Source organism: Micrasema longulum, unplaced genomic scaffold (assembly GCF_059751315.1).
Source record: "Micrasema longulum isolate JH-2025_06_02 unplaced genomic scaffold, ASM5975131v1 h1tg001767l, whole genome shotgun sequence".
Lineage (NCBI taxonomy): Eukaryota > Metazoa > Arthropoda > Insecta > Trichoptera > Brachycentridae > Micrasema > Micrasema longulum.
In genome coordinates this window covers 42396-114484 of record NW_028278942.1, presented here as the reverse complement: position 1 = coordinate 114484, position 72089 = coordinate 42396, and the positions used below count along the sequence as shown (strand labels likewise).

General features: G+C 32.5%; 3 protein-coding genes across 3 annotated transcripts; 1 reads left to right on the top strand and 2 right to left on the bottom strand.

Moving 5' to 3' along the window:
• Positions 1-27854: 27854 nt before the first annotated feature.
• LOC148274060 (sodium-dependent neutral amino acid transporter B(0)AT3) lies at positions 27855-44378 on the top strand. Its single transcript, XM_088237687.1, has 6 exons — positions 27855-28054; positions 28893-29456; positions 32600-33274; positions 36642-37003; positions 38159-38422; positions 39547-44378. The coding sequence occupies exons 1-6, from the start codon at positions 27926-27928 to the stop codon at positions 39731-39733; spliced, it is 2181 nt and encodes a 726-aa protein (XP_088093813.1). The 5' UTR covers positions 27855-27925; the 3' UTR covers positions 39734-44378.
• A 1791-nt stretch (positions 44379-46169) lies between these two features.
• Positions 46170-47588, bottom strand: LOC148274059 (uncharacterized). The gene has a single exon (XM_088237689.1). It carries the CDS (start codon positions 47586-47588, stop codon positions 46170-46172), a length of 1419 nt encoding a protein of 472 aa, XP_088093815.1.
• A 5488-nt stretch (positions 47589-53076) lies between these two features.
• Positions 53077-55777, bottom strand: RpS28b (Ribosomal protein S28b). The gene is made up of 2 exons (XM_088237690.1): positions 55495-55777; positions 53077-53157 (listed from the first exon to the last, which is right to left on the bottom strand). The coding sequence occupies exon 1, from the start codon at positions 55697-55699 to the stop codon at positions 55502-55504; it is 198 nt and encodes a 65-aa protein (XP_088093816.1). The 5' UTR covers positions 55700-55777; the 3' UTR covers positions 53077-53157; positions 55495-55501.
• Between the last annotated feature and the right edge of the window lie 16312 nt (positions 55778-72089).

Genomic DNA, 72089 nt, shown 5'->3' with positions numbered 1-72089 from the left:
AGAAGTAATCTGCTCCTTACAAACGAATAGCGCCAATTCTACACCCAGATGTTGTTTTTCCTTATACTTTCCGCCTCCGAAAGATAAAAAGATTTATAATAATGCTGTTTTAAAAAGCTGCTTACATTTTTACTGGTGTTACTTTATTGCGTGCTTTATTTTTAGGCCACTAGACTTGAACAGTACTTTATTCGTTGTTTCCGGTTGAAAAAATTACGAAACTCAGAGAAGGGTAAATGTAAATCTTAATATTTATATTGAAGTCATTTTGAGATCAAATTTACGAACAATTTAAAATTACCATTCCGTTTACGTTATTATAATATTATGCTCAAACAAACACTAACTTTGCAATTTTATTTTACCAATAATACATCAAATAATAACGTCACGTTTTCGTTTTCTAACGAGGAAATTGAGTGTTTTTATTTTATTTGTTAATAGACTAATTAACTAAGCCAAAAATTATTTTCGTTAATTTTTATAAATCGTATTATCAGCCCTATGACTTTTTAAACTTTTGTATTTCTGAAATAACTCCGCGTGTGACGTCAGAGGTTCTTCTCTTTCAGTTCTTCCGATTGGTTCGTTTACGGTAACTAAACCGGAAATCCTTCATCGCGCTCATATCATTGGTTGGTTCATATGAACCCGTGACGTCGTTTTAAGTAGTGCGTTTTTATTATTTTTTCCGTACATTTTCAAGATACTTTGCGGTACAATTAATACTCTAATTTTTAACGCGCGCAAAAAAACATTTTTTGTATCCTATTTCCAGTAGGACTGAAGTTCCTCGTTGCTGGCAATTTTCTGTATGGAGTCTATTTTTGTCCGCTAGGTTGCAATCCGTAATCTCGCAAATGGGATTTTCATTTCAACAGTTCGACTTTCGTTAGAGCACCTGATTCCTTCCGATATAATTTTAATTTAATTAAACGGATTTTAACATGTACTTGCAACTGGTATTTATTTTCCATGCAGGTAAAAAAACACCCTTTGAAACCTTTCGCATGTTCAAACTAACATAGAAATAACTTCTAAACCATAAGAAGAAGAAAAAAAACAAACGAATCTTTTCAAATTATTATCTCATCAATTTTTTTTTATAACTGGCATATTTAATTCGGTTTTCAGGGAGTTTAATACACACTTTTGATCAACAATCTTTTACGGTTTTGTAACGAATGGCATTGATTTTTATTGCAGAACATTGTTTGACATTATTTTAGACTTAATGATGATAATAAAGGTCCTTGGACCAAGGGTAAATTCTAAATAAATTATTCTTCGGGTCTTCGCAGACAGTCGTAAAAGTGATAAACAGTCTCCACTGTCAATAAACGTTGATTCCTTCTCCCATTTTCTTTTTCACGGAAAATATTCAGAATAATATTTATTAGGATCACGAATTTTGCTGCCTCGCCTCCATTAGAGACTTGTATGTGCTTGACTTCGTATTATTCGAATATATTCTAGATTTATGTTATTTTCTCGTGCAAGGTTTCCTAAAGTTTTATTCGTAGGTTCAAAACTTTTAACCAAACTCTTAATTTTTTTTTGGTTGGGAAATAATTGATAGTCAAATTATAAATAAAACATTAATTATTTATTTAGTAATTTGAGCAATTTACATTCAAATATTGGTGAATAAAACTCTCGATGATTTCGAGTTTTTGAATAGCAAATCTTTTTGATATCATGCACTTCTGTTATATCTGTTGCGGTATCGAGCCTGTTTCTGTACTTCTTTGTTGCAGCATAATTAGAAAATTCTACTTCACAAAAGCAATCATCATCATCATTTTCTTTTCATTTTTCCAACCATATAACCAGAAGTCAAAATCTGCTATTTATCAAATCTCCAAAGGGAAACCTTTGTTTTTATGCCCCAATGTCCAGTATGTGTAGATAAGTTAATTCGTCACACGACTTGGAATTCTTTGGAATAGATCTTCTGGCTTTCCGTAGATCTCTTCGCAACTATAACAGTGTGGGATGAAGTTGGACTGGCATGGTTTAGCTTGAAGTCTTATGTCTTTCGTTTCTATGAATATATTGTATACCATTATTGTATTGCCCTTGTTTGTCTTCGTTACATAATTTTATGTTCTTTTTGTTCAGGTTCTTGTATTTATGTTTCTTTATGTAACTATTGTAATTGACTTAGGCTCTATATAAAATAAATTTTTAAAAAATATAAAAAAAAAAAAATTAAAAAAATCGTTCCCTTTCCGCACATCATAGTGCATAGGGCACTGCATTGGTACACCAATTGTAGCCTATCTAGATCATTTTTGTTACATGAAGATAAGATGATCAGTCTTACTTTTCAGGTATTAGTCCAGGGACTATGAAATATCAAAGTGTAAAAACACACCTTTGAATAAATATTTTACATCAACCATGTCGGGATTCGAACCCGAGATCTCTTGCATGGCAGGCAAACGCGCTGACTACTACGAGGCCGACAAATAAGTTACAGGAAATCTATTTCGCATAAGTAATTAGTAGAAAACGGAAGTAAAATACTTGCGCTTAAGCCTACCTTATCTGTCACGGAAAATGGATTCAGAACCCAGGAATCGTCTTTACTAGTTTTGGGAAAAAACTGCGAAAGAGTTGTTTTCACGAAAATTTACTCAAATGTTTCACAGAACACCTGCTCAGGCTCCGTGGAACACTGGTGTTCCGCGGAAGATAGCGGAAACCTTGTTCTAGTGAAACTTTAATCTTTTGACATTCGTATTACGTTATAAATCTGAAGTAATAAGTGTTACTGGCTGATGGCTGATGCAGCAAACTTCCGTTGTCGTCACCAAAATACTTCCGAAACGACCCAAATTTTTACCGGACACGGAGCCATGAGAAGTTACCTATAGGTTTAAATGAAGGAATGATAAATATTGTCCATGCGATGATATTTCTTCACAGAGTATCGAACATATATATATATAAATATATATCAGTGCCCATTTTCTGTTTACAACGCCATAATCTTAAAGCAGAATGCAGGAAAGATGGGATATCTTTAACAGATATTCAGACTGTCGTTAAAAGTAGTTATCACGCGCCATTGTTCTTAGACTTTGCAACAATGGTGATTGAACTCATAAAGGTTGTAAACCAAAATCAGTGATCGAACATCCCATTTCCAAGATAAACAAAAACGATTTTTCTCCGATCACCTTAGCTTTATACATGACACGTAAGGCTGCTAAATACAGGGGTCCAAATATGTATATAAAAAAATAAATAAGTGTTACTTGACTGTCTTTTCCGAACCAAAACAATACGATACTACTCTTTTGACTTTATAAATACATATATGGTTGATTTGTATGGTAAACGTGTATAATATTTGTCTGTTTATTTACCTTATTTTTGAAAACCGTTAAATATTTAAAACTGAATCGAATTTCTCCATTTTCAAAATTGACGAAGTGAAAAAAATCCTCTTTTCTTTGTATTTGACCTCTATGTACAGATCTTATATTATTAGTATATGCTTTTTTTAAGTTTCGTAATTTTGAAATTACTCCGCGTGTGGCGTCACAAGTTCTCTTCGGTGAGTTCTGCTGATTGGTGAATTGGCTTCTCTTAAGCCGGAAACCTCTAACAGCACTCTATATTTGCTTGATTTGGAAGAACTAGTGACGTCATTCAAAGAAGTTTATTTTTATTAAAATAATTTTAATGAATTTTTTTTACACATTTTCAAGATACTTTGCCGTACAATTTAATGCTCTAATTACTACCACCCGTAAAATTTTCTTTTTCATATCCCATTTCCCCCTAGCACTGACCTTTATATTCCTTGGATTTCCTAGCTACTGCTGTGCCTCCGAAATGTTTCCGGATTATTTCTTACCTTTCTTATTCGATCAATATAAGAACTGTTATTGATGTAGATTTTCTTGTTTTAAGTAATGATTAAATAATATTGTAAAACTGTATGTCCTCTTAAATTAATTGAATAAAAACTAAAAAATCAAAAAATCTTTCGAAGAAACAATAATGGCGTCGTCTGTTTTACACAGACAGCGCGTCCACTATTTAAAACAATCTACAATACCTAGAATACGCGAGCAATATAACTTACTATAGATATACCAGGGTTGATACTTTTCATGACAATGAATGTAAATTAAAGAAAAAAATCATAGATATATTTATAGAAGTACACGGGTGTAAAAGTAACAAATTGGACATTCTAATGGTCAAAAATAAGTAAACTTAAGAATTTATCTCCAAATTTAAAATGAACGCATTACATTATTTATTTTTAAGCATTTAATTTTATTTAGTAATATCATAAGTACTGAATTTACATTTTCTATACTGGCAATGGCAACTCATAGAAGACTGTAAATATTTCGTTCCTACCCAAATCTTTCCTATTTCAAATTTTTGTTCTTCTACCGTCCTGTGAGCAAGTCACATGTGTAAAGTTGTCTCTCTGATAAATTTTTATCATATACTGCGTCAGCATATTTCATACAAAGTGAAGATAGTGTTATATAAATACCTTAAATTATACATTCATCATCATCTACACGATATCGGTATCCGTGTTACAGCAATAGTGAAGTGCTCCATATAAGAAACAATCGGAAGAACTTTAAAGTGAGTAACAATTTCCATACAGTCCACTAAATTCTAATTCCCGCTGTTATCAGTATACAATGCCTGAAAGGCATTAAGCTGACCAAACACATAAAAAGATACATTTTACAACAAAAAAAAAACGTATTCACGTTTCTGAGGCCAAAAGCCTTGTGTTGAGTTGGGATACAACAACATAGAAAGTAAAAGCATACATATTATTTAAGAATACTACAAATAAAAATGATTACAATAACAAAAAATTAAATAAACATCTGGACAACACGCACAATAGTATCATTTATAAATGTATGCAATATTTCGCAGCAGTCTTTTTCAAGAGGAAGCTTGGAAGCTTTCCAGAAGTAATGAAATTAGCAAGAATAACACCAATTTACAAAGGAGGAGAAAAAAACTTAGCTTCTAACTACAGACCCATTGCAAACTTAACCATTCTAAGTAAAATATTTGAAAAAGTGCTACACAATCGATTATACCAACACCTTGAAAACCTTAATTTTATTGCAAAAGACCAACATGGATTTCAAAAAAGAAAGGGTACCTCCACAGCAATGACATCAGTTTGCAACTTTATACAAACCAAAATTGATAAAGGAAATACAGTGACTGCACTCATACTTGACTTCAAGAAGGCATTTGATACAGTCCACATAGATACCCTTCTAGATAAACTACAACATACAGGAGTTAAGGGACAAGCTCTCAAAATATTTAAAAACTATCTACAAGGAAGAAAACAGTTTACGAAAATTGAAGAACACAAAAGTGAAATAACAACAATGCAATTTGGAGTACCTCAGGGATCAATATTAGGACCATTGTTTTATATAATATATATTAACGACATAATACACAGTGACATAATGGGAAAAAAACAATCTATGCGGACGACTTAGGAATTTTATATGAAAACAAAAATGACATTGAAACCACTAAAACCATCAACAATGACGTGCAAAAACTATTAGAATGGACAAACAAAAACTTCTTAACACTAAATGCCAAGAAATGCAATATAATACATTTCGAAACACAAAAGAAGAACCATAACATGAACATAAAAATAAACAACGAAACTCTTAAAGAACTAGAACATGTGACTTACCTAGGACTCACAATGGACATACAATTAAAATGGACAAAACACATAGACGGACTCACTAAAGTAATGGCATCACTACAAAGCCTCTTCTACAAAATTAAAGATTTTATATCAAGAAAGGAAAAAATTATGATGTACGAAGCCTATGTCAAAAGTAAATTGAGTTACATGATCGCCTTCTGGGGAACTGGTAACAAGACAGACATAACAAGAATACAAAGACAACAAAATAGAATTCTTAAACTAACATACAACCTACCCTACCTGACCTCTACGACTGAACTGTACAAGAAAACACACCAGTTTGACATAAACTACTTGACTAAAATTGAAACCTTAAAAATTGTGCACAAAATAACACTGGGAAACATACAAGACGACGACATAATATTAGTCAAAAATGCTGACATACATAAATATAACACCAGACAACAAAAACACTATCATATTGAAAAAGCAAAGACAAACACAGGACAGTCAAAAATACTACATAATGGACTTAAACACTACAACGACCTACCTTACTACTTGAAAACTTTTGATGGAGACAAATTTAAAACCAATCTGAAAAAGCACATGATGACTGAACTAACTAGACTAGACGAGACATAAAATGACTAGACAATATTAAATTTCTAATGTAACCCTAACGGGTTTTTTAAAATTGTAAATAAATAAAAAAAAACAAAAAAAAAAATAGTCTTTTCCCTTAGACAAAGCCCAATTTTGTACACTTCTCCTGAAAATAGCTTCCGTTTTGGAAATCTTAGTTTAGTATGGTCATCCAGGACGTTGATCACTCTTGATTATAGCACGCACCCCAATGAATTATGCTTATTATTATGTACCTACATCCATTTCATTTAAGATTTTCTAAATTTGTATTATTTAACATAATTTGAATTATTATATCTTCACAGTAATTTTCTTTTGGTGTGTGCTTGGGTGTATTGCACTAATAATAAAAAAAACAATATATTTTGTACATACTGTTTGGTTCCGCAATAAAATGAATAAATAAATTACCCACTGTGACATAAATAGTCCAAATTTATTCATATCACAAACGAATTTAACTATGTGAATTTTTCCCCTTTTATAAAAGCTCGGACCAGCGCTTTGTCTGAAAGTTTTTTGATCTAATGACGCGTTACCTAAAGTAATATAACGGTTTTTACGGTTCCTCATTACTCCCTGACCTTTCTCGCATTCATCACGCCTTTGGCCCATTTCACACATATCAACCCAATCCACGATAAAATTACAAGAGTGGATTGATATTTAAAGTACGCATTATAATTATCAGCTTAATTAATTTAATGGCGGGCAAACGCACTAACCAGTATACCATGATACTGACTAATCTGCACTCGATATTATTTTACATGACTTTTACCTGAGGGTAGCCAATTTTTTTTTTTTAAATGTCTCCATTTTACCGTGTCGGTGGTTTGGACGACACATGAGGAATGGGCTTTTATGTGTCAACTCTAAGTTATGTGTCAACTCTAAGTTATGTGTCAACTCTAAGTTATGTGTCAACTCTAAGTACTGTGTATGTAACCTAGTGATGCGAATATGTAACGGATAGTGATAATCGAATAATTCGTTTGTTTTATTTTATAAATTTTATTGCTCTTTCTCTTATTGGTTAGATATATCGTTTTACACTGTCGCTGGGCTGGCTCCTGAAGTCTAAGCTTAATTGAACGTAGTTATGTAGAAAGCAGCTAGGCATAGAAAAGCGAAACTGAGATAATAGCACTTTTGTGAAAAGAGTGGAAAATCAAAACTACACAACAGTAGGAATGTTCTTTACTTTAAAAAATGATTAATACTGCATGCATTCGGCTTTCTTTATATCACAAAAATTAACTGATTATGTATTTGACCAGTTTCAATATTTTTTAAAGTCTGACTGACTTACAGCCTAAGATGAACATTTTGCAAAAAACCGCCAGCACTAGGAAAACTCTAATGTATGTTGTGTCATTATGTAGGTATTGAATATGTTATTTATATTTATATTAGGTTATTTAATTGTTATCACTGAATTAATTTGTTATAATAACTTTTAAAATATTTTAATTACGTGCCAAAGAAATTTAGTTGATTTTTTAAAGTGAATGCTATCTCATTTAAACTTTGATTGTTTGAGGTGACATTCTGTATTCAAACATATATTTTTATTACAGAGTTTTTTCAATTAATAAATTTACAATATTAAAATACTTCTGTATTTACCCATTTTTATTTATTTAAGATAACTAGATTTCTACATTACCTTCCCATTAGCATCTATACATTAAAAAAATTCTAGTGTTGTAGGTGTTTTCTGCAAAATGAGAAATGTCGTTTTTGTAATTCACATTATTTTCAGAAGGTAATTATGACAGTTGTTTTGTATGAAAGTGGTCTGGCTGTTTTTAACGAAACATAAAATTGATCTACTCTACCCGATAACACTAATATCTCTTTTTTTATTGTGTGCTGGGTACTTTCTGCATAACTAAGTTCAATTACCTTATCTTTTTATAACAGGTGATCAATATACGCTGCAATTGTGTGTTAGTGAAGTGTCCTATATACCCGTTTTTAAAAAAAAAAATATTTAGGGAAATAAGCAGGTACACTTAAATTGATCACGAAACAAAATTGTAAAAACTTAAATAATTCTAAAGATTCCGAAAAACGAATGAACTACAAAAAAACGCCCAAAAATGTAATGAATCTGGTTGTGGTCCCGTGGCTAGTGTCTCGGACTCACGGCTCAAAGGTCCGTGGTTCGAATTCCACTCTACTCCAACTTGATTATCATTTGTATATTCTAATAGCGAGTTATTTACAACTCTTTGAAAATGACCCCCAAAACTTAATATGTGAGTTAATCATAAGAACGCAAATATTTATTTAAAAAAAAATATTGAATTGAATTTAATAAATTTGTCCGCCTCCTGGTCTTACGGTCAGCGCGTTTGTGTATTATGCAAAAGGTCTCGGTTTCAATTTCCTACTTTAAATAAGAATACGCCGCGGTTGGTGTACCAATATAGTGCCCTATGCACCATTGCGTGTGGAAAGAGAACGATGATTCAATAAATATAAATAAAAAACTTTTTAAAAGTTTCATAACTGCTGCCTGAAAGGGAATATTATATGTCTCGAGATCTTTAAAAATGGATTATTTTGGCCTATATTCGAATATCGGATATTCTGTTAATCAGTTATGAATAAATTATTCAAGTATTTCAATTAATCGGTTATGTTCATCACTAATGTCACCCGTTCCTGACCCCAGCCAGCCCTTTATATATATCATCCATTAAATGTCAGTAACCTCCCTAATTTGTTGCTTTTCAGCGAAATTTTTTTTCACCAGTAAAATGGATAGGTTTCAAAAATTTTTTTTTTAAAGATATTTTTTATTGAAAAATCAAAATAAAGTTATATTCTTATAAATTAATTATTTTTCATCCATGAAATGATTTTAAATTCAACTAAGTACAATGACAAATGTTTTTTGTCCAATCGTCCAAGCTGAAGGTTGGAATTTATATCAGGTTGGGGAAAACGTAATTTTGTATTTCGCGCCCTTTTTTTTCAACTTAGTGTATCTCGTTTAATATTGGGTACATCGGATTATACGATACGTCGTTGTAAAGGTGTGAGTGTATACTACAAACGTTTTTTTCACTGTATTGCGCGTGGTCGGTTCAGTCGTAAACTATCGTACGTCGAGTATGGAGGTCTCAAAGGAAGAAATTCGCCATATTTTACATTTTTACTACCTGAAAGGGAAAAACGCGTCGAAAGCGACCAACGAAATTTGCAATATATACGGGGCCGATACTCTTTCGGTTCGTGCTGTACAACAGTGGTTCGAGCGATTTCGTTTTGGTGTAGTAGAGGTGAATGATGCACCACGCTCTAGCAGGCCTGTCGTCGAAAATGTCGATAAAATCATGAAAAAAAAACTCAAATTTGATTGGCCATTTAAAAAAAATGCCAAAACTGATCATGATCTCTGAATTCAAACGATGCGCCAAACATCCTGTATAATTAAATTATTATTAGTAGGAAAAAAATACGTATTTGCTTGTGTGCACCGCCAAGTCAAGCAGACTCAATTCCTAAGATATGATATGCAGTGTAAGCTATATACGAAAACGAAGAAGATAAAGAAGCAGTAAGTTCAAAAACTAAAAAAAATCTTCAGTTTGACTTACAATTAATTGAAGCCTTTTCCAACAGAAAATATTCGATTTCTATTCAGAAATACTTTACAATAGAGAAAGTAAAGTTGATATATATCGATACGGAGCTTGAAAGCCCTTTGAAGCTTATTTCTTCTCACTAGTAGATAAGATCCTCGCACCAACTTTAGAAACAGTATTATTATTATTTATTCTACCCGATAATTCTAAATCAAATAGTTTACGCCGGGAATAGGAATTGTAATATTAATTGATTAATCGAGTCATTTTATTTCAAACGGGTACTTAATTTAATCTCATTTAATAAAATAAATATAAAACAGCTTTGTTTTCAACAACTTAATTTTTATTTTTCTACCGACTGGTTTAATTAATTTTTTTAGGTAAAACTATAACCCGAAACTCTTTCATTAAGGTGGGTTTGGGTTGATTTGGCTAGTTTCTTGGCCATAGAACTGCGGAAGCCGCCTGTAATAATAAACACAATAAAAATTTTAATCAACATTGTTTTGAGTATGTCCAAAAGTTGATAGATAAGCTGGATTGCCTGTGGGAGTTATTTTTTAAATATATTTTTGTGTATTTATTTTTTTTTCTTTGCATTTTACAATGGGTTTATCCATATTATAATAATTTTAAAAAAAACTATGACATTAACACAAAAAAATCCCACAAAGGCATGGCCTGTGTGCGGTGTGTAGGTTTACATTTTATTTTAAATTGAAACAAAGTCTATTGGAAGATACGATAGATATCAAAAAGTTAAAAAATGAGTTCTAATATTAAAGCACATTTTTTTGTTGCTAAAAATGAAAAAAATAAAATAAAAGTATTATTATTATATTTATATTATATTCATTAAAAAAAGAAGCTATTTAAATCTGCTTTTTTTTATCTACAGTTTCGATAAAAATTTAAATAGAAACAAATTCAAATAATTAATCTCTATCATATATATTTAAATCCAAATTTGTTGCAACAGAGAGAAAAAACATTTGGAGAGGTAAATATGGAAGTCTAGGCACTTACTGGGCTTATAAACTGTCATTGGCGGGTTTAATTGGGCACTTTACACACTGTGTAACATTCACCATTCCGCCCATATTTAAACACCCACATTTCTGTTGACTTTTGTGTAGTAAAAGAGCTGAAACCTTTATCATGTGGGTGAGATTCATCCAGCTGAACCAATTAACCTACTAGGCAAAGCCTGAAAACATATGGAAGAGTTAAGGAAGTGTGGATGATTGAACATAGGCGTGAACATTTTATTTCATTTCATTTTTTTGCACAACAACAGGCCAGGAGGCCCAATTACAGTGGTGAATTACATTACAGAACAACCAGGCTTGAGAAAAATCACATTTTTAAATTTTTGTGTTCTCACCGGGAATCGAACCCGGAACCTTCCGTGCGTGAGTCAAGCGTCTTGACCACTACACCACGGAGGCCGCCGTGAACATAGGGTGAATGTTACACAGTGTGTGAAGTAGCCACTTAAACCAGCAAATGACAAGTCATAAGCTCTGCAAGTGCCTTGACCTCCATATTCACGTCTCATTTTTTTCCTTCTCTGTCGCAATAAATTTCGATAAATTATTTTATTGCACTGGATTGTTTGATTATTGATCGATGGAACATTGTTTTTTAAAACCTTCCTTATGTGAAATATTTCCGTATTCTTCTTGAGGTGCCTTGTCAGGTCCCTCCAACGTTGGTGATCACTACAGCGAAAGCATCTCGGTCCTGCACTACTCAGCAGCCAGGACAACTGCTTAATGGATGTATTCGCCATAGTGATTCCAGGGAAAAGATGACCAGAGTGGTTTCCCGTTGCCTTATCTGGTGGATTTTTCTGTCGGGGTTACCTTCCCTTAGCTGGTCGGTTCTGGTTTGGAGGCGCCAGAAACTCGCCTTTCACCCTCTCGTTATCTGCTGTGATCACACCGTTATGAATGTGATCCCATTGCCCGGGGTAAGCGACGTGGACGCTAACGAGTAGGACTAGTCAGTAGTGTTGCCGGTGGAATGCAACTGGGCGTTCGCAGCATTTTATAAAATCACACCTTCCAGCGAGATATGACTCACTGTGATCCTACTGACAATTTAAACCCCTTTCCGTATTATTTACTGATAAATAAATATTTTAAAATAAGATATAATTTAGATAATTTATTTTGCATCCCTAGATAGACTTTCGAACATTCAACATTCGCACACATTGTCAGGAATCGATTATGTGCGAAAGTCGAGGGTCCACTGTATAAGGCTCCTTAATAAATCATAAATTTCCAATTAATTTGAGGTAGAAAAAATGTATCGTTTCAAAATGTATTGCTTAACTTTTTTAAAAATAGCACTACATATTACAGGTACGTCAGCTACATATTTTACTTTCCAGCTTCAACATAATGATCAAATCCATCACTGTCATTAATCTTGATTAAATAATTGTTTAAAATACAATCCAATATATTTTCAGATATTTGAAAAAAAAAAAACATTCATTTTAAATTTTGTGTGAGTTGTTATATTTTCAAATAAAGAGAGATATTAAAAAAGGACTGTGTAATATAAACATGTAAAATCAATACTCATTGTTGAGAAGGTGAGGCTCTTGAAGTGATTTCCACAAATATGACGCTATAATTTTTTTAATAATAATAATCATGATAAAACTGCGTACATTTGATTGTTGCATCTATTATTTTTTGTGTTTTTTTTTATTATTAATTATAATTTTCTTAAGAACATTCGAAAGTAAAAATCAGGTGATGACTTTACCTTGCCTTTCAAATGAGGAAGTCGAGTGTTCCGGGAAATTGCATTTAAAAAATGTATGAAAACAATCAAAAGGATTTTATCAAAATGAACTACTTTGAATGACGTCACTAATTCTTCCGAATAAACCAATGATGGAGTATTGTAATCGATTTCCGTTTTACGGGAAGCCAACTGACCAATCAGCAGAACTCACCGAAGGAAACTTGTGACGTCCCACGCGGAATAAGTTAAAAATTACAAAACTTTAAAATGTCATATCGTTGATTATTATCAGCGCTACAGACACACAAAAATATTTTTAAAAACTTGGCTTGTTTTGATGGTCCATTGATGAATAAAAAAATATTAAAAATAACACTGAACTTCCTCAGTGGCTAGTGCCACGAACACACCAATCAAAGTCATTTAATGGTTTAATGCCAAGTATTTAAGACTCAAAATGTAAAATAAAAATAACTGCACATATAAATATTGTTGCGAAAGATTTTTTTGAAAAATATATGTAGATTAAACATTTATATTTTTTTTTTCCAAATGATGCATAACCTTTACCATTTTTTTCACTTTTGTTAACACCTAATATATGTTTGAACTAAATGCATTACTTTCCATGAAAAAAGTCATTATCTTTATTACAATATTTTTTTAGTTTGTCTAAATGTTTGTAAACAAAAGACTGGATTGTTCAAATATAAGCAAAATGGTGAATGTTACACACTGTGTAAAGTGCCAGCCAATGACAGGTCATCAGCCCTGTAAATGCCTAGACTTCTATATTACCTTTTCCAAAATGTTCCACATCTCTGTTGCAACTTGTTAATTATCTTTGTACTATTCGCATTAGTATGTATTTATGATATTAATTTATCAAAGTTTTTAATACATTTATTACTATATTATTAATGTCCAAGTGACAATATATTGTATCCCTAATGTAATGCTTATGATTTATGAAAAAATTTAATGTTGTGGGAGAAATAATTTTAAAAAGAGGGAGAGGATAAAGGGAGGGGCGTGAGCTTAATGGGTATAGGGTGACCTTACAATGGAACATCGGATAATGGGCCATATTGAAAGGTTGTTTGATTATTTTGTAGAGGTTTTATTATTATACTCTACTTGATAGTAGCTATTGGTTAGTTCATGTAAAACATATGATTGAATGGATTTAATGGATTTAACGGTCTTAACCTCAAGAAATAAATAAATAAAATAATTTATGTTACTTACAATTTTTAGTTTATTACACACAAAAATACAAAGATTACACAAATAATGAGTGAATTTGAATACTGGTAAAGACAGAAAAGGGCGAGTGACGTGTTACGCGCCCTTTTTTAGACAACAACACATCCTTGTCTCTTACTCTCTGGTCCCCACAATTTATTAAAGGGGCGTTGATGGATCATGATTAATAATTTAATAGTAATTTAATCGTCATTGAGTTGAAAACTCTCGAACAAGGTTCTTTTAACAGAGAAACATAATCTTCATTTGGACGCGAGAAATATCGATTACGTATAATGAAAAAAATAAAATCACTGTTACAAAATTAAAATATTTCTCGAGAATGTTGAAAAAGTCGCTTCAAGTTCTGGAATATTCGCTTCTGGATATTTTTAGAATTTGCCTTTCTCAATGGTGCCTACTATAGCTTACAACTTTCGAGGCAGATGAATATATACGAATACAAAGTCCTGTTGACTTTGTATTGATATTGGAAAATCCGGCGCGAGGTCCGCTTAATGGAACTTTCCAGAAATACGTGGGTAGGTACATTAGCAAGCAGGAAAACGCGCCTTTCCGTCGCTCGGGTTTTATATTATTTTCTTCGGCTATTTCCGGAAACGGTATTACACTAAAAATATGTACGTTTGTTTGTAATGAATAAAGAAATTATGCCTAACTCCCTTTTGATTTTAAGATTGTCTGTACCGTTTCTCTTTATTTTATTATAAAAATGATTTGTTGAAACAGTAAGCTCATTGAAATGAAAATAATTTATATAATATAAAACAAATTTTTCTTTGCTATTTTTAAATTATGCCGTGTCTGTGTGGAACAAAGAAGTGAAGTTTTGTCAGTAAAATAACACTACAACCCCGGACGAGTATTTTATGCTCGATACACTACTCTCATATAATACTCCTGAAAAAGAAAATCATGTGTAATGAAGTTATACGCGCTTTTGACCAATATGCTTGAGTTCCCGGGTTCTCTTCCTGGTAGGGGTGGTTCTACAATGCAATATTGTATCCGGACCCGTCACCTGATACGTAAGTAAGACTGATCATAAATGTTACGCCTAAGTTAAAGGACGCCATTTGTGCCAAAAAAAAGCACACACGTCATTATGATATTGCTGTAAAACATTTGTATTACTGCGAAAATCGCTTTACTGAAGTTTTATCAACTACCTTTGGTTTAAAATCTTCTCCTTATATTGCTTTTAAAAATATTACTTATACCTGTTATTCTTTCTTTTTTCTCTGCTGTATTCACATGTTTTTATACTTTTAAACTACTTTTAATTACTTATATTGTATATGTTTAAAAAATCAATATATTGCTGCTCTTACTATGTGTCATTAATTTTGAAGATGTTTTTAAATTGACTTAAATTTATTTTCTTATTTAAAGATTCGTCTCATCGATTATTTGAATCCCTTTAAATATATGTGTATATTTATGTTTTTCCTTTTTAAAAAATGTTATTTTTGTTTTATTTTATTTTTACATCTGAGCATGTTTTTTATTCTTTATTTTAATTCTCAACTTTTAATTACTTTTACAAATTTTCTTCTTTTTTTTACTTAAATTTTAATTTTGAAATAACTTCTATTTATGTTTTTTTCCTTCTCTTTTTTGTATTTTAATTAATACCCTTACATATAATTACTTTATAATATGGAAACTTCGCTGGTCCATTAGATTTAAGTCTAACTGTGTAAAATATAAAACTTTGTAACTGTACTGTATGTTTCCTAAATAAAAGAAAATGAAAATTTAAAAAAATAAAAAAATTATGCCTGTACGCGTTTTTTTTAGTTCAATCACGCCGTAGTAATAAGAGATAAGTTCTTTTTTAGTTCCTCTTTTCATTGTTTGATAAACAGACACTTAATCTCAATCTCGAACTTGAGCATTGGAATTCTTATCGAACAATCTATGAGTTTACTTGGACTAAATTATGAAACCCATTATTTCACTATAAGATTAATGGATAATCTGCAGTTTGGTCGCTACGATAAATTAGATTTTCTACCTACGATTGTCGGCTGGGGCGTTCTTCGTAATTAGTTGGAATTTCTCTAAGCTAACCCGCAAATGTTCCGTCATATTCAAGTGGGGGGATGAATTGACTTTTCGAGAATCTGGATTTAATTGTAAATCGTTATTTGAAGTTCTGAAGATAGGCTGAGGTAAATTAATAATTTGAAATCGTATTAATTTGCCTGCATAACTATACTATAGCGAGAAAATTCTAAAATATTCACGTTTTTTAGTAAATGTTCTCGGGGGAAGGTTTATTAGAATATAAAAATAAGAGACGAGTGGTGCTTAATATCCATAAACTCGAAATAACCGAATTGTGGATTTAATTATAAATTTTAATGCCTTATCCCATAGAATTTAAAATAGCCCAGAAGGAGCATATGACCATATTTGAATACAATGGACTGTGTCCAATGATTCCCCCACTATACCTCACCTTTGCCGCGCGCATCCGTGATGCCGCCGCGTAATGTTGCACGATGGGAAAAAATAAAATTATAACACAAATTTAAGGTAAAAAAAAGCAATCTGTTAATTTCTCTAAAATTTTATTGTGCACACAGAAATATTGATTGACACAACAGAGTAGATAAGTAAAGGGTCATTTAATAAGGGTAATTGAATTAATGAACTTTAAACTTAAAATATAAAACAAATTTTATTTTACATAAAACGGATATTTTTATATCATGTTAAATTAATATTTTATGTTTTAAAGATAATGTCTGTCAAATGTCCACGTTAAAGTTGTTTAATTTTAAATCCAATTTTCATTAGTTCTCTCATTAGATGAGTTAAGTAGGGTAAAAAAAATACTACCCTGATAACACTAACGAAATGTTCATTTTGTTTCTCCGACAATCTGACAAATGGAAAAATAATTCAATTTTTAAGTAATGCATTTGTTACATACACATTCATTTGCTAATTACACATGAAGTGTGATTGCATCCTGTTTCTTTAAGATCCTAGTAGTATTTCTACACTTTAAAAGGACACGACACGGCATAGTTGAATTCAAATCAGGAGTTGCGTACTAAACGACGTCTACAAAGAAACTAATGGGTCAAAACGTAAACCTTCTCATTTATGAGTAGTTTAGTCGCCTTCTGTTTGATGAGCGTATGCAATTTCTGGATTATTCTTAATTCTATGCCTTATCCTTACTGACTTATGTATGTATATAGCAGTGGCGAGCCGTGATTTATTTTATCGGTAATCTACAAAAAATGTTCATTAATTTGTACCTACATATAAGTACAAAATATGTAAGTAATTTAAATATAAAAAACCATTTTGGTTCTCATATAAATGTGAAGTATTTAATTAAAAATTGTTTTATTGATTTAAAGACAAAAGATTAAATGTTAATAAAAGTGATAAATACAAATTCTTCAATTTTGATTTCCGAAATAAATTTAAGCATTTTTAGTCACACAAACTTTGTGGTATTTTTCTTAATTACTTTTGATAAATCATTTATCCTTATAAAAAAACCAGTCTTGATGATGATAAAGCAGAAGTGATGAAACTGGTCACGTATTATTTTCTTAGTGGTTCCAAATTTGTGGATTTAAGTATCACTTATTTTTTAATAAAAATAAGTTGACGTTTAATAAGATGTTTAATTGATGTTGATAAGTTTTTTCTTTTATGTCGAAGAAATATTTTTAAAATCTATTTACTTATTTTTTACGTTGGTAAAATCCTCATTATTGTAGGTGTTAAGTAAGTAACAGCATTTATCGATACTTTTCCTGGCCGATTACCTTTCTTTCCCATCCTTCCCTTGGCCCATCCTTATGGTACCTACCTAACATCAAGATAGAAGATATTCAAAATTAGAAGATTTGGATTTTGAACAAAAACAAAACAACATTTTTTACTTCACATAAAATCGGATAAAAAGTGGTTGGATTCGTCGCGCGTCGTTGAAAACATCGTTACATTTTATCGTTTATTTTGTCATCCAGTGCCCGAAATTGAAGAACATTCAGATCGTATTTAAGGTAGGTAGCCATTCCATGTTCCTATCCTTTCTTCAAATATTTTCCTATCACAAAACTGAATGAAATTCGTTTTTCATTTACAGTCTGCTTTTTCGTTAACAGTAGGCACAGGTCAAATCAAAACTGCATCCATATAAAAAAGTAACCTAATTATTTTTCTAAAGTTATTCATTTGGAAGCCTTAACATTTTATGCAAATAATTTTACAGAACGTCTTGTTTTATCTTAATGGTTTTCTGCAACTAATTTAAGGTTTTTTTTTACCGGAAAATCTATTAACCCTGAACTTTTGGCGAGATATTAATTGTTCTGTCCAAAAATTCGGGGGCAAGAACAAAAACTTTATTGGAATTGGAACTTTAACATTTTTTAAAATTTTAAATTAATAAGGACCTATGAAATATTGTAGAGTAAAAAAAATGTACTTATTAGTAGCATAAAAAAGTGTTTTTAAATTAAAAAAAAAAAATTTACGCGAAAACGGCTCATTGCATTGGCCACGCCCCTGATTTGTCACGATTCAGTCAAATTTTGAACTTTGTTTGTGACCGTTTAAATTTAAACGGAACATCATCACGAATCTTGAGGTCACAATTGTCAAGGTCAAACATGTCGCGTTTTTGTAGCCATATTTTTTAACAATTATATTTTAAAAGTTATACATGAAAACATTTCTCTCCGATATCCATATTGATTTAGAAAATACAATTAATTTTAGTGAAAACCTGTTATATATTTTAATTGGTATTCGTAGTATGTGATATTTCCCTATTGAGGAAAGAAGAAAAAAACATTTTCAAAAAGGCGAATTATCTCGTTTATTTACGTCATCCATTTTCTAAGGACGTTCCAAAATTGAATTTAACATTAAAGCGGAAAGCAATTTATTTCAAACGATTTTTTACTACGGACATTTAGGAAAAAGATACGCTGACTACAGAGAAATAAAGATAACATAATATAAAATAAGATCTTTATTACATGTACATATTTAGTACGCAGGAAAAAAGCTACTTTCATAACACCATGAATTAAAGTAAATTAAAAATTCCAGTGGCGAAACAATAATTTGTGCAACGAGGGCCCGTACGCATGTACAATAAAAGAAAATCAAGGAAAAGAATCGTGTTAAAAAAATTGCAAGAGTGTTAAAAGTGTTTCTACACTATAAATGAATATTTGGAAAATGCAATCGAATAAATTAGAATGTATAAAATAAAATTAATGTAAGCAATATATACCATAATCTTAATGTTTTAACTGTTTGTGTTTTTTAAACTTTTCTATTTATTTGTTTTTTAAAATTTTATTTTTAAATTTTTTATTGTTTTATTTTATTTAGTTTTAGTTAGACTAGGAGAAATTGTAAGTGGCAATAAGTCCGCCATTCAACTGTGTATACCTTTGTTATTATTTTTGTATGCATGGAATTCAATATTATGGTTAATAATGATTTATTATTATTTTAGATCTTTATTACATATGCGTGTACATGTACATTTGTACAAACATAATTTACAAACGTTTAGGAAAAAACGATTTGGTTTAATAGTAATTTTAAATGTGTACCTATCGTCGGCGTTCAGTCAAACGCCATTCCCAAAAACCACCGTTTTGAGAAATCGCAATTTGAATGTTTGCAGACCAAGGAAATAACAGATTTTTGTATTTTAGATGTTTTATGCATACAATATAAACTCTGTATGTCTTTAAATAAAGGTTTTTTATGAGGCAAGGTGACTAAAATTGGGTTTAATGACTTTTGATTGTTTATAATTATCTAGACAGTGCAAGCCAAAAGAGAAAGCTAAAGAAAGAAAATATTTTTAATACAACTGTGGTAAAAATTACATTTTATATAAATCAATGTATTTTAAGTGTTTCATTGTTTTATGTTGTGTTGAGAAGGTAATATGGCTTTCAATCTCGCAGCCGATTTACGATCTCGGTATTTGCAGGATTAAAGATTTAAAATCCTACGTGTTTCAATGCAGATAACTCTTAAAAGACTGTGGTAAATAATTCCTTTGCGCGCGGTGATATAACATCGTGTTACCACAAGCAGAAGACGGAATATTCTGGAGTTCAGATATTTGAAAAAAAAACATAGACATACTGTTTAATAATAACTTTTCCATTATTTATAAAAATGAAAACACGATTTAGCCCTATTATAGCAAAATAAATTCAAAATCATATATACGCCGGTCATCTTACGTGCGAGAACCCCCGCTTACTGCAAATAGCTGTCTGAACACACAGACACCGACCACAGAACAGCGTCTCTGTCTTCCTTGTTATATTCTTCGTGGTCTCTCTTATACAGATTTACTGCTGTATTGGCGTCACATTCGTTCCTCGCATAGCAAGGATAAATATTTTTTGTATTAAAATCCAGCATATTTATACAAATTTTACTTTCCAAATTCGGTGTGACAAATGTCCATTTGAAGATTACAAAAATACGACTTCAACATTGACAAAAATAAGAGACATATATCAAGTCTTGTATCGTATGTGGACTAGTGTGACATCACAGCCACACAAGTTAAGTATTTTTTTATTTAGTGTTTAGACATCGTGAAATTAATTAAGTTGTTTAGAAGTATAGGAACTAGCTAAGCTGAAATAATATGGTGTTAAAGATGTATGACAGTTGACAGCTAAAACAAAAGTCTACGATCAACCAAATAATGTTTTTTTTTTTTTTTTTACTGTTTTATAGAAAAGAAAACGTAATCAAATCTTAATAATCTAAGACAAAACTAATTGTTATTAGTATTCGAGCAATCGCGCTCTTGACAGGACGTCTCGATGCTGCTCCCTAATCTCGTAAATCCCGCGGGATTCCACACCTCCAATCTCGTTCCTGACGGGATCAGAAAATCACGCGGGATCCCGGTATAACAAGATCTCGGGATACCGGGATTGGAGGCCTCAGAAGGAAATCATGGCAGTCTGCATTTTAAAAAAAATAATTTTTTTTTTGTTTTTTTACAGTACATATAAAAGGTAAAACAAAGAACAAAAAAAATAAAGGAAATGAAATAAAGGAGAAGAAGAAGAAGGAATTACATAAAAATGAAATAAATATTAACAGTAAAAATAGTAAACAAAAATCCCAGAAAGGCATAGCCTGTTCGTGGGTAGAAAAGAAATGTTTATGAATTTTTGCTCCTATAATAAATAGACAGTGTTAATATTTTTTTGTAACATAAAGAGAAAAGAAAATATTCTGTAAAAGATTCTAAGAATTTTTATTTATTTATAGTAATTAAAAAAGGAAATAAGAAACATAAAAATATTCCTTATTATTAAAGGGCAACAAAATATATCATTGAAAAAAAGAGTTTATATCTTCAGTTTGAATCAAGGATAGTGCGTGGTTTTTAAAAGAAGGAAAATTGTAACGGTTTGGGATCAATGAAATATTATTAGTAAAAAAGGAATTAAAAATTTTGGGTCTATAAAATATGCATGTCTCTGTGCGAGCCTCGTTTTACAATGTGATATTTCTAACGCACGATTCCTTCTTTGAATTGATCTATTTGAATTACTTGTGAATAAATTTTGGTTCTTGAATGTATATTTTAAACATTGTAAACAATATATTTGTTGTATATCTAAAAGTTAAGCTTCTTGGAACAATTGGAAAGAGGGAAAAGTGCGATTTTTGTGAAGCATTATTTTTTATAAAAAAAATTTGAACAGTTTCTAATAGTTTAATATGGTGGTTATAAGCTCTCCCCCATCCATTTGTACGACTTATTATATATTAGTTACTTTCAATACTTACTTTAGACACTGTGTAACACTCTCCAATTCTGGGTTCGCATTCTTTAGCCAAAAAATAAAATATGCATACGGGCGGATACAGAGTAACAATGCCTTCTTAAGATTTACTCAAATATTTAATTTTGAGGGCCATTCTCAACGAGTTGTAAATAGCTCACTATTAGAAAATGGAATCAAGTTGGGGTAGAGTAGGATTCGAACCACGGACCTTTGGTCTGTTTGGTTATGTTTGAGAACCAGAATCTCTGGCCGAGTGTTCTCGTCTTTCTTTCATGTAGCAGATGATCGAGATAAGCTGCATTTGGTGTTGCAATGCAGTGCCCTAATCACCACCGGGTGCCAACAGGAGGGTATGATGATATGATAGACCAACTGGTCCAAAAATAAGAAGTTGTAATATTTTTTTGTTGGGTCCTCTTCATTTGGAAAGAAATGTCGGAAGTCAATAATGTATTTCCTTTATTATTGTACAACAAATAAGTCAATAATTTATAGCGTCTCCACCGTAAACTGAGCAAATATCGCTAGCAGCTTTGGTAGCTTTATTCCCTCGCGAACAGAAAGAGGTGTCGAAAATGCTCTATTTCGTCTACTTGACATTCCAATTTAAAGGCTTGTAATCAAATAATATTATATGTGTAACGTAAAAGCAAACACAATACAGATAAACGTCGTTTTACGCCTGGGTTCCGTTCCGAGAGACACCGGCGTAAAAAAAATTGGCGTAAAATGAACACAAACATAATGGAAGATATAAGATTAGGTTCCGTGTCAAAATTCTAAGAACAATCTAACATCAGTATTTTGAGTTTGTCCAAATTTTTGTAGACAAGGACTGGATTCAACTCCCTGGGGAGCTGTTTATAATAACATATTACAACAGAGATGAAGAACATTTAAGAAAAGGTAATATAAAAGTCTAGGCATCTACAGGGCTTATGACCTGTCAATGGCTGGTTTAAGTGGCCACTTTACACACTGTGTAACATTCATCATTCTGCCTTTATTTAAAAATCTATATTCCTTCAATTCTTTCACCTGTTGATGTTTGTGAAGTTAAAGAGCTGAAACCTTTATTTATGCGGGTGAGATTCATCTAATTGAATTATTTCACCTACATACTAGGCAACGCCTGAAAATGTTATTTTTTCAATTTCTATACTTCTTCATGGACCAGGTAATTTATCAACCAGGTAAAGTGGCCACTTAAACCAGCCATTGACAGGTCATTAGCCCTGTAGATGCCTAGACTTTTATATTACCTTTTCTTAAATGTTCTTCATCTCTGTTGTAATATGTTAAATTAAAACAATCTTACATGTTTATTTAATACACATATCGTATATATATTAAAAATAAATTTTAAATATATTCAATAAATACAGTTTAAATTCGTTTACGAAATAAATAATAATATTTTGATATAAATAATGTTTTTTTTATAACAAATACTAACTCACTAGTTCGTCGGTACTAAATTGAATTCTCACACTTTTTTGAAAAAAAACATCCAATTTCATTTGCTTTGATTGTTTTTTCCTTTCTTGCAGAATCATAGCATAAACTACAAATATTTGAATATTCTTTTAATTATAATAAAAATAAAAAATTATTATAATCATACCTTTTTATTTTTCTTAAAAACAAAACAAAAACTAACCCGAAAACACTTTCACACACACAATAGGCTGCTCGCGTACACGGTAATAGAATTAAACAACGTGTAAAAGTGTGTCTGTTATTAGAATCGCGGCGCCTTCTGCCGTCTGGTGTCGGCCGAACCGGGGAATCCCACGCCGGCACCAACCGGCGTAATTGTAAATCGGCGTAAATTGAACCGGCGCGGCGCAAAACGACGTTTACCTGTATATTATTACATGGTCTAGAAAATTTTCTTTCGAAAATAACATGTATTTTTTTTCCTTTGGTGCTCATTTGTAAATTTTGAAAATATTTGATTGTATTCCACTTTGACAAACTTCTTGCTATTTTTTACCGAAAGGAAACCTTCGATTGAAATTTATTTAAATTTAAAGCCTTCTTTTTGAGGAAACGATATTTGACGAGCTGACTTACAAAACTCTTGTTGGAAATCTAAAAATATCGGAAAAGTTTTTCCGATATTTCCGGTCTTAAATGATATCAAACAAACAGACAATCATATTTCAATCATTCAAACAAACATATTTCAATATTCTTTTGCTACGCTTATTTTATTATTTATTTATCCATAAATATAAAACCTCAAACATAATTGTGTTCTTACTGGAGTACTGGAATATCGTGGGAAGACAACGTAAAACCTAAAATTATTCATGAACATTTAGAAATTGTATCTACGATACATACGATACTACGATACATAGGTACGGTATATTTAAAAAAATAAATTGTAATGTAGTAGAGAAATCAAGTTTTTATTTTATTATTATTATTATGGATAACTCATGTGGCACAATTTTCGTAATATATACGAGGGCGGATTGATAATGAAGCTACCTAGCGCTAGATGGCAGCACAAACACAGAAAAGATTATTTTTTTCCAATTACGATCTGTCAAACGGCAGCTGTTAAAATGTCACCCAAATTTAGTTTATTTGTTGTAGTCGTTTGAAGTAAACAACTTTTGTGGTTCTTGAAAAATTGAAAAAAACGAATTTCGGGCAGTGATTAAACACTATATTTGAAAGGGAAAACGGCGAAAGAGACAAAAGAAAAGCTCGATTAACATTACGGTGAGTCTGCTCCGTCAGATTACATGGTATGATATTGGATTGCTGAATTTAAACGCGGGCGAACAAGCACTGCAACAATACCATCAACAGGAAGATTTACTTTACTTTCCTCGACAAAAAATATTTATTGAAATTTACATAAAAATTAACAATATCTAGATCGCGCCAAACTAATAATAAATAAAAGTTTATCGGCACATTTCTGATACAAATAAAAAAAACAGGAAATTATTATATAAAAACCAAATAAACACAAAAATAAAACTATAAGTACCTACTAAAAATGTAAAAAGTAATACTGCGAATTTGTAAGAAAGGAGAAATAAAGTTCACACATTTTTACACTTCAAAGTTTTGATTTTCGGCGAGTACGTGCTTTAATTGTCCGTTTTTTGCTCGAAACTTGAGTTCTTTACCTCGGCTTGTTAAACAGTCTTGGTAAAATAAATTCTGTTCTACTGCTTCCATTGAAGTTTTGCAATTTAGACTCTACCAGTTTCATTGCTGAAATCGCCCTTGTTCGATAACAGAGTGATTCTAAGTAAACTTATGTAATTTTACTAAATCTGTGTATGTTTTGAGACCACCATTCTCATTGTGAGGACACCAATGAAACCAACGTGCAAAACCCATTATACACCTTCACCATAGTTGTTGTACAAAAATATAAAACCAACACGACGCGCATAGGCAACCCGTACATCCACTTACTCGTATTAGTACTTCATAATCACTTAAAGGAATAATTTTGAATCGTTATAATTATTGCAGTCAACGGTTCGATGCGCCATTGTACGTCTATAAGGCTTCTTTCTAACATTTGTCTTTTATAAAACGCATTCATATGATGCTACATCAGCTCACTAGTTAAAACAGTTCAATAAATTCAAAAGGCAAAATGTTCGCTCGAGGTATTCCCAGAATTTTCAACCAAATACTGTAGGTACGCCAATTGTCTACAATATTTTTGTAGATTTTACAATGTTTACAGCATAGAATTAAGAATAGTCCAAAAACCGCACACGAGCTTAAAACAGAAGGCGACTAAACTACTCATAAATGAGAAGTTTTACGTTTTGACCCATTAGTTTCTTTGTAGACGTAGCTCAGTACGCAACTCCTGATTTGAATTCAACTTTGCCGTGCTGTGTCCTTTTAAAGTGTAGAAATACTGCTAGGATCTTAAAGAAACAGGATGGGATCACATTTCATGTGTAATTAGCAAACGAATGTGTAAGTAGCAAATATAATTCAAAATTGAATTATTTTTCCATCTGTCAGATTGTCGAAGAAATCAAAACGGACATTTCGTTAGTGTTGCCAGGGTAGTGAATTTTTTTACCTTACTTTGCTCATCTAATGAGAGAACTAATGATAATTGGACCTCGGATTAAACAACTCTGTGGTGGACATTTGAACGACATCATCTTTAAAATATATAATATTATTTAACATGATATTCGTTTTGTGGAAAATAAAATTTGTTATATATTTTAAGTTTAAAGTTCATTAATTCAATAACTCCTATTTAATGACCCTTTACGTATCTACCCTGTTGTGTCAATCAATATTTCCGGGTGCACAATAAAATTTTAGAGAAATTAACAGATTGCTTTTTTTAACCTTACATTTGTGTTGTGATTGTATTTTTTCCTATCGTGCAACATTACGCGGCAACATCACGAATGCGCGCGGCAAAAGTGGGGCATAGTGGGGGGATTTTTGGACACAGTCCGATGTATTCAAATATGATTCTACACTTCTTCTGGACTATGCTTAATTCTATGGTTTACAGACATGTTATATTTACTGGTCAGATTCAAAATAATTATTCGGAAAGTTATGTAAAATTCTGAATCATGTGCTTAACCTTTTAGTTAGTGGTTGTCCATTTGTAAGTTCGTATTGTTTTAAAGCACTTTTGTTACCCCAAATAATTAACAATACAATCGGTTAAAAGGAAAATAGGATTACATTTTATGGAATCAGTTGGGGAAATTCATGGTACGTTATAATCCTTTTATCTTTCAATGTATTGCGACTTTCAATGAGTTTTGTCTCTTTTGGAGATTTTCAAAAGCATCAACAAATTAATTTATTTCCTATTGAAAAGTAAACCATTTCATTTTCAAAATAATGCAAGCACTTTAATCTTTGAAATGCTTTATAAAATTTAAAATACTTTTAAGATTCATCAAAAAAAAAAAAGATTTTATTTATATTTATTGTAATGAGGAGTTCAGTATTTTTTTTTAATTGATCAAACTAAGCCAAAAATTTACAAAAATACATTTTTAATTATCGTATTATCAGTGCTATGATTTTTTAGGGTAATGTAATTTTGAATTTACTCCGCGTGTAACGTCAGAAGTTCTCTTCGGTGAGTTCTAGTGATTGGTGAGTTGGCTTCCCGTTAACCGAAAATTTACCGTAACATCGCAACACTCTCATTGGTTGATTCAAAAGAACTAGTGACGTCGTTTAAAGTCATTCATTTTTATCAAAATCATAAAAATAAAAATATCATGCATATTCAAGAAACTGCAGAATCATTAATTTGATGCTCTAATTTTTACCGCGCGTAAGAAAACATTTTTATACCTAATTTCTTGTAACACTGAACTTCCTCATTGCGTATCATACTATAAATTCACAAGCCAAGCCACAAGCCCTGGAAATGGCTAAACTTTTATATTCTGATATCAAAAATGTTCTCCATCTCTGTTGTAATATGTTAGGAGATGAAAAAATTTACTCCTTGTCTACAAATATTTGAACAAATTTAAGGTTATTGTTGATTCAACCGACTGGTCTAAGAAGCATAAAAATAAAAAAATATTTCCAAGCGTTCAGATTTCCAAGTAGGTGAAATAATTCAGTCGCATGAATTTCAATAAAATGATGAATTTCAGCAGAAATAATTCAGTCAGATGAATTTAAATAAAGCTTTAAGCTTTAAAATATTTCAAGTTTTGGCCATTTGTAAGGAGTTTTAAATAACTCACTATTATAAAATTGAAATCATAGAGTTGGTTTCAAACCTCGGACATCTGATCTGTTTGTCTGCAACACTCTATCCACGAGACAATAATTCAGACTTTATAAACATCAAATGATTTTGTTGGTTCCACATTCATTGTAATACAAAATAATCTAAAAATGATTTTCGACAAGTAGTCTTTTACTTCTATTGACTTCCTTAGAGTTGAGAATCTCTATTCTAAAATAATATTATGCACATTGATGATATTAGTTTCTTTTCACAGATAAAATGGCGCGACAGGATGACCGAATCAACCCCAGCCAATCCGGAAAAGTATAGTCTCCACCAATCAGAACAAGTACCAGACATTTTGGTTCAATTGACAGACAATAATTAAGGCAAGATGGCCAATACCGCTCATCTAATGAGGAGGCAGAGCAGTAGGGATCTTCATGCCCAGAAGTCGGTGGATAGGCTGGAGATGAAGGAACTTCGAGGAAGGCTGGTTCGCATGGAGAGTGGAGTTAATAAGGTATACTATTTAAGTTTTAATGAATATTTTAACCGCTGGCGAACTCGTTTTGTCCAACTATCATCAGACATTCAAGCGATATGGCTTGCCCATGTCCACTTCAACCAATCAATCCTTTCCACCATATAACATACTTTGAAATGGCTGCGGTTTCAATTGTTCTCTTTCTGTCTTTTTATGTTATTTCATACTTCTCTGGGCAACATGCAATTTTTGAGAAGACTGCTCGGTAACAGTTGTTGGCTTAGCGCAGTAGTCATAACAGGTAGAGACTCTTATTCCTTTTTAAAAAGTCCTTTAAAATGTTATATGATAAGGATTACACTTGACTACTGTGAAAAATTTCAATGCTTATTCTATATATCTCTTCATTCACATTCCCAAAGATCATCTTTTAAAATTCATTTGCTACTGTCCATGTGGCTCGACTGTGGAATCATTTCCCATCTACTAACTATCAAATATGTTTCAACAGAATTTCTGTTTAAATCACAACTGAATAAACATTTCTTATCTATTCCCTAAATACCCCTCTCTTCCTTTTCTTTTATATCTTATTTCCTTTTAAAGACCAGTATCAAATAATTAATTTAAGCACACATTCCTACATATTTGCTAGTTTATCCTTTTCATTTTAATAAATAACACAACTCATTTTATTGGTTGATTGGAAGAAAATAGAATTTGCACTAAGCCGCTAATGTACAAATAAAAATTTGGCAAAGAAGTCAAATAAATCAAAATAATACTACAAGTCAAAATGATGATCCCGCGAAGATCAAAAACTGACAATGAAAAATAAAAAGGCTTGATAATAATTTTTACTTTCTTTCTCTAGAATCCGGTAAAATATGGTGCTACAAACGCTGCATTTGAAGACACTGAGCCTACACCAGTACGCCTGACACCAATTCCAGATGCAGTCTCAAAAATGGGGTCTGGTGATGGAAAGGGGGTCTTCAAACCGGAAGGAGCAGAAGAGGACCGAGAGTCATGGGACAGCAAACTAACATTCTTACTTGCAACTGTCGGGTACGCTGTTGGGCTTGGAAACGTGTGGAGATTTCCTTACTTAGCTCAGAAAAATGGCGGAGGAGCTTTCCTTATACCATACTTTGTAATGCTCGCGATTGAAGGTATCCCGATCTTCTATTTGGAACTGGCTATTGGTCAGCGGTTGAGGAAAGGTGCAATTGGTGTTTGGCATCAGGTGTCTCCTTACTTGGGTGGTATTGGAATCAGCAGTGCTGTTGTGTCCTTTAATGTGGCTCTATATTATAATACGATCATCGCTTGGTGCTTGTTCTACTTTGTGCAGAGCTTTCAATCGGAGCTTCCGTGGTCCGAGTGCCCTAATAAATACTTTCAAAATGGATCCTATACAGCAGAACCAGAATGCACAGTAAGTCTTTTATCAATTCATAAACAATTGCTTCGTATTTTCAATTTATTATTCTCAATAACATACATATTTAACTGAGTTCCATAACCTTCGAAAATATAATAGACTGTTTAGTTATTTTTATGTACTGATCAATTATTTTTATTAATCCTGTAAAAATTTAAAACAAAACGGAGTATGTATTTTTAAATTCACCAAAACCATTTTTTGTAGCAAGTCTGGAATAAAAATGACCAAGTAAAATTATTTGTACATAATTCAAACATAAGAATAATCAATAAATAATAAGTAAGAGAGATAAGGCGGATGTATTTTTGCTAGCTAAATCTGATTGCATTTTTTAAATGCAGTTCTCTGTTTAATAATTTTATCTCTATTTTGATAGTATTTTTTAATATACTTATTGTGTTGACTAATAAAACAGTTTCCCAATTTAAAAAAATATTTTTCCATAGTTGATATATGCTGATCATTTAAAAAATTCTTTTTGGTTGAATTTTCATTGACCATTTGAGTTATTACTTTGAAATGAACATAATTCTCTTAAATTACTCTCCTATATTCTCAAATATTAATTTCCATAAAAATCATCTTGTATTTCAACCTACTTAAGATTGTAAACTTGAATTTTAAGGAAGACATTATTCGCTGCTTAAAATTAATAATCTAAGCTAATAACTCCACAAATTATGTTTCAAAGTTCTGGTGGAGACATTGACAAATGACAGGGTTATAGCTTCTAATTAAAATTAATCACACACAAGAGCGTAATTTATTTTATTAGCAGTAAAATACTATTTGGGGGAGAATAGAAATAACAGTAACAAGTGTTAATAAGAAATTTTTTATTTTATTGTAGAATTGAATAGCTGATTTTTCATAATAAAATAATAATGATTACGTAGGTAATATATTTTTTAAATTAGTAAGTTCCCCATGTAGTGGTAAAATAGTGATAATCTTAAAATAAAGCTTATCTTAATCTTTTTGCTAAATTTCAAGTTATGCCGGAGTAATGCTTTAAGTATGGACTTCATGAGTGAGTTATCGTTAAAGTTAAACATTTCATTAGTATGTCAAATAAGTTTGTTGGTTTTAACAAGATTGTTATGTTTACTTATCCTTGTAACTTACTAAGGAGCTAATGAGTAGAATTGAGGGTATTAAAAGCAAACTTAGAAATCTCCATTGAAGGAGTTACCGAGATTTTTGCGAAAAACTTTGAAAAAAGAGTTGGGAGATTTCTAATTATACTTCACCAACTCAATGGAGAATGGTTAGTTTGCGGTGTCAAATAGTATAATTGAAATCTGTTTTTGCAAAATTTAGAGACGGTTTTGAATTACGCTATTATTTAGGTATATAGGTTTTTATGTACAGTTTATTTTGGCATGAATATTAACTATAATAAATAAATAAGTATGTTCCTAATTTGTAATAATAATTTCAGAGGGAAAATAATTAATTTGGTCAGTTAAGAAGTTCAGTGGTTTTTATTTATTTGTTAATAGATTATCAAACTCAGCCACATTAAAAATTTTTATGTATCATATTATCATCACTATGATTTTTAAAGTTTTTAAATTTCTCTACCACTGACGTAACTAGTTGTCATCGGTAAGTTGTCCTGATTGGTGAGTTGGCTTCTCAGAAACCATCTAGCCAAAACTGTAGTTGATTAGCAAGAACTTGTGACGTAGTTCATTTCTATTAGAATCATTTTTATTAATTTTTGAGAAACTTCATCGTACAATGAAATGATCTAATTATTACTGGGTGAGAAATATAAAAAATATTTATTAACCTGTAGCACTGAACTTCTTCACTAGATATTAATTCTTTTACTAAACATACATACATACTACTAAGTTATATACAAGAAGTCATGTATTCAACAAATAAATATGCAATACATCAATGGTACAGTTCTGTGTGAAATAAAACTAGAATCTTGGATGAGTGCTTTTAACTCGATGGCTGATACCCATATGCAGAGACAAACCTTAAGGTGAGGAAAGTACATTCTATTGTTTTCACCTTCGGGTTATTCTCTGCTTATGAAATTAGAATGTACTTTCCTCACCTTAAGTTTTGTCTCTGCATACGGGTATGAGAGTTCAGGTAAAAATCCTGAATAAGGAAATCGAGTGGAGATAAGTCCGCCTCATGGTGTAGCGGTTGGGGCGATCGTTTACCATGCTTGAAGTCCTGGGTTCGATTCTTGGAAAGCTTGACCTAAAATATTGATTCATCAAAGAAAAACTTTAATCTGATGACCTTACCTTTATGTGATAGATGAAGGATATAAGCTGCATTTAGTATTCCAATACAGTGCCATATACACCATCGAGTGCGGAGAGGGGTTTGATATTTATAAATGTTAGTTAAATTTTGCAGCAAAGATTTTTTCGAATGAAATATGAGCATAAGGGCTACTAGTAGGATCATCATCATTCCCTTTCTGAACCGTATCTTGATCATTTATGTTACATAAAGGTGAGATGATCAATGATCAGTCTTAGGCTTCAGGTGCCAGTCCAGGGAATTTTAAATACTTTCGTGTAAAAACACATTTTTAAATAAATATTTCATGTCAACCGTGTCAGGAATCAAACCCAAGACTTCTTGCATGGTAGGCAAACGCGCTGACCACTCCTTCACGAGGCTGCCGTTTAGGATAGGATATATCAAAAACAGATTTTAATGTTAATCTATGGGACAATTCGTAAAAATAAGTCCAGTTTTGTGTAATATAAATTCATTGATTTTATGGACGTTGTATTAGAAGATGTTATATGTAAATGCCGAAATTCACATCTCATACTTCCGAGGAGAAATTCTGGGAAAAGTCATTTATATAACTCGATTTTGGCCATAGTGGCTCATTAGTCACTCAGCTTTATTACTATTGATATATTTTTCCCCTTAAGAAAATAATCTGAATACTAAGTATATTAATTAAAAAATAGTTCATATTATTTTACCATGTATGTACATTTTATAACAATTTTTTTGAAAGAGATACAAACTTTTATTTATCTCGGGATAAATAAATAGACTAACATTCTTGTACCGTTAGTTAAGTGGGTCTAAATTTTTTTTGGGATAATATGTGAAAAATGAATTGTCATTTCTATTTTCAGACAAGCAGTCCAACTCAATATTTCTGGTACCGAACTACTCTCATGGTATCAGAAGATATCAACACTCCTGAAGCATTCAACTGGAAAATAGCTTTAGCTCTTATCATTGCTTGGATCCTCGTTTACATGTGCATGATCAAAGGAATTGCATCGTCCGGGAAAGTTGTTTATGTGACAGCTACGTTCCCTTACATCGTATTAGTGATTTTCTTTTTCCGAGGAATAACACTGAAAGGGATGTCAGATGGATTATTACACTTCATAACACCGAGTTGGGGAAAGATTTTAGACCCAGTCGTATGGCTTGAAGCAGGAACACAAATATTTTTCTCTCTCGGACTGGCCTTTGGAGGACTCATTGCCTTTTCGTCTTATAACCCCGTTAATAATAACTGCTACAGAGATGCCATAATGGTGTCCATGACTAATTGTTTGACTTCGATGTTCGCTGGGGTAGTTGTGTTTTCGATTATTGGATTCAAGGCAACGATGGTACACGAGAAGTGTTTGGAAACGAGGAATGCTACTTTGGTAGCGATACTCGGTATTGGATACGATCCGAATAGATTGCCCGCTGAAGGGTCTATTGTGAATATTACGAACACGGCTGGAGGTATTGACGCTATTATAATGCCACACTTGAAGGAATGCGATCTTCAGAAGGAATTGGATAACGTAAGTTTGATGGAAATATTTTTTTCAATATTAAAATAGTGAATCACTTATACCTGTATGCAGAGACAAAACTTAAGGTGAGGAAAGTACATTCTAATTTTAAATGCAGAGAATAACCCGAAGGTGAAGACAATAGAATGTACTTTCCTCACCTTAAGGTTTGTCTCTGCATACGGGTATTAGTAAACAAAACCTTTATTATTACAGTGCAGTATATTAAAAAAATAAGGGAGTAAAAATTTTATCATTTATATTTAAAATATCAATGATTGGTTAAGATCTAAATTTGTTGCAACAGAGAGGGAAAACATTATTGAGAAGGAAATATGGATGTATAGGCATTTACAGGACTTATGACCTGCCATTGGCTGGTTTTAGCCGCCACTTTACACACTGTGTAGCATTTACCATTCTGCCTATGTGTAAACATTCACATTTCCTCAACTCTTCCGTCTGTTGACTTTTGTAAAGTAAAAGATCTCAAACCTTTATCAAGTGGGTGAGATTCATCTGGCTGAACAATTCACCTACTAGGTGAAAACAATTTTCCAGTTTTTATACCAGTTAGTTCAATCAACAATGTTTTGAGTGTGTCCAAATGCTTGCAGAGAGGCTAGATTTCTTACCTAGGGAGTTATTTTGATCTAAATTTGTTGCAACAGAGAAGGAAAACATTTTTGAGAAGGAAATATGGATGTCTAGACATTTACAGAGCATATGACCGGCAACTGGCTGATTTAGGGAGAAAATCTAGCCGGTCTGCAAGCATTTGGGCATACTCAAAACTTTATTTATTTACAAACATAAGTTTATTGTACATTATTTAAAACATAAGTCCCAACTCCATGGGATTAGAAGTCCTGTGTTGAGATGGGACGAGCAATTAGTTGACACGGACACATGAGTATATCACCACAGATATAGGATCAGAAACATAAAAAAATATTTAAAAAAAAACATATATATGGTACATCAATATGGTAAACTCAAACATTCGGAAAATCATCAAGGAGTTTCCTACTCAAATCCCTCCCACTAAGGAAAATCCAGTCCTTAACTCCTTTCTTGAAAATAGTTTTTGTTCTTGAGAGCTTAATACGCTCTTCCAAAATATTGAACACTCTCGGTGCGATAAATAAGAGATGTCTCTGAGCAAAAGTCTTACGGGTTTTTGGGATGACATAATTCATGCTCTGGGAAAACCTCGTACCTACATTCTTGATTTAATTTTACTATTTTTTTCAATTTATCATGTCTGTATTTGGGCAAATGAAAAATAAAGTTGTGTCTGTGAAATAAAGGGTATTTTTTCGTCATGATAAAACTATCAATTTTTTAATTAATCTTGAAAAAAAATTGTATCAATAGCTTTTCTCAGGTAAAAAATACTGAAAAAGGAATTCAAGTGAGGATAAATCCACCTCATAGTGGTTATCGTGTGTTTACCTACCATGCTCGAGGTCCGGGTACGACCCCTGTAGGGACCACGTGAGATATGTCCCTGTACCGGCACTGTTATATACATGATTGACTTATGTTGTATACATAATTGATATATCATGATAATAATATACAACATCGGCATTCAGGCTTTCTTGGGGCATGGATGCATGAGGGAATATCTGCATCGCTTTGGGTTGCGAGACGATAGTTGGTGTCCATGTGATGGCATTACTGAGCAGGCTGTAGAACATCTTCTAATATACTGTCCAATGTTTGATAGGCCGAGATGGGAGCTTGAATGCAAAGCAAACACTCGGATTGCTGCGACTAATAACCTAGCTGAGCTTCTGAACTGTAATGATACACGGAGAGAGACTGTTCGATTCATTACAGGGACGATCAAGTCGGCTAAGTTATTTAATGGTGGTATCTAGCTTGACTTTTTTATTTTTATTATTTGTTACTCTAGAGTTATTTTGTTTATTCTGATTCTGCTTTTATTTTTATTATTGTTATCTAGGGTGAAAAATGGTTAAGTCAACTGAATATAACCTAAAGATAAATATATTCGATAAAACCTTGCATATAACAAAAGAAAGGTACAAATAATTTGCAACTAAAAAAAAAAATAAACCTCGGCATTCACTTGTAAATAACATAAGAATTTGTTTAGTTTTCCACCAGTCTGACAATATCGGTCACGATGAAACCGGGTCACTGGTGAAAATTATAAATAATAAAGGAAAGAAAAACAGTCTTTTTATTATTTTAATCAAAATAAAAGATAGGTTATTTGTGTTTGTTTCCACCCTAAAGCACTGAAACTTTTCATTAACCAATATGCATAAATATCTCCGAGTAGTAAATCTCTATAGAAGCCCTTAAGCTCTATTGCATAGAACAAAAGCATTCTAAATTCTCGGTTTGGTTTTAGTTTGGTTTAACAACAAACGTGTAATGGATGGTTTCGGTTGCAATTGGGAAATTTCACGTACTACAAATACGGATTAAAATATATAAAACGAGTTTATAATAATTAATTGTATTTTCAAAATCAATATGGATATTGTGGAGAAATGTTTTCATAAATAACTTTAAAAAAGAAAATATAAAGAAATATGTCACTAAAAAAACCCAACATGTTTGGCATTGATAGTTGTGACGTCAAGATTTGTCCCGATTTTCTAAAAAAACTTAAATGGTCTGGAACAAAGTTGAAAATGAACATGAATTGTGACGTATTAGGAGTGTGGCCAATGCAATGACCGTTTTTGCGGGAATTAAAAATTTAAAAATATTTTTTTTGTTTTAATAAGTGCAGAAAAATTATGTTTTTACTGGACAGTATTTCATATACCCTTATAGCTTTAAAACTGTTAAAAAAAATCATATTTCCCTATTACCATCCCGGTACCTACGGCCATGTTGTATTGCTGTAACCTGAAGCTAACTTCATGGTCAATAATCATAATAATAATTAGGGTTTATTACCAAAAATTACAATTTCTTTATCTACCACATACATACTTAGGTAATAGATTTCTCTGGATTATGTCTAGTCTGCCTAACTAGGTACAACCTGTTTTAAGGCAGACATTTTTATGCAAAAATAAACAATAACATGACTACCTACTAGTTAATTTATTATAAAGTAATACAATATTTAAATATACCATTTATTATTTTAGAATGTTTTTTAGTAAGTTTTACGATTTTTCTCTACCCAAATCCAGTAACCATTTTGTGTACAAATATTTTATTTTACTTAATTACAAATAGAATGGGTTTTCTCCATATGGGCGACTCTATTAGGTTATTACTCTTTGAGAAATATAAATTATTTTCAATATTTGTTCTTTTCATGGTAAATTGTATTAATGAAACATAATATCATATTGTTTTACATTATTTTTTCTGGTTTTAGTCAGCCGCAGGTACCGGTCTCGCATTCATTATCTTTACGGAGGCTATTAACCAATTTCCTGGGGCCCAATTCTGGTCTGTGCTGTTCTTTCTAATGCTCTTCACCTTGGGAATCGACTCGCAGTTCGGAACGCTGGAAGGAGTTGTAACATCTATCGTGGATATGAAACTATTTCCAAACCTGAGGAAGGAGTATTTGACAGGAGGGATTTGTTTAGCTTGTTGTCTCTTATCCATGGGTTTCGCCCACGGTGCTGGAAGTTACGTATTCCTCTTGTTTGATATGTACAGCGGCAATTTTCCCCTTCTGATCATCGCTTTCTTCGAGTGTATTGGGGTTTCATACGTATACGGATTGAAGAGGTAAGTTTATATACATAGTTTTTCACTTTAAGAACCATGAATTTGTTCAACTTACCATAAAATTAGAGTTTAAAAAGAGAAACATAATAGCTACAAAAATAAGAAACACGAGAGTAAAAATATGTAATATTTTTTAAAATACAGGACTTTATAATTGTAATTGTAAACATTGTAAAAAATTTCGGCCTCTTGGTGTATTGGTCAGCGCGTTAGGCTACCATGCAAGAGGTCTCAGGTTCGATTCCTGACATGGTTGATATGAGATATTTATTTAAACAGGTGTTTTCACACTAGAATATTTCATAGTCATTGGACTGGTATCTGAAGCGTAAGCGTAATCTTACCCTTATGTAACAAAATTAATCAAGATACGCTGCGATTGGTGTACCGATGTAATGCCTTATGCACCATTAGGTGCTGAAAGATAATGATGATGATGATGATGAAACAATTATTTGACAAATAAAAATTAGGAATTATTTGGTAAAGTATTAAGTAAATAATTATACAAAGTTCAATTTCAGAGTATATTAGTATACCTACCTAGTTTTTGTAGATTCTAATTATGTAGGTACATGAAACATATTTTACAAAAAAATATATTTCTGGTATTGTCAAAATAAAATAACATATAATTTGATAAAGGGATTTGTGTAAAAGTTTGATTATAAACCCATTTAACTATTACCACGGCTGCATTTAAAAATTGTTTCACAATTTATGATAAACATTTGTAAAATATAGGTACAGCTTGAATAACAGCTATTACTGAATTAAACTGCACTAGACTGTACTGGAATTGATTTATGTTACCACGCTTTTTGGCCCTTTTAAAGGTCGTGTTCCATTGTTCTTGATGTCTCTGTGGCGTGGATGAAATTGATGTACTCCAAAATGTAGCACAGGATTTTTTTATCGAATATTGTAATTGAGAATTAACTTCCTGTGTGTAATGTAAGTGTTGCACAATACAACGCATTATGTTAAAAAGAAAATGCAAAGTTGCTTTTTTTAGTTGTTATTTTACCTGTATTCTAGAGAGATTACAGGTAAAATAGTTTGGCAGGTTTATGTGTCATCCATCTATGAACGTTGTACCCACGCACCATTTTAAAAAATGATTCTGGTAATATACACCTTTGTATATGTTTTTAGATTTGCTGATGACATCGAGTTGATGACAGGTCAGCGGCCTGGACTTTACTGGCTGATCTGTTGGAAATATCTGTCTCCTCTAGCCATGCTGAGTATCTTGGTAGCGTCCTTTGTGGAGATAGCCAGCGAAGGCTCGGGGTACCAGGCCTGGGTTAGTTCCACAGGACAGTCAGAGAGGCGACCCTGGCCCCTATGGGCTGTACTGCTCATCTCCTTACTCATTTTGGCATCAGTGTTGTGGATTCCAGCAGTCGCTATTTGCAGGTGAATGAAAATGAATAATTTTTGTAATTGTATTGAATTGGAAAACAGTAACAAATGAAATTCATCATTACAAATACGGGCACTGTGGTGCAATTAATCAGAAAGACAACTGTGAAACTTTCGTTGAGGGTTCTATTCCAGTTGCAAGAAAAAAAAATCTTAACTGGTTCTGGGTGTTTTTTTCTTTACTTCCTTTCATACCCTCTCTTTTCCACCAGCTGATAAGCCTCTAGAACAGCCACACCCAACCTTCGGCCTGCGAAGTATGAGAAAGAAAGGGTTAAGTTTATTTGCTTTAGAATATATAGCGGGTTATTCCTATTCCTATCCTAAAAAATTGCCTATGGTAATCAGCAACCCACGAAGAAATTAATGAGACAATTATTATTGCCTCATGCATTTGTGTTCTAGGTTTATAATTTTAACTCCGTTCGCTTTAAAGTTGATACGAAATATTAGTTTAAGTTATTGTTTTAGTACTATTGTAATATAATATTTTTCAGTCTGTGATATGCCTACATCTATTAAAAAAATATATTGGCAAAACAGCAAAATGATGATAAAACATCAACTTAAAAAATCTACAGTTCATTTTTACTGTTTCATTTTGATATCTTAAATTTGAAATATTCTATGTGACGGATAAATCGAATAAGTTATTAATATTTTTGTCACTCACCCATACCGCATATACACAGACTAGGAAATTAATGTATCTCTCATATTGACATTTTTAACTCTAGTCTCTGTGAATTCAAATCATCTCTCCATAAATATTTTATGGTCTTCAATAGTAACGATTAATAAATTATTTGCAAAAGCTACTTAGGCCAATGATCTGGTGTTAACTCATTTTATATTCATAATATACCGACTTTTTTATATCTTTTGTATGCTAACATACATACATAAATAATATGTTTTTCTTGTAATTTTTCTTTTTCTTTTTATACCCTTGTATTAATATTGTTTTTTAAATTTTTGTATATCTAACTAACTCATTATATTGTAAAAGGCACTTGTGTCGTATAATAAATAAATGATATAAAAAAGTTAAGTATTGAAAATATGGTAATTGTTCTTGATTGTCAAACAACATACAGTTTCAAATATATTGTTTACAGATACTTTGGAATATGTATAATCGATGACAATGAGAAGGCATGGTTCCCGGGAGAAGAACTTAAGGAATTCCATGGAATAGTTGATCACGAAGTAACAACAGCTGAGACTCTCTTGTTCTGTATAAGGCCGGATGGAAGGGAAGGATTATGTTGCGTCACTGGTAATGATGATGATGATGAGAACTAGGTAGATCCACATTGAGAGTAATTCAGAAATAGCTCAATTGAAAGGCAATTTAGTATATTTTCAAAGCATTATTTTTATTGCTTTAGGCATATTTATTATACACCCAATTTAAACACAAAATAGAACTGACAAAAGTCCATAATTTCTAATTAAATGTGGATATATTTTATGGTTTAAACTTTTTGAAATGTATTTTAAAGCAATTGTTTCTGAAAATTTACAATTAGTATAATTATGTATAAATATTGTTTACATATCTCGATAAAAGAAAGTCTGTTATATTCTGATGGCGTTATCAATTAAAAATAATCAAATATTTATTTTTATGATGAACAAAATGTGTATTTCATTACCAATATTTTTTTTTCTATAACGATCATTTCATATTTTTAATAAATTTAAAAGATATTAAAATATTCAACTTTCCAATAGCCGTTTTTAAAATATTTGTAATTCATTCATACTTCGCACAATATCAATTTATAATTACCGTCCTATTCATATACATAGCTCCCAAAATTAGATATCCGAAGTACATAGATTCATATACTTTGATAATAATAATTATTACACGTTACAATGAATGAAGATAATAATGTTAGATTTCTATGTGTAAAACATCAATATGAATTTACCTATTTGATATTTTAGTGGTTATACTGATGAAAAATAAGAACAGTGCTCTTATATTTTAGAAAATTGTTATGTATGTCCATTGTATATTTATAATGAAATTATAAAACAACAGATTGGGTTAGAAAAATGATTAAAATGAAATGAGTGTTGATGAATGGTGTGTTGTTAAAAATTGTTTTGTGCAGTTGAATGGAAGGATATGTTTGGTTTTGATATGGTTCATTTGATGAGCCTAAATCTAAATATGATTACAATACCCGGCATTAAATAAGGTGCATCGGGCTTAAGGAGACCGCCGGCCTAATCGGCTAAGTTCGGCTTTGTCATTTATACATGTACCAGACTCGTGCGACGGGGACGACACTATAAAGTCGGCAGTCTCTTTCTCAAGCCCGATGTATTTTATTAACTACCGGGTACTGTATGTTTGTGTACCTATTTGAAGCACTAAGGGCCAGATGCATAAAAAAAGCCTAAAATAAATAATTGTTGCAAGTTTGTCAAAATGTACTAAATAAGTTGTTTTATTTAACTTTTTCATGCAAACTCTTTTATTCATTTTGACGAAAATGCAACAATTATTTAACTTAACTTTTTTTATGTAACTGGCCCTAAATCAAATCTGTGAAAGGTATTGTAATGGTTCAACAATATTGTGGAGTAATAATATAGATACCATAAGTGTGTGAATAAATTAGCTTTTATGGATTTCTGTGACTTATTGAGACTCCTAATTTTGGAGAAAAGAATGGTGGACTTCTTATTCAAATGCTATTTGGATCTTCTGAATTTAGTGCAATATTAATTGAGAATAATTGAGCTGTTAATTACTCAATAAAATTATATCAAATTCTCTGATTCATGTACGTAAGACTTAATTATTGAAATTGAAAATATTTTGTAGAAAGTATTTACTGTAATTAATTTTATGATATCTATATCAAAGCAGCGTATTTTATCGACAATAAAACTTATTTACGAATTCGTTAAATGCGATTCTAATACTTAAAGACAATAAATAATCTTTGTCTGTCTACAGTTAATAAAGATATTTAGTATCACTTGTTTCTATTGCACTTTAAACATAAATATACATTCTTTATATTCACTAAATGTTGGCTTCACTATCTACTGTTAAAATAAATTTAAGAAATGGACAATATTATTATGTATGTTTATATTACGACGTATTTAGCACATCATAGTTAGGTATTATATGCGGAGGCAACGAAACGACTAAGTGCAAAAAGTTGAAAAAAGAATGTCCATGCAACTGTTATAATTCTCATTACATTATGAATCTTGAACTATAATTTGATAATCAAAATATATCAAGTACTTGTACTTACATGAGGTTATTTTGCACTTATATACAAGCCATGGAAGTACAAGTAGAATTCACCAATTAATATGGCGACTCGCGTGCTGAATACGCCTCCTGCACATAATATAGACATATTTTTCCGTACATATAGGCAGCTATCTCCTTTCATATGTTTCGGAAGATGGTTATTGATATGTCTATGTGTGAATCTGCAAGTGGATATATACGTTGTGTTTGTATATTTATCAACTGTCATACGACACATTTGAAATGTTATTCTTCTTGATTCACAGTCTGTCATTACGTATTGGGAGTTAACCCGTAAAGTAATGCTGATGACAATTGTACAATAAATAATATGTGTAACAATGTTATTATATTTTGTGAAATAATTATTTATTTACATAATTGTATATCTTCATATTACCATACATGGTCCTATTATAATATGGTCTAAGGTATTTGTTTTAAATATATAATCAAGACTGGGCTTTGAAACACAATTTGCAGAGAAAACTTTGGAAACAATTATTGATTTTTATAAATTTGAAACTCATTCACCATTGTTAATACCCAATTAATGCTTTGAAAAATTATACCTACATTTGTACTTACCCCATCCTCTGAAAACATTTTCTTGTTTATAGCATTGTTCGTATTACATATATGAAAAACAAAGTTTTATTTCATGATACTATATAAAAAAATGTCAAAACCTTGATAAATCTTTGCAAAAGTTATGTTTTATGAGTCCATGAGATAAAAAAAAACTATTAATGAATGAAGGATTAAAGATGATATAATATTTACAAAAGTTGAAATTTTAAAATGTCCTTAATGAAAATGAAGAAGAAAATTATTTATTCATATCAAAATCATTTATACTATAAAAATTATGCATATTGGCATATGAAACATTGAACATATGTTTTTTTTCAATAATTCAACAAGAGATATATTATATTATTTTGCCTCTGATTTTCTTTTACTCAACATAAAATTACCTTACTAAATGTGATTGGAACTTTAGTTTGTTATCTAACATATATTATTATATTACCTATGCATACCTACTTAATATTTAAATAATGTATAGTATGAAAAAAACCTGACAATAAAAATTAATGACAGGATTTTAAAATCTAATGACAATATTATTGTATTTGTATCATATTGCACATGTTATTAATGAAATCACAGTAATATTAAAATATTGATGAACACTATACAAATATTTAGTGTTGAGACAATAGAAAAGTTTTACCTACCATTAAAACTTATATTATGTGCCCAGCCTTATTTGAAACCATATTGAGATAGCGCCGCTAAGTTCCTACTTTGTGTCACTTTTATGTTCTTCCATTGGCACCACTTCATTACATTTGGGTCATCCTAGCAGAAAATCCACAAATTTTTTGTCTGTGGATTTCATGTGTTTATGTTTTTCATAGAAAACTTCATTAGTCTCAACAGGCAGAAATTGCCCTGGTTTCAAATAAGGCTGGGCACATAATATAAGTTTTAATGGTAGGTAAAACTTTTCTATTATGTATCCCATGCCGTTATTTGAAACCATATTGAGACTTGTTTGTTATCGCCTGGTGACCAAATGTAAGACACACTAATGTGAATGTTAGGCTTAAGTTTGTAAAGGTTCAAATAATGGTGCCATGGAAGATGATGTACAGCTATTGAAGTTAACCACTTGTCGGCAATAATATTTAGCGAAAGTGTTGGCACTTTGCCAATTTCCCCTTGTCAGGATATCATCCAGTGTATGGTTTTGCAGCCAGTTGAGAGATGCTACTGCTGATCGAATACTTCCGGGAGGAGATGAAACCCCAGAATCTTTCAGTACGGATTTAACCCAACCGGCTATTATAGCTCTAGTTGCGGGTTTTGGCTTCCCGCATGTAGAGATGAAAAGAGGACCTTTTGTAACAAGGGATATTCTTCTATCCGCTGACATCTCTATTACCTTTCTTATCCAAAATACCGGGTCTATGTTCTGGCAATCAGCTTTTTTCAATCTCCAACCGGATTGCTGATGTGTAGCCGAGTCAGTCTTAGAGCCAAATATGGGCCACAATGATACGCCCTCGTTATCAAAAATCACTCTATCTCGGGTGCAGTGAAGTAGTGTCAAGTCATGTACCCGACGCCCAGAAGCCAATAGGAGGAGAGTACAAGCTCTGCGACTCGCTTCGAACAGAGTAATTTTCCGAGGAGTATTTGATTTCAACCAAGCGATGACTTTTCGGGGATCCCATATAGGAGGTCTAATAACTTTTGGTTTTGCTAATTGAACTGACTTTAGAATTCGCTTGACCAACGGGTGGGAACTAAGGCGGCCTTCTAAATGTGGATTACAGAATGTAGAAACCACTGACTTGTGGAGAAGGATTGTACTAGCTGCTAGTTTGAGTTTCAAGTGTAAGTCACAAAGGAATCTAGCAAGCTGACTGCCATTGGGTTTATAAGGATTTATCCTTTGTTTAGTTGCCCACGCGTGCCATCGTTTCCAAGCTGCTTCGTAAGATTTTAAAGTGGACTTGCGCCAAGCGTTTCGGAGTAGTTCCTTTTGACGGTGTGACCAATTTGTGAGGCTGTTCTGCCACCCCCACATTTCCAAACTTCCAGGATTAATGTGTCTGTGTTGGGAGGTGGCTTGCCCGTCCCTGTGTCGATCAGAACCTTGCCGAGGTTCTGCACCTGAAAAGGCGGATCCAGAGCTCGACTCTTGAGATCTCCTCTCCAAAACACTTTCTGCCATCTGGGAGCCACTATCAAGTAGGTTCCCTGAGCTTCGTTCAGATGCCTTAGAACTCGCGGAATGAGACACGGTGGCGGGAAGACCCAGGCCAGTTTGTAATTCCATTGGCGACTGAAAGCGTTGTGGAAAACCGCATTTCCGTCGCTCTGATTCCAGGATGCGTACGCTTGTACGACGTGTGATGTCGCTGAGGCGAACAGGTCTATTGATGGAACTCCCCACTTTCTGAATATGGCGGAAGTGGCTTCCGGGAGAAGATGCCATTCTGAAAGTGTTTGCTGGCGCGATAGACGATCGGCGATGCCGTTGAGTCGTCCCGGGAGATAATGAGCAGACAGACTGATGTGGTGCTGGTCCGCTATCTCCATTATTTGGCGGGTCAAATTCAGAAGCGTCTTTGACTTGGTACCGCCCTCGTTGCGCAGATAGGAGACCACTGTTTTGTTGTCGGACTGGATCAGGAGACCCGAGTCTGACAGCTCTAGCGCGTGTGGAGACATGGCAGCCAGCACGGCGAGCATTTCCTTCGCATTGCAATGTAGGTTCCTCTGGTGAGGAGACCACAGCCCGCAAAGTAACTTGTCGTCTAGCATGGCTCCCCATCCTGTGTCTGATGCATCCGTCGTCAGTAAGTGTTGGAAACCTGGAATGTGGATAGGGCTGCCTCTCTGCGCGTTTACCATCCACCACTTTATTTCTTCTATCGCTGCTTGAGGGATGACAACTCTGCGAAACGGACGTTGGTAGATCAGCCTGTGGCTGCACTGTTGAAGGGTCCTGCAGTTCAATCTTCCTCGTGGAACCACAAAATGGGCGAAGTTTAAGAATCCTAGGAGGCTTTGGGATTCTTTCAACGACCACGTCCTTCTTGCAATCAGTGATTCCCCGAATCTTCGTAGCCTGAGACATTTGTCTTCGGGTAGCACCTTCTGGTTTATAATGGTATTCCAAGTTATCCCTAAAAAATCTACCTGACGACATGGAGTAAGCACTGACTTCTGCAGTTGAAGCTTCCACCCTAAAGTCTGTAGGTGCAAGACAAATTCTTCCGCCTGCCTCCCCAGCGTCTCCAGGCATTGATTCACTAAAAAGAAGTCGTCCAGGTAAACGACTACTCGAAACCCTTTTTCTCGGAAGCACTGCGCTATCCAGTTGGTCACTGTCGCAAATATCTTTGGTGCCGAGCTTAGGCCGAATGGTAAGCACGTCATCTGGTACAACTGTCCCTGATAAACTAAACGCAGGAACCTGCGGTGAGAAGGGTTTACCGGAATGTGAAAATATGCCTGCGATAGATCTATTTTTACCATCCAGTCTTTTGGTTGTAAGAAATCTGGGATCTGCCGAACGTTTATAAGGCTGAACACTCCTGGTTCCACAAATCCGTTCAGACCTTTCAGGTTTAGGACAGGTCTTGTAGTCCCGTCGGATTTGGGTACCAGGAACATTCTGGAGACAAATGATGGGGAAGGATTCACCTTTTCCAGGATCTGGTGGTCCAGCATCTCTGAGATGTGACATGTCATCATTTCTGATTGCTTTGTGATGATGTCTCGGTTTAGGTTGACGGGAAAAACTAAAGGGGGTTTGCGGACGAAGGGGATCCTGTACCCACGTAAGACCTCCAGAATTACCCGTGGAGGGTCTAACTCCTCCCACTGACTTAGGTGGTTTTGAAGCTGACCCCCCGAAACATCACACAGTCATCTGAAGCATCGTCTATCCGACTGATGCCGACGTGCTCCCTCCCTCTTGAGTCCCGCTTTGAGGGTTGTCTGTCGTCTCGTGTCGCGAAACCTCCGTGTCTCCACATTCGATTGTTTAACAGGGCGTCGGTTACTATCCCGAGGGACAAAGGGCTTTGATGGCAGAGTCCTTACCCCGGATGGACCAGGCATAGGTTCGTGGACTCGTGGTTTGGGGAAGCACTTGTCCATGCCTCCCATTTTCTGGATGACCGAGGACAGCGCGACTGGCTCAAACAGAAACTCCTCATTCGGAGGAATTCTCCGGAATGCCGTCTGAATATTTCTGTCTCCCAAGGATTTGAGGACAGCTTCTCGTCTCTGCTGGATGACGCTTGCCCTTTTTCCACATACCATCTGGGTTAGGTCCTTAGTACATTTTTGGTAGTTAGATTTAGGGCCAAACAGAGAATGGATGCATTCCTGGAGCTTGCTGGGATTCGCAACCGCCAGCTCCTGCATAGCCGCTGCGAAATGTTCTCCCTGCATCACCATGGCATGCAAAAGGGCAGCGCAAAATGAATCTTGAGATGTCAGGGAGTCACTTTTTGCCAGGTACCTCATCTCGTCATTCAATTCCATGGCGGAATAAAGCGGCTTTGCGTTGTACATTTTTTGTACGTCAGCAAAGCGCACGTTACTCCAGTCCTGGGTGTTAAGGTGTTGGAGCCGAACTCCCTTCGCGATTCTCATTTCGTCCGCCCTCGGAATAGACGGCTCAGCGAGGGTCGTTTCTATTTCCTCGACAATGAGGGTCGGGTGTCCTCGGGCCACCTCGAGTTGTGAGGAAGACCACGATTCTTCCTCTGACATTTCGGCCTCCGAAACATCCCTTTCGCGGCTGACCGGTGCATGGCTGCGAGTACCCTGCCTCGAAAATGACAAATCGCGTTGCCCGGGTCGCGATTTAGGACGCGATGACCGCGTTAGTTGCCGCTTATGGCGAGACTCGCGTCTCGCGGATCGTGGTGTGCGCGCTCGCTCGTAAATCCTCGATCGCGACCTCGAACGAGAACGTGATCGTGGAGAGCCGGAAGATTTGCGTCGGGATCGTGAAACGCGCGCACGGTAAACACTAGATCGTGATAAAGGCGAAACGGATGATCTGCGTCGCGCTGGTGAATTTAGACGCGGCGGGTTCAATGCGCTAGTATTTTCGAGCAGTCGCGTTACCGTATTGCTAAGATCCGCGACCTGCTTCGAAAGTGCGTCGAAACGCGGGTCATCCGCCGCCATTTTCCCGCGGTTTTCGGACGCCGGCTTGTTAAGTCCCATTTCTGGAACCTCTGGCGCGTGTATAATGGCCGCGATCTCAGTCGGCGACAAATCGTTGCACTCCCGTATTCCCGCACGTCTTTTGGACAATACTTTCGGCATTTCCGTTCGCTTTTTTGTTTTTTAATGTTCGCTCAAGAAAACGTAGTGACTTTGATGAAACAAAACACACTAATGAAGTTTTCTATGAAAAACATAAACACATGAAATCCACAGACAAAAAATTTGTGGATTTTCTGCTAGGATGACCCAAATGTAATGAAGTGGTGCCAATGGAAGAACATAAAAGTGACACAAAGTAGGAACTTAGCGGCGCTATCTCAATATGGTTTCAAATAACGGCATGGGATACATAATAATATGTTTACGAAAAAAGTGAACAGTTAACAATTATGAATACGATATGTATTTTAATCTCAAACTATGTTTTTGTGTGCTATTATACCTTCTATATAATATTTTATGTGTATTGTTCGTGGTTAGAATTCCTGACAATATCCTTACATTTACGTTTGACTTTTGAATAAAAATTACGCAATAATCAATAAGTCAAAAGACAGTGAGCTAATGACCTATGTATGTAATATAACATATACATATTATATTTTATTCTTCTCTTTGGAAAACATGAATACTTATTACCTATATGAATATACAATAATTACTATACATAGATTGTGATAAAAATCATAACTATTGTAAAGTATGAATGTAAAAATATATTTTAAAACTCAGCAATTTTCTTTGAGACCTTGTAGTGAAAAAATATTCTATATCTAGTCTAGTCTGTTGCTATTTTTAACAGAAAGATTTTTTTATATTTTTATTAGGAAATAAATAATAAACTTATTTGCAAAATGACAGTAAATATGGACTCCTTTGAGTGCTGTATTTTTCTTCCAGAACATAGCAAAAAAAAGTTGCCTAAAAACCTTGTTACAAGTTTTATTTATCGTTAATTACACGAGTATGGGTTCAAGAGACTACCTTTCTCTTCCATCGAAAGGGATAACGGTATTAATACAAAAAGCTTTATTATAAAACTGATATCACCGATGGAGAGATTACTTTTTATCTAACACACTTACATTCCTTTTGTGATAAAATAAGAGTAGAAAATCAATTCTACTAGCCAGATTAACTCACAATTTTTGTGAGGACCTTTATTAAATAGCTATAAAAATACATTGGTTCTTGAAAGGCTAGAGATTTTCACTCATAGCAGGTAAAAGTTTAAATTGATATAAACAAAAACAAACAAACCATCACGCCGTTTCCCCGTAAGGGTAGGCAGAGAGGATAGAACGCCACAACACTCTATCTTTGCATACAGATCTCGCTTCCTCTACATTCATACATCTTCTCATGCACGCGCGCCGATTATTCCGACTTTTGACATGTCCATCTTTAAGTATTTGTTGGATTTGGTCATGCCATGTCTTTCTCGGTCTTCCTCTATTTCTGCATCCATCAACATTCGCATTGTAAATATTCTTAGCCGTTCTCTCGCTGTCCATTCGTTCTACATGTCCAAACCAGCGCAGAGCTCCTTTCTTGATTTTGTCGATAATGCTTGTCTCAGCCTTACATAATGTACGGATCTCAACATTTGTGCATCTATCGTACATAGTTTTACCACACATTCGCCTGAGAGATCGCATTTCGACAGCATTCAGCTTACTTTCATCCCTGTTTTTCCAAGTCCATACTTCGCTCCCATACATCAGGGATGGGACCAGGACTCCGTTGTGAACTGCCAATTTTGCCTCTTGTGACAACCATTTATTTGCCAAGGTCGATTTAAGTGCACCGTTCACTCTGTTCCCGGCACTCACCCTCCTTTCAATATCTTTCTCAGTCATTCCATCCCTAGTGAACATACTTCCCAGATACACAAATTCCTCTACTTGTTTTAGTATAACTCCATTCACAGTGATTTCACATTTAGTCATACTTTCATTTCTTTCAAAAACCATCACATTCGATTTATCGACATTCATCAGCAAATCGCTTCTCTTGCATACATCGTAGACCTTTGTTACCAAGAATTGCAGTTCCTCTTTGTTATTAGCAAGGAGTACAGCATCGTCAGCATACAAAAGACAATTGACTTTTAAATCACCCATTTTTGCTCCCATTCTTAAGTCTTTCAGTTCTTTCATGCAGTTATCGATATACACGTTGAACAGCCATGGTGACATAACACATCCCTGCTTCACTCCTTTATGAATGTCAAACCACGATGTGTATGATCCATTTACCCTAACACATGCTGTGCTGTCTTTATACAGAGAAGCAATAGCACATGTTAGATTTACGCTTACTCCGTACTCCGATAACACCTTCCATAATTTTTCTCTGTCAACTCTATCAAACGCTTTTTGCAGATCGACAAATGCGCAGAAAAGCTTTTGGTTTTTAGCAAGAAATTTTTCTGTCATGTTTCGTAAAGCAAATATTTGATCCATACATCGTCTTCCATTCATAAAACCGCTCTGAATATCCCACACTCTATCCTTTGTAACTTTTCTTACTCTATCAATCAGTATTCTTCCATACATTTTGCCAACAGCGCTCAAAAGGCTGATTGCTCTATAATTTCCGCATTCTACTCTTGAACCTTTTCCCTTGTATAGAGGCATAACAACAGCCCTTCTCCAGTCTGGAGGAGTGTATTCCTCCTCTAAACATCGGTTGAAAAGTTTGTGCAGCCATACAAAAATTATTTCACCGCCCGCCTTTATAAATTCTGTAGCAACATTATCAAAACCTTGCGCTTTTCCATTCTTCATATATTTGGCAGCAATTCTTATTTCTTCCATTCTTATCTCTGTCGTACCATCATATGCATTTAAACTTACCTGAGGAGATATTGCCCATAATATTATTTAGTAGCTTGTAAATCTTGGCGTTTAATGAAAATAAGTAAAAAGCTAACATTCTGCCAGGTTTGGCAGACGGATTGCAAATAAGAAACATTGGATTACTTATAGTAGGTATATTTTGAGTGAAACAAAATTTCAGCAAGCTATTTTATTTACCAAGTCAGTCAAAACAATCTGCAACATTTAATTTGTAGATATCTAATATTTTCAAGTTACCAATTAGATTAAGATAAGCCAGTTAGTTTTAAAATGACATAACGGTCAGCATTTCGCATTCATCCTTGATCCCTTACACTTAATCTGAAGTTATAGAATTATCTCTACAATAAGCATTTTGTTGGGAACTTAATTTATTGGTGCTTGTTATCATTGTGTGCTGTAAAATATCATCCGTCAATATCCAATATTTTGAGTTTGACAAATGTCCATGTCTGTTGTAATTCAATAATCCAAATGTATGTCGATACATAAGTATATGTACAGTACTGTCTCTGTAATCCGAATCCACTATAAACTGAACCATGAGCACTGGATGTAGGGCACAGGAATGAACTAACTAAAGCCGTCTCCTGGCCATTCAAATTGCATCGATTTGATAAGTAATAATGGACAAATTAGTTACGTTACTTCTTCCAAACTATACTTCACGCAATGTGGAACTCCACCAGATTATCCTTTTGCTTCAATTGTGCAATAAAGCATGTCAGAATCATGCAGAAGGTACTCGTTAGAAAAACATCCAGATTCTTTATATCAAATAGATAAATAACACATAATATTCCCATGCCTTCAAACGTGCGTATATCACCCTTGGAATGAAAAAATCTTATTGATAAATTATGTGCAAAAAGTTTATTTTATTTTTAAAGATGCCAATAATCTGAAAAATCGTCAACCCGAACAGACGCGATTTTAATTGTTCGGATTAGAGACTATACTAATGTGCTGTTACTAAGTTATTTGCTTAACATTTTGATATATTTTGCCATGCGTATAACTTGTAGCCTATATCTTTAAATAATTTTGCAAAACTTAAAATTCAGTACCCCAGGCTCGGTTTTTAATTGTTCGGATTAGAGACTATACTAATGTTATGTGTTACTAAGTTATCTGCTTAACATTTTGATATACTTTGCCATGCGTATGTTAACTTATAGCCTATAATATATTTAAACAATTTTGCCGAACAATTTAAAATTCAGTACCTACATGCAACAGTTTTCGTTGTCAGTACTTGTGTTGCATAAATACATTTCATATTTACAGATATAGCTTATATACGTTGAGAGTTGAGACACAGCATCCTAAAATAAAAAAGCAATGAAGAATCAATGGCCTAGATTAATTTCTGTTTGCTTATTGCACAAAACCATGTTTTATGTATAAATAAAAATGTTATTCAGTACTGTTGTCTGTTTTAAATGTAAATGAAATAAATCATGTTGGTGTAAATATATGTCTACTGTTATTTTCTCCTCATTTTTAGTATAATCTAAGCGAACAGAATTCAAACTCAGCCAGGAAATAAATCTAGAACTTAAAGTGACATGTTGACCACGAAGACCTTACCGTGCTTTATTAGTTTATTACTTAGGAAGTACAATGGATGATGAATTAATATACTTTAAAATGAGATTTACGCAGACCAAAATGTCAGGGGTGAACAAAACAAAACATGCGAAGGGAACTAGCCAGTAGTTAGTTTCTTAAGAATTTATTTGCAATGGATCACTTCACGGGCGTACAGCTCTAGTTTAGTAACAAGTATTTCAATTTAAAGAATAATCCACTCATTTCTTTTCAAAGATTATCTTCTTATTTACACGATAAATCAGTATCCAAATCAGGTTAAATTAAGAAATGAGTGAAAAAGTTTAGAGATGAAATAAACACTAAATTTTAACAAACTGGAGGGCTGCAGATATCACGTAGCAACAAAATACATTGAGTAAAGGATTTTGTTTAGTACATTTACATTCTTTAAAAAAAAAAATCTTTGCATTCTTATGAATTACCCAAAAATTTTCTACGAGCTGTAAATAACTCACTATTAGAAAATGGAAATAAAGAAATGGTAGAGAAGGGTTCAAACCTCGAGTTCATAATCCAGTTTATTTATTAGAGTGACTGGAACTCGAAACAACCTGTAAAAGGAGTCAAATACAAGCAAACTGAGAAGATTATAAAATTTTTGACAAAATCTGTAGACCTTTTCAAGACAAGAATATGGACATCTAGGCATTTACAGGGCTTATTGTCATTGGCTTGTTAAAGTGATCATTTTATACACTGCGCAATATTCACCATTAATTTATGAAGACGCATCAAAAGGAGAAACCAAGGTTTTGTAGTTACCAAAATGCTGCTCTAGTTCTTGTATATTCAATAGATCATTTTGACCAAAATGTTCTTATTACGCGTCCATGTAGCTAAAGTGTTTTTTTTCCGTTATGAAATACTAGTTTCAGCATTTTTTGAGTGCCAATCTCCACATACTGATTTCACTTTAAAAACAAAAAAATGTCTCTTGTAAAATGGTTTATTGAACATACAAGAACTAGGGCAGCGAATTGCTAGTATTGTTTCTAAATAAATAATAAATATTTTTTTTACATCCATTTTGTCTTACAGAAATAATGACAGTTTGTAAAATCAAGGGGTACTAATTATTGATTCACCCTAAGTAAAAAAAAAAAAAACTGGGGTTTTAGGTTTTGAATGAGTGTTTATTGAGAATGTTTACATGTTAAGTTGGTAGTGATTACTCCACAAACTGCATCGATAACCTGAAACAAAGAAAACGAAAATAAAGAATGATAAAAATAAGTAAAGACGGTAAATTGTTTTATTTTTAATAGGATAATGAAATTCTTTAACACAAACAAAGCATCATCACAAACTTTCCTCTTTTTTCCTTTGAGTAATAGTTTTGATTTAAGGTAATTTATAAACAAATACGTTTATTTCTATTTTTATATATCTTTAGCTTTTTAATCTTTATTTTCGATTGAATATGTTTTGTAACTTGAATTATAAAAACAAAACTATTATTTTATTGTTTGCCATTTGGCAATAAGCCCGCCAATGTACAAATAACATTATGTACAAAAAGTAAAATATATTAGAAGATAATTTTAACAGCTTGTAATAGTTGTGTGGCAGTCTTTTTCTTTAGATTTATCAATTAAAAATAATTTTCTGTCAGAAAGGGTGAATAGCAACGGGTTTTCATTTTCACAACTAAATAGCTTGATACTACTATTTTTTTTTTGTTGATAAAAGCAGTTTACTTTGGTTATTCAACAGGAATACATAAATCAAGGTAAAACAAAATAATACAAGAGAAAAAGTTATTATATGCCTCTTACAATAATTTTATGAAGACAAATGTAGTAACAGAAATAGATTTATACAATTTTAATTGAAGTAATAATTGCTTTATTTAGATTAATGCGGAGGTATCATCTTTTGACATACTGAATTGTAGTATGGATCACATAAACCATATGTAACACGCGACTAGTATAAAAAAGTGACTCGTATAACCCGCGCTGGTTACCATAAATAAGAATAATAAAACACACTTTTCTAAAACAAAAATATTTTATATAACGTTTTTCAATCTCATTCATCCACATTACAATCACTCTCCACTGAACTGTCGTCGCTGCTGTAAATTCTTACATTTATTATAATTTCGCTATTTAAAATACTACCTATTCTTACACTTCTGGACAGTGCGAGAAAAATAGAGGTAAAGTTACTATTTTGTGAACATATCTCGTTTCAAGCGACCATTGCGCATGATATAATGTTTTATTTTTTCGATTGGCGCTTATACCTCACTTATACTTGGACCTTATTTATATAACGTCGACGTCAAAATTATCATCAATTAAATTTAGTTAATCGTATTGCGAACTTCTTTAAATAATTCTACAATATAATTCGATATTGTCGATCGATAGTGAGGTTTTTCAAGGATACGTCACTATTGCGACAACTCCAACAATAAAGTACGGCATCTGTTTCTTACACTTAGCTATCAATATTTACAGAACTTCATGAGCGTGTAAATGTCAAAAGTATCTTTTTAAATTGCCTGTACTATCTATTTTAGAGTACATTATTCACTAGAGAAGAATTTGTCTCAAAATAAAAAATTACTTTAAAGAAGTATAGATCTTAATTCTGTCTAACGCAAGGTTAGAATGAAATTGTGTGAATTTCTACATAATTTAGATAATTTTACAAATAACCATCTATGCAATATTTATCGTACAGCAGCCTTGAGGTGATTTTTAACAAAAATAGCATTGTATAAATAAATAAAAAAATAATAAAAAAGAGAAATACTAGTTCTTATTACTTACTAAAATATTTAAATTTTCATACCATTTTCTAAAAGTAGTAAATAACTTGTGCTGAAAAAATGGAAATCCAGTTGTGGTAAAGTGGGATTAGAACCTGGCACCTTTGGTCTGTGAGACCACAATACTACCATGGGACCACAACCAGGTTCTTAAAATTCCCGGTTCCACTATAATAATACTAAAAGGTCTTGTTCAAAGGCATTCTAAAAAGCAGTTGTCAGAATTATTGCAAGGGAATACAATACTGACCAACAATAAAAAAGTTTTATGGAAATAGAGGTTTTATTTATTTTGTACTTTTTTACAGTATATTAATCAAAACGGGGTTTTTTCAGATGCATTTATTAGAGTAAGTTATTTAGAAGGATAGGATATGGAAAAAATGCTTGTTGCATTGCCTGCTTCATATTTTGATAGAAACAAAAAGAGACATGAGATAACCAAAATGACATTTTGACGATAGGATATCAACATCGAAAAAGAACTGACCGGAAATCTAACCTCAAATACGACACGATAAATTATACCAGTTCACAGGTTTTATTTTATAAAGTTTATTGACAACAGGTAATTTATAGAAGTTAAGGGGTGGATAAGATTGACTTAAGTCACGAAACTAGGGTAAAACGTACAACTTATGTGTGATATGACAACGGACCACGCTTGAGATTGAAACGTCAAGTAAACGGTTGTCAAATGATCTAACAATCAACAAATATTTTATTAAGCGCTGTGTTTTGCGAAACTCACCTAAAATTTATCTTAGTCTTCTGGCTTCACGCTCAGATTCGAGAAGAGTGAGGATATCTCCTTCCCTGACAGGTCCCTTGACGTTACGGATGATCTGTCGGTTGGTTTCTCCGATGAACTCCACTTTGACCTGAGTACACTGTCCCTGGGATCCAGTACGTCCCAGAACCATGATTACTCTAGCGCGAACGAAGGTTTTATCCATTTTGAGATGATTTTATTAATTTATCAGACACACGTGTCTAACAGACGACAACCTCGTATTTCTACCGGAAGCGAAAAGGTCGATAGAGAATTTACTAAGAGGAACACAAACAATTTTCAAGATGGCGGCTCCCAGTGCTACCAATGTAGAAATAGAATATAGGAACCTACCCCGAATGTATTTTCATCGGAAAATCGAAAAATATGTTTTACTGACTTGAAAATAAATTTCAATTACTAAAATGCAACAAAATATTTTTTTTTAAAAAATACTTGTAAGGTAAAAAATATGTTTAAAAAAGGAGATATCAATAGGGAAATGTAAAAAAAACATGGATTGTCGTAGAGTATGTGTATGAAATGGCTGTATATTATAATAAATGTCTAGTATACGGTATAACTCTGTGCGGAGTGCTGCACTGCGCTGGTTGAATATTATTCTGTGGTTAAAAACTTATTTTTCCCATAAATTTTATATCAGAATAGAAAAAAAACAAAAACCCTTGTTTTTAATAAATTGTTTATTGGTACATTCAACTCCATTATGACTGCAAAATGGAAAATTGAATACCAGAAACTTAAAAGGGTGTAAGTGCCATAAATAACGAAAATGATTTTATTTAAGAAATGGATAGTATGTGCTAAGGCCAATGTCCTACAGAAGGGTATAAATGCCATTGTAGTACAAATAATATTTTATAAAAAATTCTAAAGATGGCGTTGGTTGTAAGTACCAACATCTGTTTTCCTTTAAAAGGTGTTAAGTGCCATCGCCAGTCATATGCTATTTGTATCAAAATGGTTGACAATGAACCGGTCTCTGTGAATAGTGGTGGCGTTAAAAGACGTAAAAAGGGGGAAAAAAGTGCCCAAGTGGCCCGAAAGAAGCTAAAAGATTCTGGACAAGAATATTTTACATCCAATAGAAAGTTGATTCCTGCAAAACGACCCCCAAATCAAGAGGTTTGTACATTGTTTTAAATCTTCACCGGTTGTCTCTACTAGATAAAATGTCACTCATCATGCGCTAGGGATGTGCCAACCTGTAATTTTCTGCCAACCATGACATAGTTTAAATGGAGTATTTGTATTGAATTCAATTTTTTAAATCTCCCGGTCAGAGGTATTTGGGTGAAACTTTATTTTTACTTGTTTTTAGGAGAGCAAAAAAAAGAATTTAAAAATTTATTTTTTATTACAAATTCGTTTAAAGATAATTAAACCTTAATAATTATATTTTCATGGATATTTTCGTAAATATTATTATTAATGTGTAAATAACTATGTTAACGGCATATCAGAAAATAAGTTACGCCCTAATGATTGCAACCGGGAGAAATTACTATATCATTATTACACTCCACCACATTTAGTTCCTCTAGTTTAGTTTCTACTGAGTGATAGATATTGACCCTAAGTCCCTAAGATACGCCCACGGTTGCGTACCTATATTACCTATGTTGCTTTCATTCACTTCATTTTTTATTTTAGTGTATCTGCAAATGCAGCTATAACTGCAAAGAAATACCTTTCGAACAAAAGATGTCATTGTTCACGGAATTCTATGCGTTAAAAAACAATAAAAAGCAATCTTCTTTTCTGATGGGATTAATCCATTTGACAGAAATTAAAAGAAGAAGGCATGGAACCTATGAATCTCCTGCTCTAAGTAGGCGACAATGCACCGCATATTATATGCTTGCAGATGGCAAGGGAAATGTTGTCGGTGTGTGCAAAGCAACGTTCATGAACATTTTTTCCCTTTCTCCAAAAAAGATTCAAGTACTACTCGATAAAAAGAAACAAGGACATACAACCTACTTGGAATCAAGAGGAAACATCAATAAGAAAAAACGAAAATATTCAGACGAAGATGAGGATGAAATTAAACAACATGTAAATATGTTTCCCAGACTTGTAAGTCATTATGGTCGAGCGAGATCAGAGAAAGAATACTTAAGTCCAGATTTAAATATACATCGTTTGTTTAAAGCATTTAAGATATCTTTTCCGGAGTCAAAAGTCACATATAAGTTCTACTCTAAAATTTTTGGAAAGGAGTTTCCGAATTTAAAATTTGGCCAGAAACGAACTGATACATGTGCAACGTGCGACCTCTATGTTGCTAAAATAAATGCCGATCCATCTAATAAAACAATACTGAAGAATCAACTTGAATTACACCATCGAAAAGCAGAAAAAGCAACAAAACAGATGTCACTTGATATAAAAAAATCACAGATGCCGAGTAGTAATATATGCACTGCCGCCATGGACTTGCAACAAGTTTTGCTGACACCAACTTTAACTCATGGGCCCATGTACTATTCGCGACAATTATCAAATTTCAATTTGGGTGTGCATATCGAAAATACCGGTGATGGGTATATGCTTATGTGGCATGAAGCTATTACAGGAAGAGGGGGAAATGCGATAGCATCCTGCATTTACAAAATGTTTTCTAATAATTTTATAAGAAAGGAGAATCTCATTATGTGGAGTGACAATTGTAGTGGACAAAATAAAAATAAAATGATGATATTTTTATGGGCATATCTTGTGTATAAAAAAGTTTTTACATCGATAGAGCATAAATTTTCAATGAGCGGGCATTCATTCCTTAGCTGCGACAGGGACTTTGCTTTAATCGAAAAAAGGAAACGAGTAACACATTCCATTGTTCCTGCAGATCTTGTTGATATGATGAAAAATACTCGTGACAAGCAGCCTTTTAATGTTATTTCAATGACATCACATGATTTCATGGATTTTAAATTGGCTGCCGAAACATTTTTGAATACTACCACAATGCAGATATCGAAGGCTCATCGCTTGAAATTCGTAAGTGATAATCCTTTCGTTGTCAAAATGAAAGAGACCCACAACTCTATGGAGCCCTGGAAAATTGTAAGATTATTGAAGAAGAACAAAAAGTTATCGGATTTAGATAATTATTTCTTACCCATGCTGAATTGCAAGAGCAAAATAACAGAAGATAAGAAAAAAGATCTCAAAAATCTAATACCTTACTTGCACACGGAAGAACATAAACAGTTTTATAATAGAATTTTAGATATACACGATGTTGGGTGCTAAATAGTAATTATACTGAATTATAAATACCATGGGAATTTTCATCGTCGTCACATCACTATTATAGATAGATGAAACAGTGGATGTACCTATTTCTTTATTCTCACTAAGGCACTAACACCTTTATTGCTTTAGAGAGCAGGGCACTTTGGCCCTTTTAAAAGAAACTAACAACGGTACATGAGACTTTCTTTTAAATTATTTGTTTTTTTGATTTTATACTTAGTTTAATATGTCTTTTTTATATATTTTTTACTAAACTACATTAAAATATGCTCTTTTGTTGATTTGGCATAAAAATAAAATAATGTTTTCTTTGAATTATTATGTGTATTTTTAATTTCCCGTCTGCTTTCCTTTTTTGTCCATGGCACATAGAGCCTTTTAAGTTTCTGGTATTCAATTTATATTAAGGGTATCAATATTTTAACAGAGATAAAGGCCATTTTTGAAAAGGAAATATCGAAGTGTGGGCATTTACAGAGCTTATGACCTTTCACTAGCTGGTTTAAGTGGCCACTTTACGCACTTTATAATATTCACCATTCAGTATTAAAATAAACAGTCTTCCTATAATGGAGCTTTCACATCTTGTAAAATGTTTTTTTTAAATTCTCTTATATCTAATATCTATTACCTTACTTTGATTTGTTAATTGAAATTTTATTTAAAATATCTACTACCTAATGATTTAATTTTTTCTCATATACATACATGAAGTATTTCATTTATTTATTTTTAAAAATAATATTTTTTCTTTTATAGATAGTTTTATGTATATATTATTTTCAATTCATTTCCATACATTGTTTTATGTTTATTTTGTAATTTTTTAAAACTTTTTCATACCCTTTTAATTTGTAGTGTATCATAATTTTTATTCTGCTTTTGTAAATAATGTTATAGTTTATATAGTTTAAAATATAAAAACGTCTGTAAATAAATATTGTTATCTGCATGTTCTTAAATGAGTTTTTTACAAAAACTCCTTAGGAATTTTATATAAAATTATGTTTAATACGTTTTAATTCAAATAAAAAATAAAAATAAAAAGAAAGAAGAATCTGTCACTCAAAGTTATGCTACTACAAAATAAAAACGAATATTTAGAAACAAATGATTTTTTTGCATTTATATAAGCGCCTACTTCATAACTCTCATTTGGCTGTGATGTAACATGAGTCTACATAGGATACAAGAATGACATATCTCGCTTATTGATTTAAATGGAAAAAATGCCGTGTACGGCAAAAAAAAATAAAATATTTTTGTAATCTTGAAATAGACATTTTCACATTTGGAAAGTATAATTTATATAAATGTGGTGGATTTTATTTAGATCGGGTTGTGGTCCCGTGGCTAGTGTCTCGAACTCACGGCTCAAAGGCCCGTTGTTCGAATCCCACTCTACCCCAACTTGATTCCCATTTTCTAAAGTGAGTTATTTACAACTCGTTGAAAATGGTCCTCAAAATTAAATATTTGAGTCAGAGACTCTAGCCACGGGACCACGATCTGATTGTTTCTTTAGTATAATTGAATGTTTGATGCAATGGAATAGATTAAAATTTATTCAATGTAAGCAATATACACCATAACAATATAATATTTTTACTGTTTGTGTTTTCTTGTCTTTTTATTTATTTATTTTAAATTTTTTTTAAAGATTTTTTATGAATATTGTATTTTTTATTTGTGTTTGACCAGGCTCTACGAAATTGCTAGTGGCAATAAGTCCACCATTTAACCACATATACCTTTGTTTTATTTTTTGTATTTATCACATTTTATCATAATATGGTGAATAAAGATGTTTTATTATTTTTATTATAATTTTTGTTAATCACGAAAAAGAGGTCATTAAACAGTATGTCTCTATGCTTTTTTTTTCTAATGTCTGAACTTCAGAATATTCTGTCGTTTGCTTGAGGTAACACGATGTTACATCACCACGTGTAAAGGAATTTTGTGGCACAGCATTTTAAGAGATAATATCGACAAACAAAAAGTAAGTTGATTGATATTAACAAACCAACAGAGAGAAAAACGTGACTCATAACAAATTAATAATGTTTCACGCAATTTTCATTCTCGTAAATTAATCTTTCAGTCTCGTTCACTACATAACGATTCCCTTTCAAATGAAATATATCAATTCTGCAGAATAGTTTGCTGTTCTTACATTAACTGTTCAGTAGAATTGAAATATATTCCTTGCACTAAGTGTGTGTACCCATGCAATATGGCGGACATTTCCCATTCTCTTTTTTCCTTGGCGTGTTGTTTCCCGCTCAAAGTTTTTCCAGTCCGATACACGCCAGCATGGATAGTGCAGGAAATTGTAACATAGAAAAGAGACAAACTTGTCAAGCCATTTCCGTTCGGTACGTAACTTTTTATGTTCAATCTATGTATTACTACCCCTACCTACGAAGTTTTACTAATGTTTATGCCATAAAGCATAAATATATTATAGAAAGTGCACCTACAAGGAAAAACGCTAGGAGAGCTCATACTTTTTGTTTGAAGCTTGAAAGTAGACTAAAAAGTACGTATAATTGAAAACATAAATAAATTCAACAATGTTTTGAGTATGTCCAAACGCTTGCAGACTGACTAAACCGGGAGTTATTCATATTTAAAATTGTTGCAACAGAATCTTCAGGTCATAAGCCCTGTAAATGCCTAGACTTCCATATTATCTTCTCAAAAATGTTTTCCCTCTCTATTGAAACAAATTTAAATATCTAGAGAGGTAATTCATCCAGTCTGCTAGCATTTGGACATACTCAAAATATTGTTGAATTAACTACCTAGTAAAAGAAGAAGCATAAAAATTTGAAAATTGTTTTCAGGCGTTGCCTTGTAGGTGAATTGGTTCAGCCAGATATGAAGAGTTCAGGAAATGTAGATAGTTAAACATGGACAGAATGGTGAATGTTACACAGTGTGTAAAGTGACCACTTAAACCAGTTAATGACAGGTCATAAGCCCTGTAAGTGCCTAGACTTCCATAATCCCTTCTCAGAAATAAATGTTTAATATATAAAGAATACAGTTTTGTTCGCGAGAATCAGAATCCTGGACAAGTGTTTTCGACTCAATGGCTAGGCCTGACTGGACTGACCTTATGAACAAAAAAATATTGATCCGTAGGATCATATTACGAGCTCCATAGTCGTAGGAGCTCCAACCCCAGTTAGGGATTAAAAAAAGAAACGAGGTTGACGTTTTCAGTGTATTTAAGAAGAAGCATTTACACACTTCTGGTCGAACAATAAGGAGAGATCTCAGCAAAATATTCGTACGAAGTTTTCCCAGAGCACAAATTATGTCATACCCAAAACGCGCACGATTTTTGCTCAGAGGCATCTCTTATTTATCGCATCGAGAGTGTTTAATATTTTGGAAGAGCGTATTAAGCTCTCAAGGACAAAAATTATTTTCAAGAAGGTAGTAAGGACTGAATTTTTCTTAGTGGGAGGGATTTGAGTAGGAAACCCCATGATGATTTTCCGAATGTTTGATTTTACTATTTACCATATTGATGTGCCATATATATACAGGTATATCTTTTTAAAATTATTTTTTATGTTTTTGATCCTACATTTGTGGTAATATACTCATGTATCTGTGTCAACTAATTGCTCGTCCCAACTCAACATAGGACTTTTAGTCCCACGTAGTTAGGACTTATGTCTCAATTTATGTGTAGTTAATTCTCTTTAATTGAATAAATAAATAAATTTATTACATGGCAAATAAATATAAGGTATTTTGTTGTGAAGCGAGAGTTGAAGTGGTTGGGATAAGTGATTGGGTTAACTCGATTGGGTTGACTTTATAGGCCACGTTTCTTTGTTCTTTATGTCTTCATGGCGAAAACAAAGTTAATGTACTCCAAAACGGTGCCCTTATGTGGACGGACGTCTTATGTACTATTCCTCTTGCAGAATATGTATGGTATTCAAAAGAAAACGCTGAGTTGTTTCTTGCAGTCGTTGCTTTATATTTTGGGTGAAATCATTTAGCACGTGTGTGTGTCATCAATCTATGGACTATGCCCCCCACAGATCTACCACAAATTGACAATAATCCGCAAAAAAACAATTTTTTCCATTTTATGTGAATTGCTGGGTTTTCGAAATGACTTGTTTATCTGTATCCTTAGTGGACGACTTGGAAAGTTTTTTTACAAATATTTGTTTGACACATACACATTTGATCATGATATTCAAAACTACAATACGCGTTACTAAGGGAATCTTCATGGATCTAAGTTTCGCTCAACGAAGTTCAGCAGAAGGTAAATATTGGCCATTCCGAATTTAATAAACTGCCGAATGAGCTAAAACCTGAAAAGTCGAATAGCAAATTCAAAAGTGTCACAATTAAAAAATAATACTTTAATCTTTTTAATAGTTTTTATCTATTTAATGCAAAAATACACAATTTTATCATTGAGCAAAATAATAATTTTTTTTATGTCCCGACTTGTTATAAAATTCCGTGTTAAATCGGGACTCTTCTATATATATAAATCAAAAACATTTATAGACATACTAAACAATATACAAAATAATCAAAACAATACACAAAATAATAAAAGAAAAAAATATACAATAAACATTTATACATGTCAAAAAATGGAATGCAGAAAAGTTATATAATAATACATGGCAATATGTTATTAATAATTTAAAGTAATTTTTTAATTCGATTCGGTAATTAATTGATAGTAAAAATAAATACAAAATAATACAATGAAGTAATAATAGTAACACATTTACATATATCGTAAAATATGTAATTTAATAAACACAATAATAAATTTAAAATATATATTTACAAATAATTATGCATCAAAGTTTATTTAAATATGATCAACATAGATACGTATATGAATAATAATGAAGACAGCATCGATATTTTATATTTATTCCTGAAGCAATCTTATACAGTGGTCTCTACACCTTGATAAAATCCAATTATGGATCTTCATCTTAAATACAGACGTTGTTTTGGAGAACTTAATATGTTCATCCAAGACGTTGAACACTTTTGGAGCTATATATGAAAAGGGTGTCTGAGCAAACATCGTGCGTGTTCTCGGATATATTATATCGGTAATAGTTATTAATGTAATAAATACAATAATAATAATAATTAATACATATTACAACTCGTCTATCAGTAGTGTGTTTGAGAAGGATACTGTCTTTCTTTGGACATATTGCTAGACGTGAGTCAGACAATCTAGAAAAGGCAATAATGTCTGGCCGAGTTGAAGGTAGGACAAGCCGGGGTAGAATCCCATATATATGGACTGACCAAATAAAGGTGGCTTCAGGGCTAAAATTTGATGAGTCAGTACGTCGGGTTGAGGACAGACTGGAATGGAACAGACTAATCAGAAGTGTTCATGGTGATCACGATCCTCAGCATTGAGGGACCGACTTGGAAGAGAAGAACTATGCATGATATTATTTATTGTCAACAAAAATGTTTACTTTTTATTTACGGTTCCAAATGAGTTTTTTTAAATAACTCCTGGGAGTACAATATGTACCATATGTATTGTATGTTTTATTAATAAAAATTAAAATACTTATAATTTTATGGGTTTTTTCCTCTTGTTTTCACTATACAGTTTGAGATATTCTAAATCGTTTTTTTTCTCTCTAACATGTTTCCAATAGATACGCAATCTCTGAAATTCGACGAAAGCTTTATGTCCTTTGTCTTGTCGCTCAGAATAACGAAGCATCTTTACATTCACAACGTTCAGAACACTCCTGTGCAGGAGATCTAGAATCTTTTGATCTCTACGTCAGTATTTGTGTGTCTTGGATATGATTTGTTTTGTTCCATTAATGAAAGTAAAAATTATTCCCGCCGTTTTTATTTGGAAAAAAAACGTCCGACAAAATCTACCTCCATCAAACGAAATACGGCAAGCATTTATTTCTGAAATGATTAAATATTCAGGCGTTAGTATCCATTAAAACAGAGACAGGTTGATTTATTTACTTTGGCTCGCATTGGCCATTTTGTAAATGCTTCATGTGGTATTTATCAATATAATTTTCCAATGGAAAATCGATAAATTGTCAACACATGAATTTATTTATGCTTATTAAGTTAGTTCCTAAATAATTTCCCTCCCTGTTGCAATAAATTTGAACCTTAATAACTTATACATAACTAGAGGACCCGACAGACGTTGTCCTGACCGAACGTTGGCAAAATTCTTTTAATTGATAGGTAGGTACCTAGGTACTTGTTAGTGATTGAATTCCAAAACTAAAAATAGTTTATTTTGAATTCAAGTAGGTACCTAGGTACTTGTTTATGGTTGAATTCCAAAACAAAAAATGAATATTTTCTCAAATATGGCATTATTTTTTCAAACGTCAAACTCCGGTCGTCTCACCAACAAAGGGGTGTACGTAAGTAGGAATACGATTTTTTAAAATGTATTGAAGTTAATATTATTTTAGTGTTACCAAAAATCCAATAAAAAGAAATAAATGGGTAGAAATTATAAGGAATTTAAGGAAAGAATCTGACTGAGATCCACAAAAAACAAATGCTGTTTGTAAACATTCAAAAACAAACTTTTTTTACATACAAACAATTAATATCTTTAAATTTCTTTGCAAATGCATTATCCTCGAACGTAACCCTGGTAGATCGACGAATAAAACATTTATGCTCCTAACTTATTTTTTACATATTCGATTGAAGACTTTAATATCTACGAACACGCACAGCGCAAAGATCTATATTTCTCTGAAAACCGCACGTAAATCGGTTAAGCCGTTTAGGAGGAGTATGCTGACCTCACACGTACAGAGGAATTATATATATATATATATATAAAGATCATCATTAGGGCACTGCATTGTTTAATCAAATGCAGCGTATTTAGTTCATTTATTACATGGAGGTAAGGCGGCCTCCGTGGTGTCGCGGGTGTCAAGCGTCTTAAGACGCTTGACTCCCGCGAAAGGTTCTGGGTTCGATTCCCGGTGATAACTCAACAATTTAGACGTGATTTTTCTCAAATCTAGGTATTCTGTGCTGTAATTCACTGCTAAAATTGGGCTTCCTGCCTGTTGTAGCGAAAAAAAAGTGTATCAGTATATACTTTAAGTGTCAGTCCAGGAATGATTGAATATTGAATTTAAACAAACTTGAAATTATTATTTTACATTAAGTCTGCCTGATACCGAACCCAGGACTTCAAGAATGATAGGCAAAAACTCAATTATCTATTCAGGATTTTTACCCATCGATTCAAAAACACTCGTTCGGGGTTCAGGTTCTATTTCACACACTGAACTGTACTCTTCACCAGCTCGGACACAAAAAACCCTAGAGATATTGAATGAAATCCTGCCTTGTATACAAATATACTCAAAATATTGTTCATTAAACTATCTGGTATAAAAACTGAATAGTATTTTCAGGCGTTGCCTGGAATTTCATTGACATCTGTAAAGGTTTAAGTTATTGTTCATGTTCACTTACTTATTTATTTAAAACTTCAAGTGCAAAGAATAAGTACTTTGGCGGACTTATTGCCAAAAACAATATCTTCCAGTCAACCAAAAAACAGACTGGTCAAAAGAAGAGATTGTTTTTTTTTTTTACTAAAAACCCATTTATATATATTAAAAGATGCATACATTATGTTAAAATAAAATATTTAAAAAAACTTAATTAATTGAAAATAACAGCGATATAATAAATTTAATCATCCACATTTCCTCAACTCTTCATTTTGTTGACTTCTGTGAAGTAAAAGAGCTTATCATGTGGGTGAGATTCATAATTCTGAACCAATTCCCCTACGAGGCAACGCCTGAAAACAATTTTTCAATCTTTATACTTCTTATACCAAAAAAAGATCAAAAACGTTTTGAGTATGTCCAAATATTTGTCCAGACTTCCAAAATCCCCTCTCAAAAATATTTTTGCCGTGTTTTTGCAACTAGAGAAGTAACTTATATTTATCTAAATTAATATTTCAACTGTAGATTATTAATATTTCTATCCACAATACTCACAATGATTACAATTAACAAAATACGCATTCAAATACATAAATAAATAATAAAATATTCATTTATTGTGAATATTTTTCTAACACATAGTATTTTTTTCGTTTCTATTCTGTAAAAGACCACAGGGGATTGTTTTATTGAACAACGTGCCGAAAACGAACGTGATGTGCCAGCAAATATTTTTATTTTCGTTTTTTTAAGATCGTCGTACGAGTAGGTTTGTCTGGCTGCAAATCCTTTATTGAAATCTTTTATTGCGTTTTGCTACATATATTTTGGTATGTTTTGCTATATTGAAAATTTCGCTTTAGAACTACAAACATGTCTGGCAGTTCACATCAGTTCAATAGTATTTTCAATGGCGTAATATGCAGGTTTATCCCAAATTTAAGAAACATTTAATATTTTTGTAAACTAATTAGAACTTCCCTTCCTTACAAGATAGAACGTCATATTTATTTATTTCTAGTACAGTATATCCGACGAGACTACAAAAAGTTGTGTTATAAACGACAAATGGCTACACAACATTTGTGGTTTAACAAGGAGTGCAAGAAGAGGAATCTAGTGCTGCGATATATCAACATCCGGACGAAGACGGATTTGCAGCAGCGAAGAAAGCCGTCGCGGTGGCCTGCAAAACGTGGGTCACAATGGAAACGGAGAAATGGTACGCGATACGTGACAACGTGAGTACTTACTTATTTCATATACATACATTACTTGCCAACCAGTTACATAGAATTGAATTTGATATCTTATATCGAGACACATTTGATGTAGTTTGTAATAAACTTTACGTTCATTCAAACAAAACTTATATTCTTATAATTGTTATTACCTTATACTTAAATGATTTTAATTAAAATTCTTTTATTTACATAATTATGTAAAATCATGATTTACAACCCCTGCTTGCACTTGTATATAACATAGAATTTTGTTTAGTCTCCCGCCAGTCTGACGATGTCGGTCACGACGAAACCCGGTCACTGGTAAAAAATGTATAAAAAAATTATAAATAAAAGTGGAATAAAACTATAAAGTATTTTTTATATTATAATTAAAATGCAGTTCCACCAAGGAATGTCAGTAGAAAAACTCAATATATTACATACATAAGTTTATTGTACATTATTTGAGACATAAGTCCCAACTCTATGGTACCAAAAGTCTTGTTGAGATGGGACTAACAATTAGTTGACACAGACACATGAATATATCACCACAAATATAGGATCAGAAACGCAGATATATGTGTATTATCTATTCAGTGATCAGAAACATAAAAAAAATATTTATAAAATATATATTTATATAGATATGGCACATCAATAGGGTAAACAGTAAACTAAAAAAAAGATTCTTACTCAAATCCCTCCCACCAAGAAAAATTCAGTCCTTAACTACCTTCTTGAAAATATTTTTTGTCCGTGAGAGCTTAATACGCTCTTCCAAAATATTAAACACTCTCGGTGCGATAAATGAGAGATGTCTCTGAGAAAAAGTCGTACGGGTGTTGGGTATGACATAATTCATGCTCTGAGAAAACCTCGTACGGACATTTTGCTGAGACCTCTCCTTATTGTTCGACCAGAAGTGTGTAAGTGCTTATTTTAGGTACAGTTGTCTCATATCTAAAATATTGTAAAATCCTACTTTTTGCACATGATACACTAGTTTACATATCAGGAGATAATTATGATACAGTGATAAATAAAATAAATTACGATTTAGGAAATATATCAAAATGGTTAAAAGTAAATAAATTGAAATTAAATATATCAAAAACAAAATATATGAATATTGGGAGAAAAATAATACCCCAGGGTTAAAATATCAATATTAATAATTTGAATGTAAATTATTTGGACAAAATAAAGTATCTTGGGTCTACTTGGATAGATATTTAAAATTTAAAAAACATACTCAATATGTAGCAAAAAAAAAAAAAAATTATGGAAAGATTACGAAATGTAATAGATTTAAAATGTAGTATTCTTATATATAAAACAACAATATGTCCACACATAAATTACTGTTCTTCCATTCTTTTTTTATGTAATGAAGGAGAAATTCAAAATATACAAATTCTTCAAAATTAGGCAATGAGGATTATATTCAAAAGAAATATATATTCTAATGTAGAAAGAATGCACGAAGAAATTGGCTTGCTCACAGTAAAGCAACAAATTAAATATAATGTGGCAATTTTTATACATGCAATAATTAAGGGGATGAATAAAATAGAAACAATAATAAAATTTAACCAATGATTACCAATGAGGAAAAAAACAGAATCTCAAAACTCTTTGTACAAGGGATAGAAGCTGTATAATGAATTACCTGAAGAAATAAAGGAAATATAAAAAAAATAAATATTAAAGTTTAATTTGAAAAAATGTCATTGAGAAATTTTGATAAAAAAAGTTTATATTAGTTCTTAAGATGTTATGAACTAACTTAATAAAGCATAAATAAATAAATAAAATAAATATCCAGCACCTTTATGTATTGGAACAATTGTTCTGACGAGTATGTTGAAAGGCATCGGAATATTTTCTCAATAACAATTTCTGTGAATTTATGAGAGGCATATTAAGTTGTTCTTAATAAATGCCTATATGTAAAAATGGTGGAATCTTAATAATTTAATCAAACGCTGAACGTGATGTACTTTATTTATTTATTTTATCTTTTTAATACAAACGATTGGACAATGAGGAAGTTCAGAGGTTTTATAAATTTATTTTTCTGTTTTCTAATAAACCATCAAACAATGCCAATTTGTAAAAAAATGTGTATCGTATCAGAGCAATGATTTTTGGAATTTTTTCGATTTTGGAATTTCTCCACCTGTGACGTCACAAGTTCTCTTTGGTGAGTTGTCCTGATTGGTGAGCTGGCTTCCCGGTAATTGGATATCTGTCACAACATTATATCATTGGTTGATTTCAGAGAAATAGTGACGTACAAAGAAGTTCATTTTTCAAATTTTTTTAACACATTTTCGAGAAATTAACTAATCTAATTTTTACTGCCGATAAGGAAACATTTTAAAAATTTAATTTCCCGTAGCACTGATCTTTTTCATTGTTTTAAAATGCCTTGATAAGGCGGAACTGTCCGATTCTTTTTTTTAGAAAAATAATATGCAGACTCAAATCAGTGTTTGATTTAAATATTATGATTCGTGTATGTAGTTCTTCAAAATAAAATCCAAATAAATAAATAAGAACGTTCTGTATCCGGGCAGATAAAAACTTCAGTTCTGAGTCTGAAATAAAACCAGAACCCTGGACGAGTGCTTTCGACTCGATGGCTACTCTCGGGTAAAAATCCTAAAAAAGGAAATCCAGTGAAGAAAAGTCCACCTGGTAGTAAAGTACTTGGCAGGTTTTACACTGCGATATTTTACTGACCCTGGACTAGTACCCGAAGAGTGAGATTGATGATTCGACCACCTTGCCTCCTGAAACAAATGATCGAGATACGCTACACTTATTTTACTAATGCAGTCACCAATTCACCATAAATTGCAGATAAATTTACAATTTTTGTTAAGAATTTAATTGCACAACTCTCAAAATGAAATTTCTTAAAAAAAAAAAAAGTTTCTCCATAACTGAGGATCGTTTGAGATCGTTAAGAATATTTGCCCCACATGGCGATTTGGGTTTAAAACAAAAATAAAGCCGGTATCGAGACGAACCGATTACCTGAAAAAAATGACACCAAAACAAGCTAAAAAACCGCTTCAAAAATATCAAAGTCTTATCGTTTTTTCAAAACACAATATTTTATCGTGTATATTGATCCCTTATTTCAATAATTTACATTGGGTGCTAATGAAATATAAAAGAGAATTATAAACTATACCATAATTATAAATAAGATTACATTCGGGCTTAGTTGTAAGGCGTAATTTCTGAAAACAAAGATTGCTTACGCTTTTTTCATATATTCACGCAATTTCTTATCTATACCCGTGTATAACACACCCACACATTAAACTCACCCTAACACCCATATATCCTAACATAAACGTACACAATTATTTATTGTATTTTTTAATGTTTTCTTTCCTTGCTTCACTGGATTATTTTACTGTTTTTTTTGTGGGACACTTTATTGGCTTTATTTTATGCTTCCATATTATAATGTTGTATATATTTTGTAACGCTATTGTTTTCCCAAACAATAAAAATAAAGTGATCACTAAAACAGCCAATGACAGATTACAAGCTTTAAAAAGGGCCAAGACTATAATCCTTTCGAATAGATTTTTTCCACTTCAAGAGAATTACATGTCAATTTTAATTAATTGTCAACTAAGTCTAACTCTGCTTAGATATTGAAATTTTTTAAGAAAACTGAAAAAAATTCACAAAAATATTAACCCCAAAAGGAAAAATAGGGCTTTCATTTTTCTCCCGGTTGAAATAAAGATCAAGGCTTTTAGAGCGCCTGCAGAACTTTTGGAAAATATTATTTTCTACGCGTAAAATGCTTCATCATCGTTAATTAAAAAGCTTTCAAAATCAAAATACATTTTCGTGATGAGGTATTTTAATCGTATAGCGCATTACGTGATAGATGCATAATATGCGTGGTAGGTAAAAAATATTATAAATAATTCAGGCTCAATGTTTCAGCATCATTAATGCATACATTTATCGTGGAATGGCGATGACTTTTGTTAAAAACAAACATCCATATGGGTAATGTCATCGGAAAGCGTCTGGATTTTATAACAATGTTTTATAAAAATATATAAAAACCATAACTCTTTCAATCATCTATGAAGGCATGGCTATTTGTGCGAAAAATCACTCTTATACGCACATTTCTCTTATTTAATTATGCTTTTGAATGGGTTTTACAAGCATTAATGCTCAGATTCATTGTCATTATATTTATTATTTAGCAAGTCAGTGATGAATTTGTTCACTTTGACTAGTTTCCATTTTCACAATACAAAATCACAGAAAAATATCGACGTACAATCACATTTTTCCTAATAAAATCTTAATAAAGTTTTTCCAAAAAGGATTTTTTTTAAAAATGTGATCTTAAATTGTAGTAAATCCTAATTTTCCTCCATTTTTAGTTCATATATATGTATTTTTTTAAAATGACCTTTTGGAAAAAAATTATTAGGATTTTTTTAAAGCTTACCATGAGGAATGTTTCTCTGAAGTTTCACTATCTGGCCCTGAAAAACCGTGT

Bases quoted from the DNA above. Each gene is read 5' to 3' on its own strand.
- LOC148274060 (XM_088237687.1), top strand. From the start codon at position 27,926: ATGGCCAATACCGCTCATCTAATGAGGAGGCAGAGCAGTAGGGATCTT. The intron at 29,457-32,599 runs GTAAGTCTTTTA...TTCTATTTTCAG, and splicing joins CAGCAGAACCAGAATGCACA to ACAAGCAGTCCAACTCAATA. The intron at 33,275-36,641 runs GTAAGTTTGATG...TTCTGGTTTTAG, and splicing joins TTCAGAAGGAATTGGATAAC to TCAGCCGCAGGTACCGGTCT.
- LOC148274059 (XM_088237689.1), bottom strand. From the start codon at position 47,588: ATGCCGAAAGTATTGTCCAAAAGACGTGCGGGAATACGGGAGTGCAAC.
- RpS28b (XM_088237690.1), bottom strand. From the start codon at position 55,699: ATGGATAAAACCTTCGTTCGCGCTAGAGTAATCATGGTTCTGGGACGT.